The 60,948-nt window shown below is 39.3% G+C and overlaps 2 protein-coding genes and 1 long non-coding RNA gene across 3 annotated transcripts; 2 read left to right on the top strand and 1 right to left on the bottom strand.

The window, feature by feature from the left end:
- Positions 1-7,482: 7,482 nt before the first annotated feature.
- LOC106651295 (syndetin) lies at positions 7,483-49,700 on the top strand. Its single transcript, XM_014369735.2, has 7 exons — positions 7,483-7,747; positions 25,244-25,571; positions 28,581-28,853; positions 31,494-31,952; positions 33,931-34,052; positions 35,746-35,935; positions 49,584-49,700. The coding sequence occupies exons 1-7, from the start codon at positions 7,593-7,595 to the stop codon at positions 49,698-49,700; spliced, it is 1,644 nt and encodes a 547-aa protein (XP_014225221.1). The 5' UTR covers positions 7,483-7,592.
- On the bottom strand, positions 41,940-42,842 carry LOC111694352. Its single transcript, XR_002763608.1, has 4 exons — positions 42,698-42,842; positions 42,463-42,621; positions 42,236-42,378; positions 41,940-42,135 (listed from the first exon to the last, which is right to left on the bottom strand). It is a non-coding gene; the product is annotated as an uncharacterized LOC111694352 (long non-coding RNA).
- Positions 49,701-55,438: 5,738 nt separating the features above from the next.
- LOC111694358 lies at positions 55,439-57,514 on the top strand. Its single transcript, XM_023462254.1, has 3 exons — positions 55,439-55,531; positions 55,622-56,634; positions 56,716-57,514. Exons 1-3 carry the CDS (start codon positions 55,439-55,441, stop codon positions 57,512-57,514), a joined length of 1,905 nt encoding a protein of 634 aa, XP_023318022.1.
- The last annotated feature ends 3,434 nt before the right edge of the window (positions 57,515-60,948 follow it).

Below are 60,948 nucleotides of genomic sequence, written 5' to 3'. Positions count from 1 at the left end.
GCATCCGGGCGCAAGATGATGGCGAGCTTGAGAGCCCTGTTTAGCATACCAACGGGTGCTGCACAATCCCGGATCCTGATGCAGGCTCCTTGAAGCTCCTCAAGGATAACGCCAGGAATAACGGCGCCGGCCGGTCTCGATGGAAGCCGGATCAGCGCCTTGGTCACCGTGTGGTCGGGAACAGAGTGGCGACTGTGCGTCGCACCAGAGATGGCTCTCGTGGAGGCGACGTCCTGGGGCCCCTCAGGCGCGACATGACCCGTCTCGTATAGCCGGCCCCACACGTCCCGACCGACTTCGTCGAAAAGAGCGGTGCTTGCTCTCCTCGATGGCAGCGAGCAGTCGCCCTCTCGAGATGGCGAAATCGGGGAGTCGAGCATCCTCCTTGGCTCGTCCCCGCGCTCTTTAGGCAAGTCTGCGTGCTCGCAAGCACTGCTGACGGAGAGCGGTGATCTCGACGGTCCACCAGTAGACGGGCTCGTGGTGGCGGCGGATCCCTCCTCCGCTGGACATCGACGTGCTGCAGGCTTCGGTGATGTCGGTGACGAGGGCAGACGCCATGTACTCCGGGTACTCGGGCGTCGCTTTCGGGATCCTCACACTGGACAGCCGCTTGAAGAAAGCCTCCTTATCCAGCGTGCGGGCGCTCCATATTTCCGTCTCGGGCCCGCCGAGATTCTGAGAGGTCTGTGTATGCTCAGGTTGAAGGTGATGACTCCGTGGTCGCTGTTCGTAAAGACTCCCCTTTCCACTTGCCACCCCGCCACTCTGGGAGTGAGCGAGTCGCTAGCGAAGGAGAGGTCCATGATGGAGCTGCCCTGTGGACCAGTGAAGGTCGGCGTGTGTCCGGTTTTCAGCAGCATGACGTCCAGAACAGAAAGCGTGTCGAGGAGAATGACACAGTGTGGTTTCGTCTCGCTGCTGCCCCACTCCGTCAACCAGGCATTGAAATCGCCTGCAATGATGAGGGGCCTCTTGCCCTTGGGGCCTCCTCCACTGCGTTGGCCAGCAGAGCAGAAAATTGGGCGTTGGAGAGCCTCGATGGAGCGTTTACGCTCGACCTCTTCAGCGTGGTGAGCATCACGGCGCCGGCCGCGTCGACCTTTCACGACCGTGAAGGTCTCCTCGCTGACTGTGGCGTTGTTGCTGGCGGTAACGACCTGTTCGTGCAGGTGAGGTCCGGTGGCACGCTTCTCCACCGCAGCGTCCTCCGGCGGCGATGTTGGGGGTCGCTTTTTCCTCGTCGAGGACGGTGTGGAGGCAGCTACCACGGCCTCCTGCGAGGAGGGTGCTACCGTGCACTCCATTGTCCTCTGCAGTGCTGCGAAGGCCCAGGTGAGGCAGGAAGAACATCGCTGCAGCAGGATCGCAGGTTTCTTCCTGTCCCTCACGTAACCAGCAAGGCCCTGGATGAGGCCTTCCAGCCTGATCATCGTCTCGCCCTGGTTTCGGGTAGAGAACTCCTTCAGAGAGGAAATAGGGGACGACGGCTGTGAGGAGCGCAGCCACGTCGACATCGGCGTGTTCTCCAGCGGCTCACTGCTCTTGAAGAGCGTCTGTAGGTCCAGCAGCCTGGCAGACATGTCCGTCAGGCTGCGCGGGGATCGTGTCTGAGTTACCAGTCTATATTTCGGCGATCGACACACACACACTAGCGCGAACCACACACCAATAGGCCGAACGCGGGAAAAATCATCTCAACTGTCGCAGCCCAGCAAGCAGTTAAAGAAGCGATTCCCTTCTATTCGGCTACACTGACAAAGTTTAGAACTCACAAGCTGATGCGGCACCACACTGCGCGCGTATGGTGCAGCAACTCGCACTGAAAAAACACCGGTTTCTGGCTCTGAGAGAACAACCAGTACGACGCACAGCTACGCACGTCTGTAGCAGAAAACTTCCGAACTCGCCTACGTCAGTACCTGATAAAACTCATAAATTAATGATGCAATTTTGAATTATCCGATTCAGATTATTCTGTGAAAAGTTATGTGTCTCACCAGAATTTCCACGAGTTTTCCAAGGATTTTCTTGGTCCCAAAAAGGCCCAAAAATGAAAATTTTTGGATGAAATGAACCAGTAGCTCCATACAATACTGGAGTCTGGGCTAATAAAATTTTTATTACTTTATAATTAGAATTTTTTGTATATCATCATGAATACTATTAATTACAATGATGAAGAGCTAGTTTTTGAAAATGTACAGGAGCTCAATAATAGTTCCTTCTGTTCATCGAATGTTCTGCACATTAATATATGAAGTGCAAGGAAGAACATTATTTACTTGGAATCTGTACTAGATACTTTTCGGGCAAAGCCAGATGACATCGTATGCTCTGAAGCGTGGCTCACGGACTCGAACAATTTTTTTTATCTCACAGGGTATGAGAGTTACAACAACGACAGCCGAATAAATAGGGCTGATGGGGTTGTGATCTTCATTAGAGATGGTATATGTTCTGAAGTGATAAATGAGCAATTTGGCGAACTCAAGGTGGTGAGTGCGTTGATCTAACTCTGATGATAGAATTGTAAATAGGACAAAATATCTGTTATATGTTTTCTGCAGACTACAACATATACTTTGAAGTCAACTGCTGCAAATCTATTATGGATTATTTCACAGCGTGACTGCTTATGGCATAATTGGTTGGGGAGGAGTCTACGAGACTGCATTAAGAACACTACAAGGACTACAAGCAAAAAACCGCTGCCAAATTATTGGCAAAAAGCTTCCTCATAAAAAATAGTATCAATAAAAGGCATCGGTTATTAACGTGAAAATTCGTATTTTTAAATGTTGATTCACTGTCTAGAGTCTAACTCCACCTCCTCCACCCACTTCTCCACCTCCTCCACTCACTTCTCCACCCACTCAACACAAATGTCGATGTCGATTTCAAGCCTATCACAGGACTTCCTCTATGAGGAAGCAATAATGAGAATAATCTAAATAAATGATTCTGATCCAGTAAAACCACCCAATCTGCGGCAAGTTTTCGTCACAAAAGCAATAGAAACAGTCCTGTCAGCATAGTTATGAATATGTGGAATTCTCTGAAACTTTTAGTTTTTCGACAAAAAAAATAAATAGAAATTTCCTCTTGGTACACGTACGGGATATGAATTTTTTTGAAAATTTTCACCTGGAAAAAAGAAAAAAGATCGGGCTCACGATAAGGGATGAACAGCGCCTTCAGAAATGAGGGTTGAAAACATTTTAATTTTTTTTTCTTATTTTCCTGTCTATTTTAAGTATTCGATTATAATAAACACTTTTTTTTTGTTTTTCTTAAGGTCCTTTTCTGTATTTTTTTGTACTGAGAAGGAGTAATTGGCATAATATATTATTATAATTTTCACAAAATACTCTCGAAGTCATGTACTTTTACATATATATTTTAGAAATAAATTTTTTTTTACNCCAAAGAAATCTACTTCAAAAACAAAAGTTAAACCAGAAAAGAAAGAAACCCAGAAGTTTTACTCCCATTGGTTTTATTATTTATTCCATAGATAATAAATCTATCGTTCCATAGCAATAATTAATTAGAGATTTTGTTGAAGTTTCATTCTTCACTTAGATTTAAGCCATATAAATGTTTAAATGAATTTTAAAATGATTTAAATGGCGTGGTAGAGTTTCAATAAGTGTTTAAATTTTAGTTGTTCAAACTGTTTTTAAAGTAAATTGATGTCATGTTATAGGGTTTTTGATTCAGACTTTTAACTGTCCAGATAAAAAAAGCAATGATTTCGCAGTTGAAAAAAATATCGTGAATGTCCTCGTTAATTATCCACGCTGATTTCACGTGGATCTTACAGAAATTCCTCGAAGATCAGACATTGATTCCACGTGGATCAAACATGGATCATATAAAGATTCCACCTACGTAAGCCTCGTGGATTTATGAGACATCCGCGTTGATTTTCGATCAACCCATGCGGCTTTCCGCAGAAATCCTCGTAGATATACGGAAATCCTCACGGATATTCGATTATCCACGAGGTTTTTTGTGGTGGAATACTCGTGGATTTTGAGTAAAAAAAATCCTCAGGTGATTCTTTTTTTGATTAAGAATTGTCACTAATTTTTGAAATTATTTACTTAATAATTTAGATAATTTTCAAGATCTAAATAAAATTTATTTACTTACATACTTTAAAAAGTTCCCCAAGACCTGGGCTTGAACCGGTGATCTGTCGGTTACAAGTCTAGCTTCCTACCACTTGAGCTATTCATTGATTATACTATCGAAGCAGTTATATTAATGAAGAGTGTGTATGCATTTTTTTCAAGTTCTTTTAAAATCTTATTATATTCATAGTACCACTATAGAAAAACTAGTTGTACAATATAATCACAATTTTAAAATCTTGCTTTCGCTCTTACTCTGGGTGGGTACTAGGTTAGGATTCGGACTCAGCGATGACTTTCTTCAGGTAGTCGTGATTTTTTGATGATCGCGAGTACCCGAAGAAAGTCATCGCAAAGTTCAGTTCTAACCTGGAGCCAAAAGTAGGCTACCCGGATGATATTCTCACACGAAAAATTTAACTACCTGAAGAAAGACGATTTGGCATGACTTTCAACCGATTTTTTCCAGCAGGGTAATTCAATTATCTTCGCGAATCAGTTCAAAATCTGTGACGATTTACTGACGAGACCTCGCGGATCCTTCGAGCGTTCTCGCGAACAAGTCTGAAATCCACGAGGATTAAACAAAAATCAACGTAGATTATTCAATTATCCTCGTAGATCCGTTGAAAATACTCGGTGATGCACCGTCAAAACCTCGCGGATGTTTCGAGGGCGTGCTCGCGAACAAGTCTAAAATCCACGAGGATTGAAAAAATATCAACGTGGATCAGTTGAAAACCCGCGGCAATCGTATTTTTTTCAAACCATGATCGATCTACGCAGAATCCCTGTACGATCCACGTGGATATCCATGCAATTATTTTCAACTGGATTATTATAATTTTATAAGGTAATAGGTGTTTAATAGAACATAACTTCTTATCTGTCTGGGTATTGGTACAATCACTCTGTTCTTGGATTTGACTTGAACAAAATTTTGTTTTAATTTTACTTTTAACGGTTATTCTTAAACAGCTGTTTCATTTTTTAAAATAATTGTATTTTTTTATTTAATTTTTGAAGTTAAAATTTTTTAGGTAGGTTGGGTATAATGAGTGATTCCGTAAAAATCGTACGTACGAGGTACACCACACGAGCGCGCGCGATAATCGTAGAAATAACACGCAGATTGCTCTGCCTGTACAGCTGTGCTCCCTTTTTTTTCATTTTTCATTATTTGCTGAAATTAAATCATTAAAGTACTGTTTCGATCAATCCTTCAGTTCTGAAAAAGTGTACGTGACCCTGATGCTATTGCTCAATTGGTACTCTCTAAAAATTACGACCGGTTACCAAAAATACTACTCACCAAAAAATGCAAAAAATTTAACACGAAAGTATACGATATAGGCTCAAGGATCTCAGTGCAAAATCCAAATCTTGGAGTTTTAACCCACTTGAAAATAATTGCATGGATATCCATGTGCACTATCCACGAGGATTAGTTATCCACGTGGATCATACAGGGATTCCACGTGGATTATACAGAGATTCCACGTGGATAGAACATCTTTTGAAAAAATGCAATCACCTCGAATTTTGAACTGATCCACGAGAATAATTGAATAATCGACGTTGATTTTTGTTCAATCCTCGTGGATTTCAGACTTGTTCGCGAGAACGCTCGAAGGATCCGCGAGGTCTCGTCAGTAAATCGTCACGGATTTTGAACTGATCCGCGAGGATAATTGAATAACCCTGCTGAAAAATCGAAAGTCATGCCAAATCGTCTTTCTTCAGGTAGTTAAATTTTTCGTTTGAGAATATCATCCAGGTAGCCTACTTTTGGCTCCAGGTCAGAACTGAACTTTGCGATGACTTGCTTCGGGTATTCGCGATCATCAAAAAATCACGACTACCCAAAGAATAATAAGATATTAAAAGAACTTGAAAAAATGCATACACACTTCTCATGAATATAACTGCTTTGATAGTAGGGTTTAATGTGTGATTCTTAAAAATGGACGTGTGACGACAAGGACATTTTTGACTGTTTTTAAGCTGAAGCTTTTGTAATATGTTTTTTTAATGATGAATAATGTATGTTGAAGGTAGAAGTTATTTATGTCTAACTATTTTGAATATTCAAGTAGCGTCTATTCCCGATTTTCAACTGCCTACAGGCTGGGACATCAAAAACTGGCTTTTCAGTACAATCACCCACATAGTGATTTAGCGAGACAATTAATACCCGTACAACTTACACCTTACCTTAAAGCATGCACTTTTAATCATCATGACGAATTTTCGTTCGGGTGAACTTATATGACAATACTTGATGATTACCGTGCCAATTCATAAGAAAATAAAAAGCTATGTATGAAAAAATCGATCCAATCTAATCTAATAATATCTAAATGATTAAATCAATTTTTAGAAATAAATTTAATAAATAATCGAATTAAAGTTAAATTTCACAGTTTTTCAGTGAATTAGTTCAATCGCAAGGATTCAACATGCTGGAAACATTTATTTGCAGTAAAAATACAAATAAATATTTTGAAAAAGATTATCTTGATAACAAAGATAATTTGATAACTTTTGAGTTGCAAAAATTATCAGAATTTGTTGAAACAGATGAAATCATATTGAATTTGGAGTCATTAAAAAAATTTCAAGACATGATTCGGAGAAAAATGTTGTTTTTGATATCAAAGAAACAACATGAATTAAAAATCCACATCAATAAAGTACTGTCACTACAAGTTTATTTAAAAAAAATTTTGAGTCTTTTTGTATCTTGCAGAAGTAGTTTTGATACCATACATATAAAATTAACAAATTGGTGCATAAAAATTCTTTATTTTTATAAAAAACATGCTCTTTTACTTCAGTTGATAAACATAATTGTAAGGATTAAAGATTTGGTAAGTTTTTAAAATAATTTTGATTATAAAACGTGATGTAAAGTTCTAATTTTGTTTGCAGTATTCTATGGAAACAGATTTACAATCAATTCTCTTAAGAGAAGATTTTCCTCAAGCTATTTCTTGCCTCACCATTTGTAAAAATAATTCATATAAATTGAAGCTGTACCGTTGCATTATAATTATATACAAAAATTTAGAAGATGTATTGGAACAAATAGAAGAGAGATTGGATTATTCGTTAATGAAAATGTGTACAGATTTTGAATTTAAAAATTATTCAAAAATTCAAACTGCTTATAAAATTTTAAATAAATCTACTGTTGCAATTGATCAGTTGCAAATGCATTTTGTTGCTACAATTCACAATGTATCGCTTAATGCTGTTGCAGAATATTCAACTAATAAATCGTCGAATTTGTATGGCGATTTATGTAAGTGTGTACCATCGTCTAGTTTCATTCAATGCCTGATGAAATTGTGTGGTTCACTTTTAAATGTTGTGAAATCTTACTACTCTATTCATGAACTTTATAACCATAATCACATAACTTGTAAATGTTGGAAAATAATTGATGAAAGTATGATAACTAATGAATACATTTCCAATAAAATGAATAAAGGATTGTTAAAAGTAAGTAATGAAATCGAAAACAAGGTTATTACTTTTTTGGAGGAGTGCCAATTAGAAATGCTTCAATTTGAAGATATTTTAAAAGGATTTACTGGAATTAAAAGGTATTATGATTGTTGACTCAATTCTTGATAATGGAAACTATATATGTTTATTCTTAATTATCTCAAGTATTTAGCCGTACGCATAAGTTCTATAAAATCGACTACATATTGTATTGTATTGTATATTGTATTATGCTCATATGTAACTTTTTTTAATTTATAGTGCGTTTGGACCCAGTTTAGGGTATTCACACTTACTTTATTTTTTTTTGTATTAAAAGTATTTGAGCAGATGTAATTACATGAAATAGGTATAAAAATTTGTTGATAGAGTAAAAGAAGCCGGTGCGGAGATTGTTTTTCTTTTTTATGTGGTTGATGTGAAGAATTGTGAAGGTTAGAGTGATTTGCGTTGTGATATTAGTGAGAGCGTTTCGGGATATGGTTTAGACGGTGATCTGACATGGCGCTAGAAAGGCGAAGATGCTGGGAAAATTAATATAGCAGGTGTAGTGAAGAATCGAGCGGACGTAGCACTTGTAAAATGTACTACTTACTATGTAGTAGTTGTAATATGTGTAAAGTATGAAGTCGATGGTGGCATTGCCTGGTTTTACGTTGATCCATTTGTTTTTGAGGATCTTGCAGGTATTCCACACTTGCGACGGGTTTGATCCAAAGTTCAGGCTTGCGACGAAAGCTTGGAAACATTTTTTTTTTTTTGCGGTTCAGTAGGGATCTCATCATAGCTCGCCGCTTATTGAAATCAATAAGGTCCGTCAGCTTCAGCGAGTGCTAGTATTTTTCGAGAGCTGCAGTTTGAAGTCGTTTAGCCCGATCGCATTCATAATCCCACCATGGGACTGGATTTATGTGTTTTCTTTTGGAGACGCACTTTGGCTTCGGTATGTGCTCGCATATACCGCTATGATTGTCGCCAAGAATCTGTCGTACTTGCGATTGGTCTCAAGACTGTCATAGTCACCGCGCATAAACTCATTATATTTTTCTTCAAGAGAAATTCAGATCTCGAGCCTGTTGGTCCGTATTGAGTTGATTTTGTATCTTTTTTGTGTATAGATGTTTGCGTAGAGTGCTGTTTACGAATACAGGGCGATAGTCAGAGCCCTATAGGTCTTCGTTGATCGATGTACTTAAGAAGTCCTTGATGTCTTGCGACGAACACACGTCGAAAGTGATATTTGAAGCTCCGCACGGCGGCTTCCCACAAACCGCCGAAGTGTGGCGCCCTGGGAGGAATGAACCTCCAAACTGTGCTTCTCTTCTGCAAACGATTGCTTGCACGCTCGAGAAGAGGCGAGCTTTTAGAGAAGAGTTCACGTAGCTCCCTCGATGCTCCCTTGAAGGTAGTGCCATTGTCAGAGTAGAGCACTGCAAGAGGCACTGAAGTCCTTGATGTCTTGCGACGAACACACCAGGTCCAAGTTGGATGCATAGTTTCGTCGCAAGTCCACAAAGGTGCTTGTCTCAAAATTGTGCAAAAAGGCTCAGGTCGCTGCTATCATAGCATTCGCAGTTCCATAAAGTGTGGTGGGTGTTGAAGTCGCCCATCAAGATGTTGGCATAATTTCCTTCTGCAACGTTCAATAGGCGATTCCACTCTTCTTGCTTGAGTTGGATATCAGGAGGGCGGTAGAACACTATTATATCCAGGACTGGAGTGGTATCTAGAATGCGAAGGCCGCACAATTCCACCGTTTCATGAATGCTTTTTATGTTGAGTTCCGCGGATACCAGACTGTTACGAACCCAGATGGCGACTCCACCGCAGTGCTGGCGCAGCCGATCTTTTCTTAGTTCTAGGGCTTCTTTTCTTAGCTCCAGCAATTTAGATTGAATACTGCGAGAGTTCCGAAAAAAATTTTTTAGTGTCGACGAAGAGCGTGGATCCATTATGAAGCTCTTCATAAGTTTGTTTTTTTCTTTTGAAGTTCACTGATTGAGTTGCAAGAGCTGTCGCTCATTTGGTCTGAAGCGTCTTAATTGGATATCTTCCTGATGATTCTTGTGAGCCCAGCCTCTAAGTTTATACACTTTATATTTAGCTTGGTGTCTCTGGGCATGAGCTTCAGTCCTTCGGCGTCCTCAGTGAGCTCGTTCGCCAGTGGGAGAATTTTCGGAGCTCCATGAGATGTACACAAAAAATCGATGAGTTTATCGGTGCTCAGAGCATATTGAGAGCTTTTTTTTAGATGTCCAAGATAGACAGTTTATCGATCCGTGGCTTAAAACGTTTGGCCTTGGGTCTATCGAAGTTGCTTGGGAGTGGAAAAATTCTCCATGTTCTAGTTAGCATTTAATTGAGACTGTTTTTGCATAGGGATAGATGGTGATGAGGCTGGTCTGTTCAGAGAAGCCGGAGCTATGGGCAAAATAGCCTCCTTGTTTGGTGTAGCGCTTGCGGCAGCTACAGTGATGCTGAGAGGAACGGCTCAACAGCGGAGTCCGTAAAAGCAGCCGGACGATCAGAGTGGACTCAAGCTGGGTCCTCCTCCTCGACCACGCTCCCGCAGTGCTTTCTAATATGACCCTCCTCATTGCAGATCAGTTTCTTGGAGGAGAGGTACACAACGTATGTTAAGTTGTAGAGCTGGACTTCTAATCGAGGGGAAATCATAGCCACGTCACCTGGCCTGACTTACATTTGCCGTCTGAAGCAGCATACGTGATCGTAGTCCGAACTCTTCAAATCTGATCGGACCAAGGAGATAGAAGACACTGGAATGATGTTTAATTTTTTCAGCTCTTCGACGATTATTTCGTGGGTGATCTCAGGGCTGACGTTGGATAAAATGATGCACTTGGCGTTAGATATTAAGGGTCTGATAGTAAGCTTGTGCCCTTCGAAATCAATGGTTTGGTCTGAGAGCTCGCGCACAAAGGCTTTATCGCTTGTGACGGGGGTCACAGTCGTAAGGATAGGCAACCCCCGCTCGCGCTACACATAAAAAGCGTTATGGCGATGAGATACCATGCCGGCCAAGCGAGTAGCGGGCATATTGAGTTGGTGCTTTCAGGCCAAGAAATAGTGCAGCTGAGCAGCAGAGCCGAGACCAAGATCGACAACGAATATTATCACGAGTCAGCAGCATGATGCGACACGACAATGCGACGGTGTGCAAAAATAGGCCACTTGCCGCCATCTCGCGAGCGCCGGCGGGCACGTGCCGGGCCAGCGGAGCAGATGCAGGACAGGCAGTAACCACCGAATCCTCGAGCAGTGATCGTGCGAACCAAAGAAAAAGTAAGAGGTTAACTCTTAAAAAATAAAAAAATTGAAAATAAAAGTAACGCTGCGAGTGTAGTGTTCAGTGTCCGAGAGAAAGGATACGTTTAGGTCCTATTAGGTGGTTGCACTTGATTTGTAAGGGCAAGTCAAGCTCACGTGTATCACTGCGTGTCGAAGCTACGGCAAGTGCTTGTTCCGTCCGAGAACGCTCGGCCAAGATCATCGTTGTTGCTGTCAAGGTGCAAGCTGCTGGTATCATCGAGAGCTCGAAGAACGAAGAGCGTCGCCAAGTAAAATTTAGAAAACATTATTAATTAGGAAGTAGCTTAGTCAGTTGCGCGCGTGTGTACTGGTGTGGTTGTGTGTGTGCTTTCCACGCGTACTGCGTGGTGTGTCGTGCCACGTTGAGAGACGCCATTTAGTGTGCGCTCACGCGTGTGTGTATTGGCGTGCATCGTCGCATACGTGTGGATCGGTTCGTTTCGGCTCGTTGCACGTGTGGTAGATCTGCGCCATTTTTTGTTTTCATCGCGCACGTGGCGAATAGGCGCCACTACTCGTTTTCCATCGTGACTCGCGTGGCACCGGCCATCTCGCTTTGGAGGCGCCGCAAATCGCACGTGTGTTCCGTGTGGGGCATCAAGACTCGCATGCGTGTATTAGCGTGCATCGCTGTATACGTGTGCGTGTCTAACTGTGCCACGGCGCACGTGTGGTGAGCATCGACCAGACGGGCGAGCGCGTAGTAGGGGAGAGGCGGGTAAGTGGAACATGGCTGGTAACCGTGTCACCCCCATAAAAAATGCAATTTTCAACTTAAAATTATGAAATAAATTTTTTCATAGTCCTTTCATCATTTATGATATTTGTACGAAAAAAAATTTTCAAAATCCATTTTTTTTAACAAAAAAAAAATTGTTGAAAATTTTTGACTAAAAAATCCAATATAACCAATATTTCAACTGAGTAGCAAAACGATTAAAAACATTTTTTTGCTTTTGAAATTTATATCACTAGAAAGCTAGGAGCTTGAACTTTAATTTCCTTTTTTTTTAATTCTTCTACGATTAATATTAAAAAAGTTATTAACAAAATAAAGAAGGTACTCAAACCGGGCGCGAGGGTCACCTTCCGTCGGGCACCAGTGTCACATGACGACCTATCAATAACCCATTCACGTCGAGAATAATGAAATTTTTTGTTCGTGATCGACGCGATTTTTTTTTATATTTTGAAACGCAAAAAGATTTTGCGCATACATAATTTCATGTAAAATTTAATGCCCTTTCAGAATCCGGGCTCAAATTTAAGATTTGATGCTTCGTCAAAAAGTTATGGTTGTTTAAACAAAAACAAACGTAAAAATTTGCGCGAAAAATCAACTTAAAGAAATTTTTTCCAAGTGTTGCAGTATAAAATTCGAGGTATAAATATGATGAGAGGTAATTATGGATGTAGAAGTACCGTAAGGAATTTTCCTAAATTTTTTTAGCTACTTTTTCTAACAAAATGGCGTCCCTCAAGTGAAATGTTTATAAAAAACCAAACTTGATTTTTATCTTGAAAACTATTGGGTTTAGAGAAAAAGTTTATAGAACAAAAAAGTCTTAAAATTTATCAAAGAAAAGCCCCAAATTTTTTCAGAATTTTCGGAGACGATTGTCAATTTTCCGACAATTCGTCGAGTGCAATCTCTTAAAAAAATCTCAAAAAATTCTGAAAATATTTGAGAATGTTTCTCGATAAATTTGGAGACTTATTTATTCCATAAACTTTTTCTCTAAACTTCATTGTTTTTGAGTAAAAAAATATATTATTCTACACATATATGTATTTTTTGCATGATGATATACATGACACTCGTGCCCGACTCCTATGGCACAATTCCCGGCCATTGAAAAAAGACGGGCAATTGTGACAAATTTTTTGAAATTCAATAAAAAATAGAAATTTCATTGTAATTTTTTAATTTTAATATATGTTATAGAGCTTGAGCTCCCCTTTGCAATGATCGTTTCAGATTTGAAAAATTTTAAAAATTCGCTTCAGGAAGCAAGTTTGAAGTTATGGTGTCACTCATGCCCGTCTCTCCCCTATATGTAAAACTCGAGTGCAGCGTTAAGCTTCGGTCACGATAGTGTTTGTGGAACAGCGAAACGAGTGGAGCTAATTTATCGATTGTTGCCGAGAGCAAACCACGGGCCCTGTGCAGCCAAAATCGACTGATCCTTTTCTGAATAAATTGGATAGTAGTAATTAGCATCAAAATCATTGTCATTGTTATTTGTCGGATTTTGAACCCGAACCCGTTCTTCCAGGTAGCGACATTTGACGGTAAGTCGGTGACGCAAGTCGGTGCTCGCGACCCGATTGACGACGGCCCAGACCCCTCTTTGTATGAGGTAAGACAAAAGTGCTCGAGCTTGCCCGTGAATAAAATAGACGACGAAGGAACGAGCAGGGGCAGTTGGCTCCCCCAAGTCCGCCTCGTTGCACGCTTAAATAGATGCATACGCGGTTCATTGAGATGCGAGAGAAAAAACGCCCCTTTTTTGCTGCACTATAGAGCCAACAGCGACGGCGTACGAGTGAATTGAAATTCTGTTTATTGAGTCCAAGATGATAGCTTCTTTATCTTGTTTATTGTTTACGTTGCTAGTCGGTGAGTTCGTTGAGTGAGCCATTTCATTTGATGAAAGGCGAAAATATTTCGTTGTTTCCTTTTATTGACCAGATCCTCCTGTGTAATGTCGAGGTGGAGTACATAGTACGTCCGAGGATCTCTACGCGTCGTGCGCAGTTGTCCCAGGATAAGTACACCGACGGAAATCACAGATACGAGGCACTAAACTTCACAGCACGAGACCGGTCAAAAATAGGTGTTAACTTTAAACAATTTATTTTTTCTCCTCCTCTGCCCGAAAGCTCGTTTTTCTTCCCTATTTACAGGGAAGAAAGTGGCACTTTTAATCCCTGTTGACATGCGCACTAACGTCTCTAGCGTCGTAACGCTAACCTCAACTGTCGTATCTCGGACGTTCGTGTGAGTTGTGTGCGACTAGAGTACCGAGACTCGAGCATTTGGCCGTGTGCTGTGCGTGTTGTATGAGGTTAATTTGTGTTAACACTCTTATCAAATTTTTAAAGTATTACCTGTTTGAGTTTAAGTAACAGTGTGTTATCATACTAAAAAAGTTAAAAATGACTGATCGAGATAGCTCATTCGATAAAAATTTCGACGAGGAAATTATTATTCGAAATTTCGAAGCTGAAAGTAAATTAATACTTAACGATCTCCTGCCACAGAAGTCCGCGGAGAGGTATAATTTAACTTATCAAAAATTTCTTAAATGGCAGAGAAATAAGAACACAATTTCTATGGCTGAGAATGTTCTGTTGGTTTACTTCAAAGATCTCGCAGCTAATTTAAAACCGTCAACACCTCGGAGCCGATGGTCAATGCTGAAAGCAACTTTAAAAATACGTCATAAGTTATGACTCATAACATTGATTTGGATGATTACAAATTACTGAAGTCTTTACTTACAAGGAGACCACATGAGATGCGGGTCACCAAATGTCCTGAAAATTTTTTTCTGGTCTGCTGGTACCTAATAATGAAGTCCCCTATGCTTAGTTTGATCCAATGGGCCTTAGGGCCCATTTTAAAAATCATTCTCTTATTTATTGAAAAATCTTTGTGATTATCTAACTCGTAACAGGACATTTTAAACGAAAAATTGCATAATGCACAAGTCTTAGAATTAGTCAAAGAATACATTTGAAATTTTTCAGAATTTTTGAAACCTGCTATCACTTATTTTCAAAGGCCCAAATTTGACGCGCTTTTACGATTTTCTTAAGAATTTCAGAGACCTTCGAAAGTAGGTGATAGCAAGTCTCAAAAATTCTGAAAAAATTCAAATGTATTCTTTGACTAATTCTAAAACTTGTGCATTATGCAATTTTTCCTTAAAGATGTCCTGTTACGAGTTAGAAAATCACAAATATTTTTCAAAAAATTAGAAAACGATTTTTAAAATAGGCCCTAAGGCCCATTGGATTAAATTAAGCATAGTGGGCTTCATTAATAGGTACCAGCAGACCAGAAAAAAATTTGGTGACCCGCATCTCATGTGGCCTCCTTGTTAGTCAAAAGTCGCGAGGATACGTCGCAAAGACATCAAAAGTATTTACAGCTACTGAAATAGATAATTTCTTGAAAAGTGATGATTTAATCTACTTAAGTACTGCGACGGACGGCTGACCCCGGGGTGGAAGAAAGCAGCAAATCACCTGCCGTCGAATAAATTTCTATAGGACCACCTTACCTGGTCGAGTACTCCCAGAGGGGATATTGGGCCCGTCGTCAGTGCGAGCTTGCTGTAGACTCGCTGGCTTACCGTTAACCTCCTGCAACTGATGCTGAAATCCGAGAAAAAGAACGGTCGCGAAATAACTAGGCTATGGTGTCGATTAAATGTGCTGCTTTATTTAATCCAAGGCCCAACTGGCCGAAAAACCACTTCAAATTGCCCAACGGGCGATATCTTACAATAATACGCGACGAGGCACAAGTTCGACTCGACTTTACTTCCGACTTTGCCCACCAGGGGCGCGCTCGGCGCTCGCGTCTACCGTATCTCGTGATATGAGCTTAATCGACCGAGCCAATATGGCCGCTGCGCGCGCGATCTATGCGACGATGTTGAGTGCACGTGTACCGACGCGACGTGGCACTCGCGCCGTGGTCTCGATGATGCGTTTTATACTTTGTCGCGGGCGATCCGCTCTGATGTCACCGGCACGGCTTTTCACGTACTCACGCACACCAATACAATGCTGGCTGCGTATCGCCGCTGCGATACTTGTCAGCCGAGCTCGAACACACACGCAATCACACGCTCACGACCCGGCAGTCGCGTCGACCAACGACTCGCAGATAATCTTAAAAACTAACCCCAATTCTTCGGCGCCTCGGCGTTGGATCGGCTCCTTTCCTTACTGGCGTTCGGCCCTCGTCCGGGCGTCGATGGTCACGTACGACGGAGCTGTGCGTTCTTGCGCCCACGTCTGGGCAACGATGTCCAACGACGTACGCACGTGCGCACTCACTTGCACGGGCCCTACTGGGCGACACTCACACGGGTGCACTGACTTGCACGGGCCCGGCTGGGCGAGAATTGCCGTTCTGGCCAACTCTTTCACGGGCACGCACTACAACTAGCCCTCCTGGGCGAGCTCGCACTTGTACTTCTGCGTCGGCTTTATTCGTGCCGTCTTCCACGAGCACAGTCCGCGGTGGCTTTATACTTTTCTACTCTCGCACTTGTGACTTGCGATAACCTCCAAAACTTTGCGATGGCTGCCGTGTATCTCACGTGTCTCCGTGTTGCTTGCTCGAGCTATTCTGCCGCGATCTATTGCGCGTCGACACGTCTGCTCACGCGCAGTAGTCTATCTCTCTCGCACGCGTACGCCGCCGCACGTGCCGAAACGTCGTTGCCTGCTGCTGCCCCTGCTGCTGTTCTTCTTGACCTGTAAGTCGCGAAAACATACACACACACACATGCTCGCGCGACTTATGCTCAAATTCACGGCGCGACGCTTATGTGCCTTGTGCCCCGTCACAGTACAAAGGTATGTTTATGTAAAAATTTTAATTAGACTCTTGAAATTTTTTAACTCAACAACTACAATTTCCTTCATTGCTTACAGGTAATTCTTATTTTTGGCATTTGTGGAGCTATGAGGTGTAAGGAAATAGTCTATTTGAGGCAAGGTGACGTAGAAGACAATGGAAAAGAATTTGTAATAACTATCAAAGACACAAAGAATTACTACCCACGCATTTTCATAATTGGTGCAAAATTCTACAATATTGTAAAAAAATATGTTACTTTAAGGCCAAAAGAACAATTTTCAGATAAATTTTTCATATGCTATTCAAAAGGCAGGTGTACTCAACAGAATATAGGTAAACACAAGATTGCTGATGTTCCAAAAACAATAGCGTTATACTTGAATTTACCAGAACCAGAGTTGTACACAGGGCATTGTATGAGACGCACATCAGCAACATTGTTATCTGATTCTGAGGCCAATTTGAACACTGTGAAACAGTTAGGAGGATGGAAATCAAGTTCTGTAGCAGAAGGCTACATAGAAAATTCAAAGTTGTCTAAGCAGAAAATTTTTCAGCGAATTACCAATCAGAATAATGAACCTATAGCTCACTGCAGTAAGAATAATCCTTACACATTGTCAACTGCTAATGAAAAGCAAAAAGCGAGGAATAAACATAATGAAGATGAATCAAGTAAAACTAAAAAAATGAATAGTCATCATAAACAGCCTCGTACATATAGTACAAATAAAAACTCTTATAGTGTAAAAATTGATAGCAAAGCTATTTCTAATCCTAATTCAGCTAATTCTATGCCAATTGAAACTGATTTTACGCCAAAGTCAGCTATTTCTAATACAAATCTAGTTATTTCTACGCCAATTCCAGCTACTTCTACGCCAAACTCAGCTACCTCTATACCAAATCCATCTGCAGCAAGAGACAGTGAAAATAGTACAAAAAAAAAACTCAACTTGAGTGATGATGACGATGGATTTGGTAACTTATCAATTATAGTTCATAATTCAGCTGACTCAATGAATAATCCACCTCAAAAATATCTTAATGGTCTTCATACCTTGAAATTGAAGAGGTGTAAAATAAATCAACTCTTAATTGTACAGCAGTATTTATCCAACGGCCGTGAGAGCCGGACGTGTTTACCTACGCTCACAGCTCGTTCACAACATAAACTTTCAATAATGTACTGCGAGATAATATAAACTTTAAACTCAGTGAAACTATACCAACTTTCTTACACTAAAACCACAGAACTAAAAATCGGGTACAGGCCGAAATGGCCTTGAGCCCTGGTGACTTGCGGTCCCAGAAAGGTGACCCTGGTGGGCTGAATGACACTGAAAATACGGTCGCTTGGACTACTAGGTACAATAAAAAAAGGAGTCTAGTTAGCCCTGAGAGCCAAAATTCAAGTACAAAACGCACCAAGCAGGCGCACCTCAAAGATTACTGGTTAAACGCCATACCAACAGAGAACAAATTTGCCTTGTTGGAAGAAACTGAGGATAATCAAAACAACGGCGCTGGAAATCCATCGACTCCTGTAGCCGTGTTGAAAGCTCCCCCGATCTTCGTAAACATGGTCGAGAATATCCGCCCGCTCGAAGAGCTTTTAAATGAAGTAGCCAAAAAAAGCTATACCTTGAAAATCGTCGGTGATAAAAAAGTAAAAATTCAGCTCTCATCATCAGAGAAGTACCTACCTGTTGTTGAAGAACTAAAAAAGAAAAAACACAATTCTATACGTATCAAAGAAAAGACGACAAAGGCTACAAGGTTGTCTTGAGAAACATGCATCCATCGGTTGAATTGGAAGACATCAAAAAAGAAATTGAATCGAAAGGGCATAAAGTCCTAAAAACTAGTAATATTCGGCATCGAATCACAAAAGCACCGTTACCTCTGTTCTACGTAGAGCTCCAAATGAGAGAGAACAACAAAGAAATCTACCAGTTGAATAGACTACTAAACACAGTCGTCTCCTTTGAAGCACCAAGAAAAAACAGAGACTTACCACAGTGTTACAGATGCCAAGAGTGTTACGGCTGGAGAGCCAATTTATAATAAATAATATCTATTGATTTTATTCTGGCTGGTGACAACGAGGGAAAGTATATATGATGTTAGTTATTTGTGTGGTGTGGTAGTAGTCGTTATTATTTGTTATAATAAATTACAATGCAATTTCATTCATCCATTCAGATACAAAAGTTTAACTTACACCTAGGCTTACTCAACTAATTAAAAATAATATTCATAAGCCTGGTGGACGATTCTCGGTGTAGATCATGGCTCACTCTGCAACTGGTTGGCTGGCGTTCCTGGTTGGCTGCACTGCACTAACTGCACTAGTCTCGATTACAATTACACTCCGCATTGGACTCGCGGCACAATTTAATACAAGTCTAAATGATATAAAATCGCGGTACAAAGTGACGTGAGCTCTGCCCACCGAATAAGTTGATAGTCGAATCGCACAGAGGCCTCCGTGGGTCCTCAATATATACTGCTAAATTTCGCATGCAAAATTAAGAGAAAGTACCTGTCAGCACCTGCTCATCCGTGAGAACCTGACGACAGCTTTTTGCTAATTTTTACGAGTTCATTGATCTTCCTGCTGATCTGACATCGCCTCACATTTAATCAATGCTCGATATGGCGTGTCTATTTCACACCTTTGTAAGAGGTGTGGATTTCGATGTTCTTTTCATAGAACTCGATGTTTTTACCAATTTTATAGCTTTGTTTTCTACTTAGCTTGATGTCGTCAGATCCCGTAGATCGAGGCTAGCGCGTTCGCTCGCAGAGTGAAATCTCATGTTTATCGTTATTTGAATATACATTATTTTTAAGAATATTATAATTGTTTATAATAAAATAAGGGTGACGTGACAAGAGCATGGACACACCAAGAACTACTGTCATAAACTCCCAGTATGCGTGAAGTGTGCTAAAAATCACCTGCCAATAAATTGCCCAATAAAAGATAAAACCAATCAAGTTATCTGTGCAAATTGCGAAGGAAATCACACAGCAAGTTATAAGGGCTGCCCAGTTCGCAAGGAATTGCAGCGTAAGCTACACCCGTCTACTCATCAAAAAAATCTGACACATCAAATGTGGAACCTCATGGGCCCAGAGTATTCTCTGACGGTATTACCCGACCGAATATATCTTACGCGCAGGCAGCAAATAGGCAAACACAAGCACACAAACAAACAGACACAGAACAATCGAGCGACGAAAAATCAGTTGACCACGTTCGTAGCAAAAATAAATTAGAAAACATGATTGAAAATCTTATGACAAAAATAGACTCTATGCTAAATCTAATAATGCACTGCTAAGTAAATTATCATGCCAAACGAACTAAAAATATCGTTATGGAACGCAAATGGTCTAAATCGCAGATGTTTAGAATTGAAAGTTTTCTTAATCCAGCATGATATTGATATCATGCTTATCTCAGAGACCCGACTCACAGCTAAAAAATATATTAAAATTCCCAACTATTGTATATATAAAACTAACCACCCAGATGGCAGCGCCCATGGTGGAACAGCTATCATAATCAAAAGGCAAATAAGGCATTTCGTAAACGTGAAACACTGCGAGGACTATCTACAGGCAACGAATGTCACAATTTTAGACCGACATGGACCAGTAACAATATCGGCCGTCTATTGTCCACCAGGTTTTGCGATTCCTCGGGACAGTTTTTCGGCATTTTTTCAATCTCTCGGCCACCGATTTATCGCCGGTGGTGACTTTAATGCTAAATATCAACGTTGGGGCTCACGATCAGCGACGCCGTCACCGAGAGGCAGACAGCTGTACGAGGCGATGCGTGTCAATAATTTATTTCCTATCTCGACTAGAAAACCAACATACTGGCCTACTGACAGAAATAAATTGCCGGACTTAATTGATTTCGCAATAGCCAAGGGAATTGATAAGAAGCACTTCATAGCGAACACATGTCTTGATCTGTCATCTGACCACTCGCCAATACTTATAAATTACCACTCGCAGATACTAATTAATACAAAAACTTCTCAAAAAATCGACTGGGTAAAATTTCAAGAGCACTTAAAAAATCACACAAAGTGTAATATTCCCCTGAAAACGTCAACAGATATTGAAACAGGAGTAAAAACCCTGTATAATAATATTGAGTGTGCTTTAAACCAAAGCACCACAAAAGTTCAAGACAAACCGAACCCAATGTACATTCCAAATCATATCAAAATCAAAATTGAACAAAAACGAAAACTCAGGAAAATTTGGAGAAACTCAAGATCACCTTACGACAAACTGCGACTCAACAAGGCCATTAAGGAATTGAAAGAGATGCTTGTTATAGAGAGAAACACTGCCGTCGCAAAATACCTACTCAACCTTAGTTCAACGGAAAAAACTGACTATTCATTATGGAAAGCCACTCGCTCCATAGATAGACCTGAAAAGTTCAACCCGCCAATTAAAAAACCACCCGGTGACTGGGCGAGAACAGACGCGGAAAAGGCCAGCACCTTCGCGATCCACCTAACCGAAGTATTCAAGCCCAATGATAGAGTGATCTCCGAAGGATCGGAGGCTGAACTTCTGACCTGCCCACAACGAGCTGTACAGTGCAACAACATTATACAAGCGGCAACACTAAAGGAGGTAGTGTATATAATAAAAAATATAAAAAAGAAAAAAGCCCCAGGACATGACAACATCGCTGGCAGAATAATTAAGGAGCTCCCTCTCGTAGCAGTAAGACTCCTTACTATTATAATAAATGCGTGCCTCAGGCTCCACTACTTCCCTGCACAGTGGAAAGCGGCACAGATAATTCTTATCCCAAAACCAGGAAAAAGCATTGAACTGGTAACATCCTACAGACCAATTAGCCTCTTGCCAGTCTTCTCCAAAATTTTGGAAAAAATAATCTTGGCCAGACTGTACCCAATTATTAAATCAAAAAAACTAATTCCGAATCATCAATTTGGCTTCAGAAGTCAACACTCCACGATCGAGCAAGTAAACCGTATCACCGCAACAATCCAGGGGGCATTGGAGAAAAAGAGCTACTGTGCTGCGGTATTCTTGGATGTCGCACAGGCTTTCGACAAAGTGTGGCACGCAGGGTTGCTGCACAAACTTGAAGTAACGTTACCCAGTGGCTTGTATAAGCTGCTGCAGTCGTACCTGAGTGACAGAGTCTTCCGCACTAAGCACAATGAGGAAGTATCAAGTTGGTGTCCCATAAATGCAGGAATTCCTCAAGGTAGTATTTTAGGCCCTACGCTGTACCTCCTGTATACAGCTGACATCCCCGAAATGCCTGGCATTACGGTAGCAACCTACGCGGACGATACCACTGCTCTCGCATCGCACAAAAATGTCTACACAGCGACACTGAGGCTCCAGAACTATCTATCCAAATTACAAGAATGGTTCAAAACATGGAGAATCCATGTAAATGAGCGAAAGTCAGTGCATGTCACTTTCACTCTTTGCAAAGAAAAAAGTCCACCCGTAACTATAAATGATACCTTGATCCCCCAACGCGATGAAGCAAAATACCTGGGCATGCACTTGGACAAAAGGCTCACTTGGAGAAGTCATATTTGGACAAAGCGAAAACAACTGGACATGAAACTGAGAAGCATGTACTGGCTCTTGGGCAGGAACTCACAGTTAACACTTGAAAATAAGATTCTCGTCTATAAATCCATACTCAAGCCTGTTTGGACCTACGGTATTCAACTTTGGGGTCTCGCATCTAAATCGAACATCGATATAGTAGAGAGATTTCAAGCCAAGACGCTGCGACGAATGGTGGACGCACCTTGGTTTGTTACAAACGAAATCATCAGAAACGATTTGAAAATTTCATCAGTCGCAAGCGAGATAGAAAAGTATCTGGCAAAATACAAAGCAAGGCTTACAAAACATCCAAATGAGCTGGCCTCCAACATTTTAAAAACTAGGATAAAAAAATCCAGACTTAAACGATTCAGTGCTCAATCTCAAGTGTCACCGTAACTCAACTGCAATAGAAATTAGACCATGTCCGGACGATTCCACTGGGAACATCGGAGCACCACGTTAAATAGCTATGGACCGTACATGATTGACCTACGGTCATGTATAATATGTAACCATCGCTATTAAATGTAAAAAAATCTTACTTATTGTCTCACGACAGATTGTAGATTAATATTTGAAAAAAAAAAAAAAAAAAAAAATTGTACAGCGTTCAACAGATTGGGAAAAGATTATAAAGAAAAATAAGTTTGCTAGCAGGACATTCAATGAAGATTAAAAGTTTAACAAGTTCAATGAAATTCCAAAGTTTTTATTTTAATAGCTACTGTATAATGTAATAATAGCTATTATGCTTGTTTCAAAGCGTCAAGTCATAGTTTTAAGACTAAAATTTATTTTAATTTATAGTTTGAAATATAATAACTGAAAAAACCACTTGATTACAAGTAATTCGTGTATTATTAATGTTAACTTTAAAAAGATTTCATTAACTAGCCAAATTTTGTTAAAAATGAAAAGTTTATGTTAGAAATCATCCTAATCATCATAGTTTATTGAATGTCTCAATAAAGTAACTATAATAAAAAAATAGTTCAGAGTTTTATTTTGGTGTACCGTCCTTTTTTACTTTTTGAATTCAAGATTATGCTTATGTAGATTTACTTTGTACTTATATATAAAAGTTATAATGTAAATAGGTAAATAGACTTCAATCTCATAAAATAACCCACTTTCAACAAATGTTTAATTATTGAATTAAATATGTATACGCCTATATCGCTCGGCCGGTAACATCACGCAGGGATTAAAAGCCGCACTTTCGTACCTAGGAACGTAATATACTATTTCTCACTCTCTTTATTACTCCTTATCTCTCCTATCGGAACTCTCAAAAATAGTTGAGCGGGTCTTCCACGCTCAACTGTCTGAATATCTTTCTCAGAATGGTTTGACGGATCCGGTACAGCAAGGTTTTAGGCTGGGGCACTCCACCTCGACTGCACTGTTGGAGATCACTGAGCGAGCCCGCAGAAAAGTACCTGTTTTGGTGTCTTTCGACTTCTCGAAAGCGTTCGACACCTTCGACCACACCATCCTGAAACGCAAGCTCATTTATGCCAGTTGCTCTGATAAAGCGATTTGGTGGTTCGTGAGCTACTTGGGCGGCAGAAGTCCCTATCGACTAGCTCTGGAATGGCTCTCGGCTCGGGTATACAGAGAGGTCATCAACTGCTCCCTAGCATCTCGTATCATCAGAGATTGCAGAGTGCCCGTTGAGACTGAGAAAATCAGACAGTCCGCGCGGCGCCGACCCCCAGTGCTCTTCTACAAGGCTCCGCGCACCACATTATTAGATCACTCATTTGCATTTTCATCTGACATAGCAATCAATAAACTTCCTTTCATCACGAACATCCTCTCCCCGCCTTCTTTCTTCCAGTCCCTTCACACCTCCTTCCTTATGCAGCACGAGAAGGCGGAGTGGTTGCAGCCATGCAGGATAGAGGGCCTTGCCCCTGTCCTGCTTGAACTGACTCACGTGTTGAATTTGAATATGGCATAACCAAAATTGCGCAATGGAACATCTATTTAGTTTGTTAAATATACTGTGCTATTCTGTAATATTCTGAACTTACAACTGTACTGTTTTAATTATTATTGTTTACATTTTTACTATTTGTTTGAACTGCCGTTGGACCTTATCTGGTTATACCTCAAGGCCCCAATAAATCTCTTGATCAATCAATCAATCAATCCTTCTTGAGAAGGGCCTGCAGGAGGCTATAGCTCGTGCGCAGGAGAAATTTAACTATCTCTTTTTGGCTAACTGTAGCTCTGTGGTCGCGTTGAAAAATACGTCAGTTATGGTATTTTCATTTTTTTACGGAGGATGCAGAAATTTTAAAAGATGTTTTTACTGGTATCGAATCAAATTTTTTTTTGTTAGAAATCGAAAATAGAAATTTCGGAAATCCAAGCACGTTTTTCAACTTCACTGAGTAATATATAAGATGTCCTTGAGAATGAGCCAATCTAGAAAAGCTGGCATCGCATTCGGATTCAGCGACTCCAAAAACATTAAGTCCTGTGAGTCTTGTCTATGTGGACATGAATATTTTTTTATGTATCTGTATTATTGAATGGAACAGTAGCGCGTCAACTATAAAACAGGTGTCGCTTCACTGTGACATGACTTCTATTTCTTAAATTGATATTGTAAATAATTCCACACTTCTACTTTTTGAGTTGACATCCATTATTACTATAAAATTAGTCGAGAAATCTATTGATGCCCTCATTTTTAAAAAAAATTTTCATATTAATGGAAATATATTAGAAAAACAATAGTAATCTGATGCTTTAAGAATCCGAAAAACGATATGATTGCCGCTAGGAGTTCTGGTAGATTCGCGCTTCACCATCTTGGCTGACATTGATAGCAAATTGAGGGTAATTAAAAATTTTAAACGTTGACTATTTTTTCTCAATCCCTGCACAAGATACTATTTTTTAATCATTTTGCTAATAGAGTTTTATCCCAAATTTATAAGGTCATTGTATTTTGAAAGAACATTTATTTTTTTATCAATATATAGTTTATCTTATTAATTTTTTATAGATTCGCACAAATATGTTCACAAATGAAAAGCCATCAAAATGAAAAGTTATTAGATTACGCACAAAAAAAATTCATCAGCTATTTTACGTATTATCACACCTGTCAGTTGGACGAGTTGAGGCTTTTTTTGGAAAACGAATCTTGGGAACTTTGTCCTGCAGAATCAATCACCGAAGAAATTAATTTTACTCAAGCCGATCTTCATTCTTCACTCAAAGAACGATTAGTAAATTCGAAAAATTTTTTAAGGCACAATTGTTTATCTAATGATCAAAGTGAAACATCATGTTGCATTCTGAGTAATGAAGAACTATTTAAAGAGAATTTTGTAAGTAAAATAATGATTACATAAATACACTGAACTCAATGCCTTTGAGCGATAATACTCTGCTCGAGAGAGCAGTGCATTATATGTTTGCATGTGCTTAAGCACCATCTTGTTGTTTTGAAAATCAAAGCAGCATTTTATCAATGGAATGCGTCATACTGTAAATCGAGATACAAATTTTAATGAAATTGTAAGACTAAATGAACTGAAAATTGACAAAATTTCAATGCAATTTTGTGTTGCGATAATTTTGTTGAGTAGTGTAGTTTCGTGATTGACGTTTCAAATGCTGTTTAAATTTATGGATCATGACATCATAATCAGAACGGTCGTTAGATCGGTTGGGTAACGTGCTAGCCATCGAAACAACGTCCGCTCGAGGGGCCGTGGGTTCGAATTCTGGTGAGGGCATTTGAGTTTTTCCGAGTGCCATTCGATGGGAGGAGTACCCCATAGACATAAGAGATATAGACTGCGGGCCCCTTGCAACGCAGTGAAGCTCGGAGCGAAAAAGAAAAAAGACGTAATGTTGTATCTCCTCTCTTTCTATCTCCTTAGGTGCGTTCACGCATGCCGAGCTCCGACAGCAGCCGGCTTAAGCCAAAGCTCGAGGCCGATGAAAATAAATAACTATAACCTCCTAGGAAATATAAATGATCTTAGCCGTGTGGCTAAGACTATATGATTTTGCGATCGGGATCACGGGTTTGAATCCAATCGCTCCCCGGCCGTGTGCAACGATTTTTTTTCACTTATTTTCTTGTTATAGTTTCACCTGAACCTTTCCAACGTATTAATAATTCATTATTATTACTTTTTGAACAAAAATACCATTAAAAATGTGATAAAATAATTTTCGAATAAGTAACTGACTCAGATTTAAAACTTTGAAATAGGACAATATCTCATTTTATTAACATTTTATAAATTAAATAAGTAATAATTATATTTTTTTATCAAGAAGCTCTGTGCCAATGAATTGGCAGAATTGTTTTTTAAATGGTGGGAGGCCTATTCCACTTAGCAGCGTAGTGTAATTAAATACCTAAAAAGTTTATTGATTCTTAAAAACAATTATGCGCTGGAATTTAGTTCGGACGCGCGATTTAAATTCGGATAGCTTTGACGCCTCCTGGTAGAGTTGGAGAGAAAAATAATGCCTCAGTACAAGCCTCATCAATTGATTTTTGTGATCGAATAATGGTGCTTGTTCGAATGTGAGCTCATTTTTTACGAACAACTACTATAATCATTCTACGAATGATTTGTGCTTGCACCAAAGTAGTTTGCTTTTTTGAAACTATCTCGGTGGTCCGGCATAAAAGCAGAACATCCTGTGAACCTGAAGTCAACGCTTCGTTAGTTTTCCTTACTTGCAGGGAAGAAAACGAGTGATTTTTTTCCTCTACAATAGGATTTTTAATGCATTCTTGGCACTTGATTTTCTTCTGGATCGATTTTACTACTGCTCCACTGATGTAAGCTATAACTTCATTTGCATACCCGCTGAGGTGAATGGACTCGCCCAAAATCGATGCATTGACGATATCTTCTGAATTTTCATTGATTTCAACCTCGCTTTCCTACAAAAGAATAAGATTAATTATTATATTGGAAAATTGTTTCACACTGAAAACAAAATAGAAGCAATAATTACTGATGTCGAAAGCAGTCCTTCATAACCGAAGCAACCCGTTGTGAGGCAATGTTTACCTGGGCCCCAAGTAAATACTATTGGTATTCAAAGCCAAATATGATTTTCAATGAATCGAATGTCAAGCAGTATTTGCTTGTAGCCAGGAAAACATTGCTGGGTTGCTTGGGCTATGAATCAGTGGCTTCTTTCCACATCAGTAATTATTGCTTTAATTTTTTTGCAGTACATATAAAAAATTATGATAAAAATTTACCACTTCGTTATTACTCGCTCTTCTCATGAGAACTAGCGTGTCGTTTTTAAGTGTGCAGTTTTCTGTCAGAAGTACTTTGATACCGACGTGCGAAATTAATTTGAGGTACGCACTTCTATACTGACAAATCGTAGGATTATTATTAAACCCATCAGCTTTTCGTATGCACGCAAAAACATCTTAAGATGATATTGAGAGAGCTTTTACGTCAATAAAAAATCAAGGTATCCTTCTGCAAACAAGTCAATCACTATCTGCACTGCATTCTTCATGAAAATTATCAATCCTAAGAAACCTGTACGCTTATTCGTCTTCAGGATTGATTCTCCGTAGATTTTCAAATTTTCGATGTATGCAGTATAAGTATCGACTTTGATACGAAAAACATCAAGATTTTGTTGAGTAATCGATGATTTACTCGGACATTTATTAAATCTATTTCTAGAGTTTGATAAATCGAAACAGTCATCGATTACTCGACAAAATCTTGCTGTAGCATTGAAGTTTTCGAACTCTTTAAATTCAAGCTCGTACTCGCAAGTTTCTAAAGCCGCTACCACGCTTTTGCTGAGCACTTGAGATGCCAAACAAACCTTCATTATTTTGTTGTCTGGTTCAACGTGGCGACGTCTAATTTTCGTGGCCAGATGCAAGCCCTCTTCTCTCTGGATCTTCACGAGCTTTCTAATAAACATCCACAATATTTCAATATCCACATTCGATAGGAAATTTTCTCAGCTTTTTCATGGTGGTATCAGATTTTTCGATACATTGCATATTCACGGAGAAAAAATCACCACCAAACATACCGAGCTAAATATCTCGAAAAAATCAGTACTGAAAAATTGAACTTTTTGGTTTATTTTTGATTTCTTCTTATTAAAATTGAATATTTCGGAAAATTTGATATTACCATTGGAAAGCTGAGAAAATTTTCTTATCGAAAACGTTATTAACGTTTTCATTTTTACGACAAAGTAGTTATTTTCTTCATTTTCTATATTATCTCGAAAAAAATCGTTTTGACTACACTAAATTAAGTTTTGTTAAATATTTTCATCTTCTGAGCACAATCATTTAAATTTCAATATTTTTACAGATATCCAATGCAGATGAATTCGAAGAGAATATTAGAGCATCTCAATCATCTCTTCCAAGTGATAGTTTTCAGGCGCTAATAATTAGTCAACATTCTAAAAATAGTAATCATACGATTTGTACAAGTACCACACTTCATATTATGAGGATTTGTAAAAAATACATTCGATTTTCGAAAATATTTAATGGGTGCATGAATCAGATTATAAAATCTATGAATCAGTTATTTGAATTATACCTTTTGATACTGAATGACAATTTTACTGAAAATTCTGTAAGTATTTCATGTAGTTTCATAATTACAAAAAATAAATGTAACTAATCATACCCACACAGACTAAAAGCTTTTCATCAAAGCAATTTAAGTGCCACATACAAATATTAGGCAAGTTCTGTATCTTCCATAACAGTTAGCTGATGACATAGCCCGGATCTTCTTTTAGAGTGGTACCCGCTCCACCTCGAACCTCGAAAATTCGTCTGGTGGGAATGGAACCCACGCCCTACGGCGTACCTTGTATCAGCAGGCAAGAACTATACCCACTGAGCCAAGGAGGCCCATTGTGTGTGTGTTTTTTTTTTTTTTTTTTTTTTTTTTTTTTGGGGGGGGGGNCTTGCACCAGTGGCCCTTCCGAACTCTGGCATGATTCCCACCGGAACCATCGTTAGATATTACTTCGGTGGGTGCCTTTTAGCAGTGCTGCTGCATCGACGTATTTGGTCATTTCCCTACATCCCCCATCCACCGCACGCCAAGGCGCAGTGATCAGGGGTTCAGGAACCGTGTCAACTCGTTGGTGATCCCCTGCTCGCCCCGCGGAGCCCTCATCCAGCGTCATTTTCGCCTTCCGGAGCCGTCTTTGTCGGTGCTCTCCCTTGTGCTGATGTTTCCTCTTTCGGTAAGTTCGTCAGAACTTCACCGTAAGCTGGACTAGTGCCGTCCTTGTGAGGGTGGTCCCGGTCTCACGCCCGACACCGTCCAGCATCTCCGCTTCTTGCGAGCACCTCTCGCTTTTTCTGGCTTTCCTCCATGATGAGTAGAAACTCCGTCGGTCAGCGCCAGCACTAGAAGTTCTGATATCGGGCTCCATCCCTTTTGGGATTACACCTTGGAGCCGAGGGGTCGGTGCTCTTCCTTGTGACGGCGCTTTTCCTCCAGCATCTCCGCTTCTTGCGAGCACCTCTCGCTTTTTCTAGCTTCTTCCATGATGAGTGTAAACTCCCGTCGGTCAGCGCCAGCACTAGAAGTTCTGATATCGGGCTCCTTCCCTTTTTGGGATTACACCTTGGAGCCGAGGGGTCGGTGCTCTTCCTTGTGTTGACGCTTTTCCTCCTGAATGATGCACTCCGTTGTCCGACATCAGCACTAGGAGTTCTGGCTTTCGGGCTCCATTTTGCGGGAATTCTTCTCAACTTGTGCCGCAGGGTGATTGGAGGATATTTCACCACCCTCCAGGAGGCTGCCTACAGCCGTGGACCTACAGTTTATAGTGGAATCCGAACCACTTCGGGCTCGGGCTCGACCTCACCGAGCGAAAAATCACGAATGAAATTTCCCTCAGTAGGGATCGAACCCGCTCCCTCAGCACAGCGTTGGTTTAGCAGATAGGTGGCCCAACGCCTCTACCCACTAGACCAACGGAGGCTGTCTTGTGTGTGTGTGTGTGTGTTTTTTTTTTCTACTCCACCCCATTCGGACACTCACCGGTATCCGCCGTTAGGCATTGCTTCGGTGAGGCCGGGGTTGGTTGAGCATTTCTGCTACTCCTGTTAGTCGTTGTTTTTCCATACATCCCCCATCCGTCGCATAGTGATATGCTACGATTAGGGGTTCAGGGACTCATCTTTATCTTCTTGGTGAACCTCCGATCCCGCACGATGCCGTCGGTGATTGTCGTATCCCCTTTTTCAGAGCCGTCTATTGCGTGGGCTCACATTGCTGGCATCTCCTCCTGAGTTGGGCCTCTCTTCTTAGAACTCGCTGTCAAGTGCCATCTTGTGAGTGTGGTTCTCGCTTTTGCAGCCGATGGCAAGTCCGCCGCTTTGCTCTGTCGGCTACATCTTGTGAGTGTGGTTCTCGCTTTCCGGCGCTATCCTTGTGTGTCTCCGTGAGTTTTTTCAACTCCTCCTTTTCTGTTGTCGTCTTGTGAGTGTGGTTCACGCTTCAGGCGCCATCCGTGCTCCAGCAGAGCCTTGGCTCTCACATCCGGCGCCCTCTTGTGTGTGTGGTTCTCGCTTCCGACTTCATCATGGGAGTGGTGTGCTCCATCTATTGCCAGCCTTGTGAGTCCTCGCCTCGGGCTCTTACTTATGGTTTTCCTATCGCTTCCAGCTCGCACAGTGATCGGGGTTTTTTACCGCTTCGGAGGCTGATGACATAGCCCGGGTCTTCTTTTTGAGTGGTACCCGCTCCACCTCAGGCACAGGCTCGACCACACCAGGCGAAAAAACGAACCTCGAAAATTCGTCCGGTGGGGATCGAACCCACGCCCTACGGCGTACCTTGTATCAGCAGGCAAGAACTATACCCACTGAGCCAAGGAGGCCGATGATGTGTGTGTGTGTGTGTGTGTGTGTGTGTGTGTGTATAGTACCAACAAATTTGTGTACATGCATGCTAGGTTTGGGCTCAATTTGAACCCAACTGGTCGCTGCGTGCGCTCAAATTGATGTAATTTCTTATTCAAATGTCTAGGAGCACTGTGAACTAATCGTGTTCGATCTGCGCACCCGAAATTGGTTTTGTGCGGATGTATGTAATTGAAAGCTTGTCTTAAAAAGCTGGAGATGCTTTAAAAATAACTTATAATGGTTAAATTTTCATAAGTTGTATACTACTTTATAAATTTTTTATAAAATTTAAAAATACCAAACACTGATGAGTTATTCAAATTATCATTTTTAATGTTTTCAGGATATATATAATACTAGCAATGATACAACATTGAAACGTTCGCTATCAAGAGTAAAGGAGTGTTTAATTCAGAATAGGCTATCAGTGTGTCAATATCAAATGGAAGAAAGTGAATCGCATTGCTTGATAAGTAAAATAAACTTATCTAATTTAAGTCGCTTAGATAATTTTACTCAAAGAGTCATCGCAACAGAATCGTTACTATTTTTATCTCAACAGTATCAATATTTTTCTCTGCATTTGAAATACTTTATTACAAGTAACCAAGATGAACTTTACTTCATTAAGTTATTTCAAGAGAACATAGATTCAGCTACAGTATTGAAGAAACTAATTTTCATTTCATTGATAATTCAATTTTTCGATAAATCAAAAGTAATGGATTTCATCAATGAAGTAGATTGGAGCATTGAACATGTTTCATTACAGTATAATAATTACGTTGACGTTGTAATACAAGTATGTATATTTGTCACTTGATTTAACATATTAAAATTATATAATAAATTATTTCCAATTATTAAATTTTTTATGAAAGGCTTATAGTTTATCACGATAGTTGTGACTTAAGTAGTCCATTATTACACGGTGCAGTTAATGCCCTAGCGTAGCGAGCCAGATAGTCCGACTTATGTCACCAGAAAACGTGCCATGAAGTGGTTTGCATCGCACTCGCTATGCTCATGTACCGAGGGTATAAATTGCTGTAAGTCGTCGCACCGCAGCGGTGCGTGACTACGCTCTGGGTGCCTGTCGGCAATTTTTATGTTGCCACTCGGCAGCGAGGGCTTTTGAAAATAAGGCGAGGAGCAGGCGCTCTACTCGGAGTCTTCCCCGAAGAGCCCCTTCAGGAGTTTCGGGTTGACTTTGACGCGACGATCAGCCTTGATCGTCGGGCGCCTCGGGCACGATGCGTTCCGGGCTGGGCTTGGCTCGTCGGCGTCGGCGGTGGCGTCGTTGGCGAGGTGGCTAAGTCGAGGACAGCCGTGGAGATGGAAGTGGTGGCCGCGGTGACTGGAGCAGCCGATGGAGAGCTGACGGCTGGCACGACCGGTGCGATGCGCCAAGGTGGTGGTCGTCGTTGAGGCGCCGGAGCAGCTGGCGGAAACACGAAAGATGAAATTACAAGTGCGATGCGCCGCGGTGGTGGTCTTCGTTGAGGCGACCGACTGCCAGGATAGTGTCCGGACTATCTTGTTTATTTGCGTATGTCTTCTAATATCGTTCTTGCCGCTGGCGGAGTTCTTTCCATGCTCCTTTCTTCTCGTTCGAGACCGGTGGTGGCATTTTCCATTCTCTTGGTGCCATCAAATTTCTCCCCAGCGTTTCTTTGATAGCCCCGTTCTGCCGATTCCTCAGCTGGAATAATATGGTCGGTAGCTGTTCGTCCTATCTGAACTGGAATTTCTGCAGTAAAAGCGCCCAGTGCATAAGCTTGTCGCGTGTGTTCTTGAACCGACGCAGCCACGTGACTGTGTGACTGTCAGTGCGTAAGGTGAATGGTCGTTGTAGTGGTATGCCGCGTCGGTGGAGGAAGCTGCTCGTTGCAGTGGTATGCCGCGTCGGTGGGCATGAACTTGGCGCTCGCTGTCGCGATGATCCGTTGCTCCGGCGGATTCGGCTGCTGGTATAATACGGCCCCCATGCCTTGTACTCGAGGCCAGCGGAACGCTCCCCTTGTTCGAAGCAGATCCGTCAGCGGCACCCGTCGTGTTGCGAGGTCAGCCAGTATTCCTGCAGCCAATTACACGCGCCGATGAATGCTTGGAGTTCCTTATTTGTACGTGGTGCTGGCGCTACTGCGCTGAGGTAGCTCGGCTTCACCTCCTTGCCGTCCCGATCGACAATTAACCCGAGGTATTCGATAGATTGCTGTTCGATGTGCAGTTTCTCCGTCAAACATAGCAGCTGGTGTACGCTCAAGCGCTCCAGCACTCGAGCAAGGTGCCGCAAATGCTCTTCCCAGCTCCTCGAGTAAACCACGATATCGTTGAGGTAGACGATGCAGAACTCGTTTAAGTAGCCGGCCAACACCTTCTGCGACATCAGCTTCTGAAATGTACCAGGTCCCCCTTTTACACCGAAAGGCATAAACCGGAACTGAAAAGCTCCCCCTGTTGGTGTCGTGAACGCTGTGTACTTTTTTGAGTCTGCGTCCATCGCAGACTGTAATATTGCATTTTCAGCAAAATTACAAAGGTTCAAAAAAGTATTAAAAATATGTTCGTCCTAGTCTTAATGGATTGAACTGTTCTGGTCTGAAATTTATATAAACTTTAGGACTTATTTTATTCACTTAAAAAAAACTGCAAAGTGATATATTATTTAAAAATTATGAAATAAATCCCAAATAACATATAATTTATATGTTTTCGATGTATGAAGAAAATTTGAATATTCATTTAATTTTCATAAAAATATATGTTTTCATTCGTAGGAACTACAAAATATAAAAGTAATTTTGTGTGACGTGCAAAATAAAGTTCCTATTACTAAAGATACTTATGACTGTATTTGGGAATGTGCAGCACAAATCATAGCTAATGTTCTAGTTGAAGGGTAAGTAAACGATTGTAAATTAATGAGTACAAAAATTTTGTTAAAAAACCGTCGTTCAGATATGAACGTGGAAAACGTTTCAAAAACGATAATAAAACTCGTTTTGAAGCTCTTATCATCGATCTCATACACAAAGGCTTAAAATTAAAAAAAAAAAAAGTTTTAGAATTGGAAAAAAATATATACAAAATTTAAGACCCCCTCCCCCCTCCTATCCCTCTCCACCCTTATAAACGTCCATTTTCTATCTATATTTTTTCTGAAGGACTGAAGCGATTAAAAAATCTGAAACACAAAAATACTTTCCAATAAACTGAACAACCTCAAATTTTTTCAGATTTTTTCAGATAGGACTCTGACGTCTAGAGCCGAAAAACGCCTTTTTTTAACGAAAATAATTTTTTTATGGCCATACAAAGCCTTGAAAAATCTGGAAAAATTTTTTTCTCGTTTTCTTCATTGAAATACATTATCTTGAATTTTTTCGAATTTTTTAATTGAAGGCAATAGCATCTATAGCTGAAAAATGCTTTTTTTATGAAAATCGATTCTTCCGGTAAAAAAATTTGAAAAAATTTTTTTCGAATTCCTTGTCAAATTTTAATTAATTTTGAAGACATTCATCACAGTTACATTATTTTTCAGATGTCTTTAGAATTTCGATTTAATCTTTGTTATGCTCTAGAATGAGCTAGGAAACTCCGATCGAAATTTTGAAATCGTAAAAATTTATTAAAATTTGACAAGGAATTCGAAAAAAAATTTTTAAATTTTTTACCGGAACCACTGGGTTCCAGGAACCGATTTTCATAAAAAATGGGGTTTTCAGTCATAGATGCTATCGCCTTCAATGAAAATATCTGAAAAAATTTATGGTTTGGATCGGTGAAAAGTATTTTCGTGAATTTTTTCAGATTTTTTAATGGCTTCAGGCTTTAAGAAAAGATATAGATAGAAAATGGACGTTTATAGGGGTGGATAGGGGTAGGAGGGAGGAGGGGGTCTAAAATTTTGGTTTTGGGACCTTTTTCCATGTTCTATAACATACCAAAAGCGCGTCAAGATCGGTGACATACGAGCGCAGGTTTATTTGAAAAATTCTGAGCCTTACCCATATATTTATTCCAATGCGATAAAATAAAAGGAAAAATTTCCGAGTTTGATTTGACTTATACCACTGAAAATATACTTTTTAAATTTTCAATAACTTTTTCTAAAGCCCAGAAGTATCTAAAAATTTTGGGAAAATTCAACGTAACTTGTTTTGTTAAAAATTACCTTCAGAAATATTTTCGGAATTTGAAATTGTAAAAGGCCCTCAGAATCAGAATTGATAGAATGTGGTGATAGAATTGGTAGAAGTAAACTGTGGGCGGAGCTTTATCAATGACTGTCGCATAAAGCGTCAATTAACTAAACGAAGAGTGCACTGCTACATTAAGTATATGGCTCTGCACTCTTAGATGAGTTCTACCGATAGAGGGCGTCCGGACGATTTCACTTCCCAATACGGAATGTGGAAGGTACGAGGAACCTTGGGGTCTAAAATCTCGGCTTTGGAACTCGCTTTTCATGTACAATCACATACTAAAAGCTCATGTAGATGGCTAACATATGTTTGCACGGTTTTTAAAAAAGTATTATTTTGACTCCCATATATTATAAATTTTTTCTTCATTTATTGTTTTTACAGATATTCAAATGCAAAAGTATGTTCAACAGGAGGAAGAGCATTAATGCAACTTGATTTTATTCAATTGACTTCTAATTTTGAATCAATTACCAACTTGAAGCCTATGCCTTACCAAGAATACGTTCTTACTTTTATTAAGGCTTTCTACTTGTCGGAAGAAAATTTAGAATCTTGGATTAAACAACAATCTGTAAGTAATTTGATATATTAATCCTTCAATTTTATTATTTGAAACTTTACGCAACAAAATTATTATATAATAACGCTATGCATCGATGATAATAGCTTAGAACCCGGGGCCTACAGGCTTAAAAAATGTCAATATGACTTGTCTATTATAGGAAATCTTATTTCACTGTGCTAAATTCGAATTATTGCTTTTATTATTAATGTAGAAATTGTATTTTCTGGGCCGTTAAAGTAAGATTGAAGGCTGATCCTACAATGCCAAGCAAGAAATTGGCTTATGTCAATGTACAGTAAGCGTAGACTTGTATTTTGAAAACGGAGACTATTTTAAATAAATAAAAGAGGATATGCATGCATAAATGATGAATAATTGATTTAGTTTCATTTTTCTAAATTTTTTAGATAACAAATAAATGATTTGAATCAATTTCACACAATTAATTATTGTTACAATTAACATTTATTAAATGATTAACTATTTTTGTAATGACTTCTTTATTTTTGGTAACCTTGATTTGATAATTTTTATCTTCGCCCAAGAAATCGGCCACTCCCAAATATTTGTTTTTGATAAGACTCCAGAATCATGGAATAAATGATTAAAACAGCAACCATTTTTTGACGCATGCCTTTTGACGGACGATCTACTAAGGGATCTAACTCTAAAAGTGCAATCATTTTAAACTTCAATTAAACGTTTTTTGTTTGCTTTTTTTTCTTTTTTCATATTTTCTTGGTCCCACTTTTTATGAGAATTTATTAAGGGGACACATACACCTTAAAATATTTTTTATTTCATTTAAACAAAAAAATAGACTTAAAATAAAAATTGATATTGGTCAACTTTGAGGAATTGAAGCCACCATTATGTCGTGTCAAAATTAGTTTTTTTTGAATATACATACGAATGCATAAAATGGACAAATTGCATCCTTCAAACTTAATGTTATAAATACTAACACCTTTATATTGAAGATTGCCACTTAGGTATGCCAATTTATGGACTAGACTAGCATTTTCTATTTCTTTGGTGAACTATCTATATATACTGTGAATTTATATTCTTGAAATTTAGCGTCAATTTGAAATATATGACAATTTTTCTCAAAGCTACTAGTTTCGAGGTCAAATAGCACTAGGGTAAAAGGGGGTATTACTGCGCACCTTTCGCATCTCTAATTCTGCAGTAGATTTAACAAAAAATAAAAATGACTTTGATATTGGTAATCATTTTTCTAACAGATGAGGGCTTCGTTGAAGCATAAAAAACGTTTTTTTTTTGGGTTTATGAGATAAAAGTATTCAAAAAATAATAAATTGTAAAAAAACCGATGCACCTATTACTGCGCGGGTGTAGGTATTACTGCGCGGGCATGTGTCTATTACTGCGCACTGAATTTTCTGTGATTACTAAGTATTTACTAAGTAATAATCATTTTCACACTTTGAAAACTAGCATATTGATAGGAAATTTCCTCAGTCATCGATTGCGACTATTTAAAAAAATCTTAAAAATAGGCTTTTTAAGATATTTGCATTTTAAACTTTATGTCAATTTTTCCCGGTGAAAATGGAAAATTTCAGAAAATCTGACCACACCGTCGAAAAGCTGAGGTAATTTCCCATCGAAATGATGGGTTCCCTTTTTTTTCTAGGTGCATTTCGATACTTTTTACGTGAGTTAGAAACTGAGTGATTTCGTTTGATTGGGCCGCGCAGACACTTGTAATGAAATGCCTTATATATATGCGCAGTAATAGGTACATACAGTGCGCAGTAATTGATACATCGGTTCAAAATACGTAACTAATTTTATTTTTCAAATTTATTGTAGAAAAATATAATTAATCAAACTAATATGGACGTATTAATTAAATAGATATACTAAGTAAGTAAAAATGATATTTGCAAACCAAATTGTCACATACGTAAAAAGTTACAAGTACTTTTCTATGGGTGTTATCGGCAATTTCTTTTGTAAAAAATAGCTAAATTGAGGAGTTCAATTTCAAATCGATATTACATTAATAAATTGATGTTTTATTGTTAATTTTTTTTTATTAATATTGTGGGAGGACAATATCTATTATTTAAAATCATTATTATTCATTAATTTACAATACAATTGTCATAAACAATCATTTTCTGGAATGCGCAGTAATAGGTGCTGCGCAGTAATACCCCCGCTTACCCTATTATAATTGGTTGATTTTCATCTACGATGATTTTTTCTACATCTAATAAATCACACTGACTCAAAAGTCCAATATTATTCTGATAAGTTATCTCTTCGAATTTTTGTACTCTATACCTAAGTTCACTCTCAATTATTCATTCTCTAGATGACGTTTTTTGGCTACAATAGTTGATTGCTGTATCTTTCTCTTTTTAGCTATTTCATCTTCACGATTAGCGTTACGTATAGATATTATCCATACGTAATTTATATAGTAGGGCTCTGCGAGTATCCGATTTTTCAAGTTTTACTCGACTCGAGTCGAAAAAATTCGAATACTCGAGTTTTTTCGAGTACTCGAACTTTTCCGAGTACTTGAGTTTTTTCGGGTACTTGAGTATTTTCGAATAATCGAGTTTTTTCGAGTACTCGTCATTTATTTCAGTTTTAAATAAGTATAAATGACGAATTAATTGTATGTTGTTTTGTCATATTAATAAAGAAACATACATATAAGTTGATAATAATTTAACGCCATTAATTTTTTTGTGGAATCTTGAAAATTAAAGATGCAGCAGTAGAGGAGGATCGAAAATTATAAATTCCAATTTTCATATAAAAAGGATATCATTTCAGCATTTTCCGTATTCAAGCTGGCTCTATTAGAAGTTATTATTTTTCCAGCATGAGAAAAACAGCGTTCACTGCTTGTGGAAGTCGAAACGATACCAAGAATATCCATTGCTAACGAACTTAATTTTGGAAACTGCGATGCATTTTTTTCCCACCACGAAAAAATGCATTCTCGCATTCCAATGCAAGGTGCTTCGAGGTATCGTTGTAGTTCCGTCCGGAAATCTAGTTCTTCGTTATTTATTTCCCCTTCTGACGCTAGTATTTTTCTGGCAATTCGTTTTTCGAAGTCTGTTAAGTCGTCTGTAATAAAAAAATGACATAAGTAATGCGCAATTTTGAAAGAATGAATAATTAGATTTTGTATTGAATTGTATGTACCATCTTGCCTTTGATGTCTAATATTATTACCCGTCGTAATGTATGATCGATTGATGTAACTTTCCATTACTTCTTTGATTCGAATAAGTTCTTCTCTACCTTCTTCGAAAAGCTTATTTTTAAATTGCGGATTGAGTACCATTGCAAGCCATAATGTATCATTTTGCAGATATACATTTAATCGCTCCTTTAAAATAAATTGAAAATCGATTAGAACGAGAAAGAGAGAAATAGAGTAAAAATAATTTTATAGAAAAAAATTAACTTACAGAAACGCTTTCGCGCAGCTTCGTGAGAGAATCTAGATACATTCCAGTGGAAAATAAAATTTCAGAATCAAGTTGTTCTATTAAAACTGTTACGATCGGAATGATTTTTGCGACTGTGCAATATTTTTCGCCACTCATCTTTGTTGTAGCCTCTTTAAAAGGCTTGAATAATTTGATATAAAAATCGATCAGCTCAAAGTTAGATGACGTCAATCTTGGAATATTTTTGTATTCATTCCAAACACCTTCTAGGGAAACTTTTAATTGTTGTATGCGCTTCAGTATATCGTAGCATGAGTCCCATCGCGTTTTACAGTGCTGAATGAGACGTAACCGCTCTTCCTCGGTCAACCTTTTTTGATAGGCATCCAGCAACTCAGAAGACTTTGTTGACCGTGCAAAGTGACCAACGACTGAGCTGCATTTTTCGATTAGTTCTTTTAAATTTTCAATTCCAGATTTACAATCATCTACGCAGAGTTGTAACGTGTGTGCAAAGCACGGCAACATCGTCCAATTTGGCTCGATTTCTATTGCACGTTTCATATTGGCTGCATTATCTGTCACCCAAATGACTCTTGTCTTGTTCGAAAAATCAATGTTCCAATCTGATAGAACTTCTAACAAGTGTGAATGAATGTTGATACTAGTATGTGCACCACATAGCTGTTTGATGCCATAAGTGATGTTCTGCGGTTTGAAAGATGCATTCAAATAGTGTAGGGTGACTGATACATAACCGTCAGTAGCTATCGATGTCCAACCATCTGTAGTAAATACCAACGTACGTACTTCTATAAACATTTAAAATTAAATATTAGATTTTATATTAAAATATTAGATTTCATATTAAATATGAATATAACTTTGATACCTTGAAGATCGATATCAATCTTTGAACGAAGACGTAATTCTTCCTCTTTATAAATGGCAGGAATAATACTACGTGAAAAGGTCGTACGTGATGGCATAATGTAATGAGGTTCAATCGTTGTCATTAAATGTTTAAATCCTTTGTCTTCGACAATGCTGAAAGGTTGCATATCCTTACATATCACATATGCAATAGCCTCCGTAATCGATTTCGAACGCCGAGAGTCCCTGTCAAGCGGTTGCACATTTGTATTCGATCGAACGGATTGATTGGTCTTTGAATCTTTTTGGTGAAGTCTGTAATGGTTGTGTAAAGCTGTAGTGCTTCCTTGACTTATTTTTAATTTTCTTCCACAAATATAACATTGGGCTTTTTTTGCACGTTTTCCGCGTTTTTGAATTTTTTGAAAATGTGCCCATACACTGCTTCTCGCCCTTTTCGCGGGAGGCTCATCGGATAGTGACGTCGCAGCAATGCTATTTTCAAGCTCTTCAATGTCTACATTACAAAACATTTGCAAATTGGTTTTTATTATCTTATAAATACGGACGTAGCAAAAAACGTATAGAATTAAAAAAATGAAGTTCTACGAAGTTTAAATCGTTAATGTTCAAATGTAGAATTAATAATCATAAGATGATAGCAAAAAGTAAAAAAAAATAGTAAAACAATAGCTCGTATTCAATGTCATTACTTACGCATGTCGGATATAGGTAAAGTATCGTTGGACGACATATCGTTGAAGAAAAATTATAAATTCTATCAAAAATCTCGAGGAGCTTTTTTGTTCTGATCGGATCAGTCGTCACTGTCGAACTGAACGTCTAACGCATAGCGTTTGTTAATACGAGCTGTAGATCATTTGTAACGTTTTTTTCAAATTTGAATTTTCGTTCCATTCAGCTCTGTTCTAAATTAACACGGTTTTATTTTTTGTTGAAAATATATTTTTACATAAACTAATAGTTAATGTAAAAACACCAATTTTTTATTATTAACTATAGGTTTTGAGAGAATAATAAAGACCACTCTTTTGGTAAGATTTTATTATTTACAGAGATCATTTTTCATTTGGACGTATAATGTAAGAATAAAAATCAATTGAAGCATAAGTAATTCTGATCTGATATCAACATTTTTTCAATAAGTTTATATTTTTTGAATTTACACATTCATGAAATAATACAACGTTAGTCAACAATTATATCGGTACAGTATGGTACATTACGTATTCAATTTTAAGTATACCGAATATATTCTTGTTAGAACCAAATTTCTTGTTTTCTTTTCTTAGGCTAACAATTTCTTAAATTAACATACATATTCATACAATGTGAGAGATAAGTTTTCATGGATTTATAATAAGCAATAATACGCGACAATAAGCATCATTAAAACATACTTTTCCAAATTTTCAAAGAAATGAATGAAAATTAAAATGAAAAAAATATGACAAATATTTCTGAATATTTCCTGACTTATTAAAAGATTTAGTTCACAAACATAGCAACTGATATACAGTTAAAAATTTAGAAAGAAGTGTATAATTGGATTTAATGTTTTCATTGACTAAATTGATTTTCAACTTAAATAAATTTTGATTTATATTTACAAAAACCATTAATACATGAATAATATTCATATATTCATTGAATAGGTTAAAGTTCTGCTTAAATATTCTAAATTTTTAACAAATGCGTAATTCTGATACAGAATGAGCCAAAAAATATTCCTTCATGTGAAATGTATTTTTTGTGTCGCTTCTAGTCTTGCTTAGATTGCAGCAATACTTGACACTGAAGTTATGTCTATGAGCATATCTTGTATCTTATTTAATAATTCTTGCAAATTGATTCCACTGTTTCCACCTGTACAACAATACAAACAACACAACATTATGAAAAAAAATATATTTAAACGTATTTGTATAGTTTACAATTTTGTTTAAATTTTAAACTTAATGTTTACCTAGCATGTCTTTTTTCAATATGTGAAGGTGAAGATCTCATTTTTATATTATAAGTTGATGAGTTGACAGATTGCTGGTTACTGCAAGGTCTGAACTTAGAAAAAAATGGTTATCTTCTTATGGTTTCTGACGGATCGCTTGACTATATTTAATGAGAGGATGAGAAAAAATAAATAACCCAAATTGAAATTTAATAGTGAACCGATGATTTAAAAAAAATACTTACAAGAACTTTATTCAGTCTTCATACTGTCCAGCTCTATCAAAAGTAATTCTGCGTTATTACTGGTATCCACTATCCACTGCATCAATTGTACCATCAATTGTAAGAAAATGCTGGTCATCATCTTCTGGGTTTTCTTGTCATATGCTTTATCTGATCCAACTTGATTTGAGTTAATTTATGAGTCGTTAGTTGTGAAAATCACTTACTGGTTTAACAGGCGTTGCATCATACTCACTGCAGCTTTTTCCAATAATAATAATTGATTTACAAACAATCTAAAATAGAAAACTATTCGACAGAAATCCTGCAAAGTCGAATAGTTTGGTTAAGTATGCGTGTGACTTGAACACAACTTGCTTACAAACATAACCATACACTGCTTCAAGCGTTCGATGTGAATATAACTATTAGTCTCAATAGGGCGTTTTCAGATTGTCACAAAATGGTTACTTTACTGATGTGACTGGAGGAATAACAAACAAAGTGTTGCGGGTTAAGTAAATGAAAGACCTTGTTTGATATCCCTCCAGACAAATCAGTAAAGTGACCATTTTGTGACAATCTGAAAACGCCCTATAAACTCAATTGCGAGGCAGTCATTCAAAATATAAATTTAACTGTGGTCGTTTAAACTCGAATTTATGCGATGCAATATAACATGTATTCACACTGATAAACGTTCCTGCATCGACACAGCATTCTGTGATCAAACGGAGCGCGATATACGCTTCTTGATTAGAATGAAAAGAGCGAAGCTCATTGAAAGTACATGTTATGAGCTGTGATCGGGCGATCAATGGGCGAAATTAAAATAATAGGTTGATAAGAATTTCACGTGTACACAGGTTCATAAGTTCCATGCACAAATGTATAATATATATGACGATCGCTGCAAATATCACACTTATCAGCATGTACACGCAAAGGGGGCGGGTTTACGTACTGTTAATTCGTCATTTATACTTACTTAAAACTCAAATACATGGCCAGTACTCGATAAAACTCGAGTAATCGAAAAAAACTCGAGAATTCGAAAAAACTCGAGTACTCAAAAAATCGAGTACTCGAAAAAACTCGAGTAATCGAAAAAAACTCGAGTATTCGAAAAAACTCGAGTACTCAAAAAATCGAGTACTCGACTCGAACTCGAGCAAAAAACTCGAACTCGACGAGTCGAGTTTTTTCGAGTACTCGCACAGCCCTAATATATAGTATGCAATATATAGTAAACACACAATACTATATAGTATAGAATGATTGAGTATGGTAAATGTTTGTAGTACAATTGTAGTACATTTTAGATATTTATATGGAATAATTTGTATTCACTGAATTCACTGAAGATATGTGCACGATTCAATCAATAATATAACCAAATGTGGCGCTGAAATAATTTAAGTATAAACAAAACACTTTACAGAAGAGTGCCGAGCAAGAGTTCAGTCGAAACCCGTGACGATGCACAGCGTTGCGCTCTCATACGAACAAAGAAGGAGAAGATTGAACGTATTCAATATGCCCTCCCCCTGTTCAAGCATTTCCAGATACACCAAATTTCTTTCGAAGTAGATGAAACTTTTCATATGCTAGTGGCTTTGTTAATATATTGGCATACTGATACCTTATTGGAACTTGCACTATTTTAATATCGCTAGACTTGACCCTTTCGCGAATAAAATGAAACCGTGTCTCAATGTGTTTCGAATTACGTATACTGGTTGGGTACTTAACTATGTGATTGCCCAAATGTACAAGCTGATCGGAAAGTTCCTTTCACGCTTCACAGCCCTGTAGCTAAGAAAATTCTGAGTCGAAAGTTTCTTTGCAGTTTTTTTCTATTTTCAATATTAAGGGAAGGCTCTCATGAGACTAGATCAAAAAATCGATTTTTGTTTGCTTATTTAGTTAGCAAAGTGACCCGTAGATTACACCCCCGAAACCTTTTTTACCAAAATCGATTTGGTTAAAAAGTTAGAGGCAAAAAACCTCAGCTGTCTTTTTATGAGCGAACGATGTATGTATGTATGTATATGGGTAAGGCTCAGAATTTTTTAAATAAACCTGTATGTCACCGATCTTGACGCGCTTTTGGTATGTTATAGTACATGGTGAAAAGGTCCAAGAAACAACATTTTAGACCCCCTACCTCCTCCTACCTCCCACTTCCGGTATAAACGTCCATTTTCGATCTATATTTTTTTTTTTAGGACATGAAGCAATTAAAAAATCTGAAAAAATTCATAAAAATACTTTTCAAAAATCCGAACAACCTTGAATTTTTTCAGATTTTTTGAGTGCTTCAGGAATTCGGATAAAATCATTCAAAATTCTGAAAATCGAGATACGGCGATATGAGCCGATGTAGAACTCAGACATTTTTTCAGTTTTTTTTCGCATTGAAAAACATGACCTCAATTTTTTTCAGATTTTTTCAGATTACCTAACGCACCTTTTGAAGCAAAAACCGTTTTTCTCAATGAAAATAATTTAGGACGGTACGGAGCCTCGAAAAATCTGAAAAAAATTTTTTTTTGTTTTTTTCATCAAAGTACATAACCTCAAATTTTTTCAGATTCTTTAATTGAAGGCATTAGCTTCTAGAGCCGAAAAACGTTATTTTTAACAAAAAAGGTTCCTGGAACCCGATGGTTCCGGTAAAAAAATTTGAAAAATTTTTTTTTGAATTTCTTGTCAAATTTTAATAAATTTTGACCATTTCAAGTTTTCGATCGAAGCCTCTTAGCTCAATCTAAAGCATCAAAATAGTTTTATCATTCCTTAATGCTTCAGAAACGTTTTCAGAATTTTGCATTAATCTTTGTCCTGCTCTTCGGACTGCTGCTGCTTAGACCTTTTTACCATGTACTATAACATACCAAAAGCACGTCAAGATCGGTGACATACGTGCGCACAGTTTTGTAAAAAAGTATTATTTTGACCCATGTATATTCGCTTTCTAAAACTTTAATCGCGTTTTTCTCGAAACCGCGTTTTCTGAATCGGGCGCCAAGATATCTAAAAAGTACCGCACTCAAAGTTACACTTTTTATTTTATTTGAAAGCTAATTAAGGGCTTATATATACCTTAAAATCACCTAATTTTAAAATTTACCAAAATATAAGTAAAAATTATATTTGGTAAAATGGAAAATTTCTCCTGTTTTTCAACCCTTTTTTCATCCAGAAATTACTCTGACATGGCCTAAATTAACTCCAAAACAGCCTAGTTTGTTGGAGCCTTGGCTATGGCCGCTACTACGGGCCACAGTTTTGATAAAGTATTTCTATACTTTTAATAATTGAAACCACTTTTTTTAATGAATTTTTACCCATTTTCTTGTAATTTTCTGGGTAGTTAGCTTATAGAAAGACCTACAGACGTCCAAACATCTTCCCTGTAGTAGCGGCCATACCCACACATGTGCTGAAGAAGCCCTTGCAACCTGGACCCTGTTGGGCAATCACTTCTCTTGGAATCTTACGAGAAAAGGGCCATTTTGAGCAAAAATACAACTTTCCAGGATAAGCGATTGAAGAAAATCTTGCAAATATTCTTGTTGAATCACTATAATAAACTTTATCACTCCTAATAATTATTCTAGGCTAAGAGAACATTCAATTTTAATTTTGTTCTATATTGCCATGTCACCATAGAGCCATGTCGCATAACCCATAATTAATTGTAGTATTTATTATATTCAGAAGCCTAATTGATAAAAATACAAGTACTGAGACTGAAATTATATTTCAAAGCCGGATTGACTCATGTGGCAAGATACAAGAAAAAGATAGGCTCAACTCAAAGAAGACTTGATGAAATAACTATTATGATTAGAATTAGAACCCAGTTGAAAAAAATTGCATGGATATCCACGTGGAAATCCACGAGGATTAGTAATCCTCGTGGACCATACAGGGATTCCACGTGGATCGTACAGGGATTCCACGTGGATCATACAGGGATTCCTCGTGGATCGATCATGGGCTGAAAAAATGCAATCACCACGGATATTCGACTGATCCACGCTGATTTTTTTTCAATCCTCGTGGATGTGGAACTTGTTCTCGAGCACGCGCTCGAAACATCCGTGAGGATTTGCGGCGAATCACCACGGATTTTCGACTGATCCACGCTGATTTTTTTCAATCCCCGTGGATCGATCGAAAATCAACGAGGATTTCCGTGCAAATCCCCGTGGTTTACGTACGTGGACTCTTTATATGATCCATGTTCGATCCACGTGGAATCAATGTCCCATCCTCAAGGAATCCCTGTATGATCCACGTGGAATCAGCGTGGATAATCCACGTGGATATCCACGCAAATTTTTTTCAACTGGGAACTAATAAAATAAAACAATCACACGTGTTATTTGAAAAATGTTGAACTTTATTTGAGAATTTACTTTGAGAACACACTGTAAATTGTATTGTACATAATCTTTGCATAAGAATTGTACACTATCTCACTGTGTATTCACTTTTTGATCAATTTCATACTTGGAACTATTTACTATTTTTAGCAACAAAACTTCATTGCACTTTATTTGAGAATTCACTTTGAGAACACACTTTTAGAATTGTACATAATCTCACTGTGTATTCACTTTTTCATAAATTTTACACTTGGACCCCTTTTAACAACATACTTTACTGCACAACTAAACAATATATTAACACACAATGACTTCAGCTTTATTGAACTTCTGATCCTCTTCTGCTAAATAACATGGAGTTTACTGTGTAGTACATGAAATTCAGTGTTTACAATTATGTGTTCTATGGTGAGCACGAGACGATTTTTTCCCTAGTTGATTCTACTTAGCCATTTCCAGCAAGAAACTAATACACTTTTCGATTTTTCAATTTTTCGTAAAGTCGTTTTTTGGGATAAAGTTGTATTTTTTTGCATTAAAATAATTTCAAAGTGTATACTAATTTATACCATTGGATTTGTCATAAAAAATCCTAAATTTTGGTGGTGTCAAAAAATTTTCTAGATTTTTTCTGTTCATTTGCCACTCGATCGAAAATGAACTTTGTGGAATTTGCGAAAAAGAACGATCGAACAAGTGTATTTTTTTGAATGAAATTGTGCTCCTAGGTCAAAACTGACTACGGCATTCGATTTTGCAGACAAAAACACATAAGAAAATGTATTGCCAAGATTATTTTTACCCTCTAAACAGAGTTTGAAATAAATCGAATGATAGCCCGATATTGCTTCTTTTTTGGAGCACGTTTTTAAACTTCAAAACCCGATTCCATCGACACCATCTAAAATCATTTTTTTGAGTTCTAGTTTACGAGAAAATTCATTTCAAACCTGAAACTTTCTGATTCCGATGGATCCCCCGAGATACAAAAAATTTTTGAAAAAGTGGACCACCCCAGTAGATACGTTTGTGAAAAGCAGATGCCTTTTAAATTGAAGTATATAAGACAAGTTATTCTAATTGCCTCGAGACAGACGTTATTTGTAATCCCTACACTCACCCTATCTATGGGCTTTATTTATTCAAACCACTCACGATAGAAAGTCACATGACAAAAAGCGCTGCTATTAGTCAGCCAGATCACTTACATCTGACGAAATTGATTCTTGTTTGTACTCATAGGTAGAGTTAGCTTCCAGAATTGGTAACTCTGATTTGTCGATGCTGGCCATGAAGCCACCAGTAACAATTAAGTAAATCTTGTACCGGCTGAGTTTGAAATCGAATCACTTGAGTATTGGTTTTTCTGACTTTGATGACGATTGTAAGAACTCGCAGAATTATATTGGCGCTTTTATACTTTAGCTAAATAACCTTTTTTGTTACAATCGTATCATCTTGGCTTAGAATTCATGGTAATTGCATTTAATGAAAAATATTGTTATTCATTAATTATTTGCAAACGGTGAAATTAATAGATACTGCATCATAAGTTTTTTATTCCAAATTATTTTTATTTTTTATTCCAAATTATTTTTCGCTTAGCCTTAGCAACATCCGTTGCCACTAGTACTTATTCGGTGGGCCCTTGGCGATTTTATTTCTTGCAAGAGTCTCCAAAACTGTCTTGTTAACATCTTTTAATTACGCCGCCACATTTTCTACTCTATAAAAATCATTAGTGTGACTTCATATCTGATATCAAATCTGATATAAGTTCTGGTGAACGCCCATCAGATCTTATGCCAGATCTTATGTCAGAATTTCCATACGATAATCGACATTAGAACCTACATCAGATCTGATATCAGATTTAATGTCAGATCTGAAGTGACTGTGACCCCTTTAATTATTTAAACAATAAGTTTATTAATAATTAAAATTTAATAACATATCTTAAACAATAAAAGTTATTGAATTAATTTAAATTCACTTTATCAAAAACATAAACATTGGAGGAATTATTCTTTAAGATATTATCAATATGATCATTAAAATACAACGAAATTTATTATTAAATTTAAATTATTAATAAATTTATTGTTTAAACAATTAGAAGCGATACAGTCATTTCAGATCTGACATTAGATCTGATGTCAGATCTGATGTAAGTTCTGATGTCGATTATCGTATGCAAATTCTGATATAAGATCTGGCATAAGATCTGATGTGCGTTACCCAGAACTTATATCAGATCTGATATCAGATCTGCAGTCAGATCTAACATACCATTTTCACCTGAGTACACAGTTCCCGCATTTTCATGTCTGTAGCGCACGTCTGTAGTGTTTCCAACTGCTTATCGAAATTATGGCCCTTGCCTTGCTATTTTTCATATCCCATTCGGCAGCTTTGACTGCCTCTTTTCCGTTCGGTCAGAACGGAATTCCAACAGCTTATAATTATTACAGAATGCCGCAGGGGAATAAATTTGTATGTAACTCTCCTCAAATCAGAGGATACCTTCATATGAACTGAAAAAACTCATTTTTATCTTTTAATTGTGGCCCATACAATAAAATTATTTAAACATATGAGCATAACATCTATTTTCAAAAAATACTATATTATTATATAAGAATTACGATATTGTTAATTTTCATGAATAATTCCATCTTTTACTTTTTAATATCTTAAAAACTATTATCCCTAATTTAAAAATAATTAAAAATTTTTTCTTTTTAGGATTATTCTCGTAAGCACATAATTGGATTAATCACCTCAACTATTCAACACAAAAAATTACGACAAAAGTTTTTAAACTTAGTTGAAGATAGATATTCATCAAAAGGATTTTGCTAACTAAAAAGCTTGGATATTTTTACCATTAATATTGATCAAATATAATACTTATAGAAAAATATGAGTTTCAGTTATTTCCTGTTATGAGCAAATTAATCAAGAGATTAATTGTATGTAAATTTTTTTATGAATATGACGTATTCCACGCTCGACCAGACAGTGCGCTCGCGCGGGGTATTTTTTAATGTATTGCAACTTTTCTAAATCATCGTAGCTGCCGCAATTGGGCTTAAAAAAATATTGCGCTTTCCACTGGTCATATCTGTTTTTCAAAATAGCAATTTTTGATACAAGGACCATAAGTAACACTCTTTGGCACGGCGTAGTTTAGGGACCGAGCGTAGCGAGGGTCCTAATAGCTGGACCGAAAAGTGTCCCCTATGGCCCGAGTATCGAACAACATTTTATAGTATTGTGCAAAGTTCACATTTATGCCCCCTTTTCCGAGTCATGAGTCACACTTTTGGTAGTGCGAAGTGAGGTTAGCGCACAAGTGCATGCGAGTGTGATGCAAACCCAGGTGAAAATAGTATGTAAGATCTGACTCCAGATCTGGCATCAGATCTGGTATAAGATCTGACAAATATACACCAGATCTGACATCAGATCTGATACCAGATCTTGTATTCGATAATCGACATCAGAACTTATATCAGATCTGACATCAGATCTAATGTCAGATCTGAAGCGACTGTAATGCCTTCAATTATTTAAACAATAAGTTTATTAATAATTAAAATTTTATAATAAATCTTAATAATAAAAGTTGTTGAATCAATTTAAATTCACTTTATCAGAAACCTAAATATTGTAGGAATTTTTCTTAAAGGTATTATCGGTGTGGTTATTAAAATATAACTAAATTTGTTATAAAGTTTTAATTATTAATAAAGTTATTGTTTAATTAATTAAAGGCAATACAGTCACTTCAGATTTGACATCAGATCTGATGTCAGATCTGATATAAGTTCTGATGTCGATTATCGAATACAAGATCTGGTATCAGATCTGGCGTACATTTATCAGATCTTATACCAGATCTGATGCCAGATCTGGAGTCAGATCTGACATACTATTTTCACCTGGGAACGCAGCGGTGCCAGAATGTGCGACTTATGCTACAGAAAAGCGTGTCATAAATGTGAACTTATGCCATACAGTACTATAAATAACATTTATTATTCTTGTACGCAACATGCGTTTAAATATGATTAATTAATTTTGGTCGCGTCAAGCGCTAAACAGTATTTTTCAATTTTAGACACAATTTTAGGCGCAGCATGCGATAACTAATACTCGTACACTGAGGCGTAACAAGCGCCAAATCATAATAGTTATACATTTCGGACTCAGCTGGCGTTAAATAATATTTATAACTTTTGAGCTCCCCAAGCGCTAACTTATTATACAGATACTTAATAACTAAATTACTTTACTGACTAAAAAGGTTCAACAATCAATTCAAAATTATTTATCGAAAGTTTAAGAACCTTTTATTAAATCGACCGTCCCTACGAAGACAATCACTCATGCGAATGCGGTCAAAAAAATCTCTCTTAGAAATCGGCGGCGAAAAAAAAATCTCTTTCAAAGAAGCGGTCAAGAAAATCACTCTAAAAAATCTGCGATTAAGAAAATCTCTTCAAAAAAATAAAAAAAAAAACTAAAAAAAAACAAAAACAAAAAAAATAAATTTTTGGAGAGATTTTCTTGACCTCATCTTCGAAAGAGAGTTTTTTTTCCGCAAGTTTTCAGGAAAGATTTTTTTGATCGCGCTTCACTGGAACGGTGATACTCTTCGTAGGGACGGTCGAAATGTAATTGTCCATTAACCTATACTGCTGTAGTCCGGGCTAGCGTAGAGCTCGACGACACCGACGAGCTGAGGATCTTTTAGTGCCTCACGGTGTAGAGCCGTGAGGACTTTGGTGTTACTCCCTACCTACGTTTCCGTAGTAGGGAGAGCTTCGTCGGTGGGGGCTTCTTGGGCGCGCTGCTTCCTGGCTGCGGGTGTTTCGCCAGGAACAAGGCCAGCTGACGGTGGGTAGCCTGCCTCCGCTGCTCTCGCTCGGCCTCCTGAGGTAGCAGTGGCGTCTGCGCGCCGTCTAGTTGAGCTCTAAAACGTTGAGGGTCCACGCCGCGGAAGCGCGGGTCGAGTCGCGGGGTCCGAGGTGGAGGCGGCGTGTCCAAGCGTATTAGTCGCCACGCCGGTGGAGGAGATCCGCTTAGATCCGCAGACTGCGCAGCTGTTTGCGGCGTCGAGGCAGGGGCGCTCCGCTTCGGTGATGGTCGTGGCGTCGGCGCAGCTCGCAGATAGCTTCGCAGTCTCCGGTCAGCGAGATGTAGCAGGATGCGTTGGTGGACCTGTAGCTCCTTGGCGGCGGCGATGTTTTCCTGGTAGGTGGTGGCGGACGGCGGCGGCTCCGGTCTGTCGTCTTGGTGCACTGTAGGCAGAGGTGGCATGGGAGGAAAGGGGTAGCGGACAGCTCACCGAATAAACAACTCAGATTTATTCGGATCCAAAAGCTCGAATTTTATTTAATCTCCTTTTCGAATCGGAGCGAGTTCGATTTCACTCGTCCGATGGGCCTCTATATAAGCCTACAACTCATCTTTCTTGATTGCGGGTTTCAACCTCGCCCTCTAGCGGTGCAACTTAATACTAACATAACTTTATTTACAATTCTCCGGAGAGTGACATCTGCAGAGGTCAAATCTTAATTTATATCAATACCTTTCGCGTTTCGCGCTCGCTACCCCTCGGCTGCATTTGTATTCGATCTTTGGCGCTGTGCGCATTTCGAAAATTAAAAAGTAACCCCTGTGACTTAAATTTTGCAATATGATTTACAACAAACTCCTTAACGTTAAGGTATGAAATCCCTGTAGTTTAAATCTTGCAATATGATCTACGACAAAGTCTTTAACTTTAAGGAATGAAAACCCTGGTCAAGAGTCATCATCAAGATTATGCAATGATAGAGTGTGTGTTGATGAAAGGTACGAAAATGAATATGTCGAACTTGGTGCAGAGTTAGAATGGAGGAAACTTAAGACACCGAAAGCAACGAAAGCTTCCGATGTCAGGGTAGTCAGTATCAATCTTGTAAATTACTCCACCAGATTTCGTAATTGATAATAAACCTCGTCAGAACGAGCAACGATGGCTCGTTCATTCTCAGTATTTACAGCTGAACTAAGATGCACAGCGATCCGTGGGGGAAGCCGTAGCCTTCAAAATTGCAAAATTGCATCTCTGTCCAAAACTGAACCACCAGCTCCATATAATGTGTCGAGGAACTCAGATGGTCGCTTGTTACAATGCCGCCCACTGAGCGAATCATAAAATCGATTCATGAGAGCTTTGGGATGTTCGATATATTTACGTATAAGAATATTCGTCAAAAATTGGTATCTGTTGGCTATTGGCGCTGCTGTACCTTTGGCTGTTGACTGCGTTGATCCATTTGTTCTTAAAAAACTTGCATTTTTTCCATACGTACGCAGAGCTTTTGCGAAAATCGAGACCTTCCACGAATTTGACGAAGTTGTCTCTCTTCTTGCACTTTAACATCCTTTTAAACCCTGCACAGCGCTTTTTGTCTGTTATAAGATCCTGCAGTTCGACGGAGAAGTTGAACCTCTTGAGTGCTGCCTGTCTCAGCCTTTTTTCTCGGTCGTAGTCCGCGTCCCACCAGGGTACGGGGTTAATGTGATTACGTCTGGGGACAGAGGCACTTTTTGGAGTGGATGCTCTCGCGCTTTTACGACTGTTTCTTAGAAAATAGCGAACTTCTCGGCTGGGCCTGATGACTCGTATGCGGCCGTAAAGAAGCAGCCCCAACTCGCGCTCAGCCTCTCGAAGACCTTGTCCCAATCTGTGCGAATCGAGTTGATTCTATGCCTTTTCTGACGATGACAGTGCCTCTCGATGCTCACGTTGACAAAGATCGGGTAATGATCTGAGCCCCACGAGTCATCGCAGACTATGTCTACGCGATCATGTAATGTATAAATAATAATTAGGCGTATTTATTAAAAAAGGCGCCAGTCACGATAGTGACGCCTAATAATACAAAATACAAGAAAGCTAAGAATTACAAATGTGCGATAATTGTTCGCTCAGCACGAAACATTCACCCGTACAATTATAACAACGACGGTCGTGAGTTTGGGCTAGGCGGGGACAAGACCGAGAGAGATCGAGCGTGTTGAAAGATACAATAATATAGCGCATATGCAGGAGAGAATCGAGAGACTTACATTCGTTGACTCTATGGTTTATTGGTGGTTGATTGGGCCTGACGAAGACTGCAAAAATAGCGAGGGCAGACGAGAAGGCAGCCAGATGTTGATGCTCTCCAGGAGGGCAGACTCACTCTCACACACGCTGGCCATCGCAGGTCCCACACGAGAGGGATCGGTAGCTCGAAGCTATTTCACGCGAGGTCCAACACAGAGTGTTTGCTTCATCAACTCCTCGTCGGCTAGTCAGTCATCATAGGCCTCCCTTTCCACTTGACAGGTTTTCGTCTGCTCATAAGGCAGCACGCGCAAGACCCGTCTACGCACTTAGCATTGATCACGGCTCTCTCTCTGCAAATTCGGCGCTTATTGATAAATTGGCGCCGATCCGCACTACCACTAGGCTCGCTTATTTCCGATCTCTCTCTCGGCGGAAGGGATTCTAGGATAGAATATAAAGGAAGGAGTACCGTCGGACCCTGTGCTGGTCTACTTCCTTACAAGGAAACACTACACTCTTATACATACGCCTTTGAAGAAATCAGGTGGCAAGAGTGGAACGGCTAAACAAGCGCAAGATGAACTGTCCCCTGTCGATAAGAGCTCGTCTTCGATGCAAAGCGTAATGGCTACAGTCTCTTCCGAGGTAGAGGGAGAGAGCTTGGAAGCCTTGCTCGCTACTGCTCGAATCCGAGTCTCTGCGCCACAAGGACAGTTCACTACTGTTCGGGCTCTCGTGGACCAGTGTGCTCAGTCTTCTTTCGTTACTGAAGAGCTTTGTCAGCGTCTACGATTGAAGAAACGGCAAGTAAATGTGCCTATATCTGGCATAGGGTGAGGGCGAGATAGTACCCGAGCCGAGGTCGAAGTATCAATCCGACCTCATTTTCGATCTCCCTTTAAGCTAACGTTTAAAACTTATGTTTTGCCGTCAATCTCGAGTTGTCAGCCTTGTTGCAAAGATCCCCGAGAGTGGACTCACATAAGCGGACTACAATTGTCTGATCCTTATTTTGCTAGTCCTGGTAGGATCGACGTATTACTCGGCACGCAAATTCACGCTCGAGTCGTAGAAGAGGGATTGATAAAGGGAGGCGATAACTATCCTATCGCGATGAAGACTCAGCTGGGTTGGATGTTATCCGGTAGCGCAGAAAAATCAACGCGAAGCGGCACAGTTATGTTTGCAAGCTGATGATCGCATGAGTGAACAATTGAGGTCCTTCTGGGAAATAGAAGAGCCTTCACACGTTACACCGTGGTCTGATAAAGACAAATTATGTGAAACGCATTATAAAAAATATATAGTGCGTCTTCCAGATGGACGTTATCAAGTCAAGCTACCTCTGAGAGCCAACGCTCCGACTGATTGGCTCAACTCTTGCCAGATAGCTCGTAGTTGTTTGTTATCGCTCGAAAGGAAATTGAGCAAAAACCCTTTATTGTATGCAGAGTAAAAAGCTAGTATCGAGCAAATAATCAAGGCTGATCAAATGAGAAAAATCGAAATCCAGCCACAAAACTACGGAAAGCACTATTTTCTGCCTCATCACGCTATAGTGAAGGACAGTAGCACAACTACTAGAGTAAGTCCTGTGTTTAATGCTTCAGCTCGCAACTCTGCAGGACATTCATTAAACGAACATCTAATGACTGGCCCGAACCTGTTACCGCAGATCGTACTTACGCTAGAGCATTGGCGTAGCTACCCCATCGTATTCTTAGCAGATGTGTCAAAGATGTACCTGCAAGTGCGATTACATCCTGAAGACTGGCGACTACAGACGTTGCTTTGGCGTGATGATCCGCTTAAAGAGATGGAAAATTACGTACTCATTATGGTCACGTTCGGCTCGGGTCCGTCTGCGTTCCTGGCCAATCGAACACTCAGACAGTTGGCAGAGGACGTGGGAGAGAAATATCCTTTGGCAACGCCTATAGTACGCCAAGAAATGTATATGGACGACGTATTGTCCGGCGCTTTTGATATAAAAGTTGCAATGCAAAAGCGCGATCAATTAGATGCTTTGTTCTCGGCTGAAGGTTTGACTTTGGCCAAGTGGATGACAAACGATGATCAAATGCTTCATTCGTTCGGCCCGGACTCTCTGGCTAAGGAATCGACATTGAAAGTGGGTCTCGGGTTTTCTGTACTTGGCTTGGTCTGGGAACCTCGGACAGACGTTTTTCAATTCAATGTCTCGATAGAGCCTTTGACGAATCCAATCACGAAGCGTAAGGTTTTGTCGTGTATCGCCGGAATGTTTGACCCTTCGGGCTGGATAGCCCCGGTCTTGATCTCTATGAAAATATTCATGCAATCGCTCTGGCTTTTGACTAAAGAGTGGGACGCTCCATTGCCTGCGTCTGAAGTCGAAAGATGGCGAGCTTTTGAGAATGATTTGCAAGTATTAGCAACGATTGTTATACCAAGATGGACGGGCATTCTGAGCGATGCTTATCTTGAACTGCACGGCTTCGCTGATGCCTCGAAATTTGCTTATGCAGCAGTGCTCTATGTCCGCGTTTTCTATGACGGACAAGCGAGAATCACTCTGCTTGCATCGAAGACTAAGATCGCCCTGCTCAAGACGCTCTCGATACCGCGACTCGAGCTCTGCGCAGCGCACCTACTGGCTAAGCTCGCTTCCTCGTTCATCGCTACCGAAGACTTTGCTAGTGTCCCTTTGTAACTGTGGTTGGACTCTAAGACCACCCTGCATTGGATTCACGGAATCCCTGCCCGATGGCCGATCTTCGTTGCGAATAGGTGCGCGGACATAGTTCACTTGACTCCCCGAGCGACTTGGCAGTATATCAATACAAAGCAAAATCCGGCGGATCTTGCATTGCGAGGTAGTACTGCAAGTGCCCTCCGAGACAACAAGCTGTGGTGGCGCGGGCCTGAGGAACTGGTCGCAACGTCGCAACCTTGGACTGCCACAAACTTCGATAACAGCAACGAAGCTACTGCCGAGATTGAGACACCTGAGCGAGTAGCTCTGCTCCAGGAGGTTACACCACAACTAGAGTGCGAGATCATAGCTCGTTTCTCCTCATATTCTAGAATGAGGCGAGTACTTTATTGTTTACGTTTCATAAAAAAGCTCGCACTAAAATTCGATGTAAGATTGAGCTTGCAATTTGAATCTTCCGCTGAAAAAGAGATATCAGTGAACGAACTAACTTGCGCCATGATACAGCTTTGTCAAATGACCCAGGCCTCGTACTTTTCAAAGGAAATCCTCTTGGTGAAATCCGGACAGCGATTATCCAAAGGCCATTGCTTGAGGAAATTAAGCCCCAAAATTGAAAATGGATTGCTCAGGGTAGGTGGTCGATTACACAACTCCCTACTAAGCGATGATTGTAAACACTCGATAATTCTGCCTACGAAAAGCCGACTCACGACGTTATTGATCGATCATATGCACAAGGTGACGTTGCACGGTGGTGTGCAGTTGATTGTGTCAGACAACACTATCACATCACATCTCAGAACACACTATCACATTTCAGACAACACTATTGGATCCCAAGACTCAAAGTCGTGGTCAGCGCACAATTGAGAAAGTGTGTTGTTTGTTTGCGATATAGAGCCGCTACTGCATCGCAGCGAATGGCTGATTTACCCGCCGTACGCGTCACACCTGATCGGCTGTTTAAAAGCTCCGGTGTTGACTACGCTGGGCCTTTCATGTTAAAAGCGTCCAGGCATAGAGGCTCGTTTTCGTACAAAGGATATATGGCCATTTTTGTTTGTATGGTGACTAATCCATTCATTTAGAAGCTGTGTCATCTTACGATACTGCCTCATTTATTGCAGCCTGGAAGCGCTTTGTCTCTCGCAGAGGGCAGTGCTTGCATATATACAGCGATTGCAGCACGAATTTTGTAGGCGCAGACGCGCAGCTTCGCCAAATGCATTGGAAAGGCTCGGCATTCTACAAGTCGATTTTTTCGCACTTGAGTGGTGAAGGCATAACTTGGCATTATAATCCGCCCGGTTCTCCTCACTTCGGAGATTTGTGGGAGTTAGGTGGTAAATCTGAAGCGATTTTAAATTCTCGGCCCCTCACTCCTTTGCCTGAAGAGCTGGAGCCTGAGACGGTACTGACTCCCGCTCATCCGATAATCGGTGAATCTTCTTTTTTGATTGTTGAACCTCCGGTAAAGTCTGAGAAAATCGGAGCGTTAGAAAGGTGGAAGAGGTTCACTCAGTTGACGCAGGTATTCTGGGAGCGGTGGTCCAAGGAGTACTTGTATACGTTGCAAATATACAAGTGGCAATAAGCCGAACCGAACATCGTGGTCGGCGATATCGTTTTAGTAAAAAACGAAAGTACTTCGTGCGCCCGTTGGCCTATGGCGAAAGTTACGGCGATCCACCCTGGGAGAGATGGTTTGGTGCGAGTTGCTACAGTCACGACGGCCAGTGGGTCTTATAAGAGGCCCATCGTTAAGCTCGTCAAACTCGTAGACCAACCCGACGAATAAGTCAGGCTTGATAAAGCAGCACGTCCTAAAAAGCTTCGGGGTCTCGCCGCTAGAAGTCGCATGTCAAACCACAAGTGAAATTGCTCGGAGCAAGTATAAGTTCGAGACATCGTATCGTGCGAAAACTGTACGTTTTACTAGTTTTCTAGTGTTGTGCTAAGTGTGACACTCTGCACGAATATCCAACATGGCCTCTCGACGCAAACGTCAGAGTAAGAAGAAGAGCACGGGTAAGCCTACGCCTAAGTTGCACGGAAAAGCACGCAGAAAACAGCGCTTGCTTGAGTTCATTGGGCAGCGCAAAAAGGCTCGTAGTGACGCTGCAGAGCAGCGTTAAAAGGCTCTTAGTGACACGGCAGAGCAGCTCACCGAGGTTATGGTAAGAGATCGACTACGCCAGCGTGCCATGGCAAGGAAGACTGATACTCCGATGGAAGTGACTTGTGCAGCGTGCAAAAGTGAAACAGTGTCAGTTCAGAGCATCGTTGCTACTGAGTTAGTGCTCGTGAGTGCGGATTCTGAGGTGGCGACCTTGCCCTCGACCGACGAGAAACCCCTCAATGTTGTCCAGGTCGACGCTGTACCTGCGCAAACAACCGTACCTCTTGAAGAGTCAGAAAAAGCCGAGAAGTTGGATGCTGTCGTAAGCCAGTTACCTTGGCGGCTAATTCCTATAACTCCTTCATACAGGCCAATATCGCGAGCCGTCTTGCAGCGCCGAGAGGAGTTTCACCGGAATCGCGAAACTATAGTGCGCCGACAACTGAGGGAACGCGAAGCGGAAATGCGCCAACGACTGAAGCCCGAACCAATGGTGAGAGACATCTTCGCGGAGCGATTGGACGTCCCAGACGAGGAGTACAACGAGTGGTTACATCCGACTTGCGTAAGCTTCTCCGATATGAGGTTTTGATTTATTAGGTTAAGATTTATATGAATTTAATTTTTATGTTAACTTTATTTCTACCTATTGCTAACATTTATTGCATTAATTTTTCTTTATTAGTTATTTGAAATCCACAGATGGATTTCGGTAGGTGGAATGTTTAGATTTCCGCTGCTGGGTGGCGTCTACTTGACCCGCCGCAGTACCCGCATGAGAGCGAGTAAGGCCGCGAGCTTATTTGGACCGAGAGTTAGCATGGTGGGGGTATACGATGTCAGCGCTGCTTCGCGTGGTGGCAGACTCAAGAAAAAAAACAGGACGCTTTTACATGCTTATACATGCTTATACATGAGTTAAACAATACAAGTGATTTAAAAATTGCCTTCTCATGTAAATTGTTGCGTTATCAACTGCGGTAATACCTAGAGAAACACTGATATTAAATTTTATTAATTTCCTTATTCCCAAAATAGACTTAACCACCGGAATGAGTGGATCAAAGCCGTTAGAAGGAATAAGTATGACATAACCTCATTTTCATAAGTTTGAGTGCTGTCAAATAGAATAGGGTAACTGTGCCAATACCCGGCCACCCCCCAATACCCGGACACTTTTATTCAAGTCATATAAACATTTGAACAAATAATAAAATGATACAAATGATATGATCGAGTTAAGTATTATTCACGAAGTGAAATTATCGTTTCATATAGTAATTTTTAATTAAATTAATGGAATTATATAGTATTAAAAAGTGGACGGATATTGGCGCAAAGTGATTTTTCTTAAGACTAATTACCGGCCACTTTTTAATTTAAATTTACGACGTTTACATTTTTTTTTCCAAACTTTCTTTGTGAATTTCGACATAATTGAGGGTAGAAAATGGCCGGGCAATAGAACATCACTTCTTAGCTGTCCGGGTATTGGTACAGTCACCCTATATGCAGACTTACGCTCACAGAAATCGTTCGCGCAGTTTCAAACTCAAGATTGACATAACCTTTTTCGAAAACTTTCAGCGCAACTTTTTCACAACAGAAACGGCTGATACTGTTTTGAACTAAAATGTATCTTCAAGTTTAATCATAAAGAATTTGAAATAATGTTTTGTTTGTACGAAAAGATACTTTTATTTGGTTTTTACATAAAATTGAACTCATGTTCTACTTGACTCAATGTATAAGCGTCCTGTTTTTTCTGCTAGGTACCACGTGAACAATAATCATAATCAACGCTCGAGGCGAATAAGCAAGCCTGCTCTCGCGGTATATTCGATACGATCAACTGATCGAACGGGATAACTCGCTTGCGAGTTGTTCTGCTTGACGAGTGAGTCGTGATAGCGAAGTGTTCACAGTTCGAGTCGCCGCGCAACTCGGAGTTGGCTTGGTAGGAGAACTCATTGAGTTTTCGGCGCGCCGAGTCATCTCCTTGAGTTGAATGGTGGGTAGGCTTAGCCTGCGATCGCCGTTACTACAACTCGTCGAGTAGGAGCAGCGCGTGAGCGAGTGTATCACACGAGAGCTTGAGAGCTTGCAAGCTCAAGACAGTTTCTCCGTAACGGCAGCAGCCAAACGGTTAATTTATAGTTTTAATGAATTGAGTTTTACGCTCACG

Source organism: Trichogramma pretiosum, unplaced genomic scaffold, assembly GCF_000599845.2.
Source record: "Trichogramma pretiosum strain Unisexual culture from Peru unplaced genomic scaffold, Tpre_2.0 scaffold9, whole genome shotgun sequence".
NCBI classification, from domain to species: Eukaryota; Metazoa; Arthropoda; class Insecta; order Hymenoptera; family Trichogrammatidae; genus Trichogramma; species Trichogramma pretiosum.
The sequence above is the reverse complement of the archived record's forward strand: the minus strand, read 5'-3'. Positions and strand labels throughout refer to the sequence as shown.

What these genes read in the sequence shown, in the direction of transcription:
- LOC106651295 (XM_014369735.2), top strand. Translation starts at nt 7,593, where the DNA reads ATGATAACTAATGAATACATTTCCAATAAAATGAATAAAGGATTGTTA. An exon ending in AACTATTTAAAGAGAATTTT is followed by an intron (nt 25,572 to 28,580) that starts GTAAGTAAAATA and finishes ATATTTTTACAG; the next exon opens with ATATCCAATGCAGATGAATT. An exon ending in ACGTTGACGTTGTAATACAA is followed by an intron (nt 31,953 to 33,930) that starts GTATGTATATTT and finishes TTTCATTCGTAG; the next exon opens with GAACTACAAAATATAAAAGT.
- LOC111694358 (XM_023462254.1), top strand. Translation starts at nt 55,439, where the DNA reads ATGAGAAAAATCGAAATCCAGCCACAAAACTACGGAAAGCACTATTTT. An exon ending in ACAGTAGCACAACTACTAGA is followed by an intron (nt 55,532 to 55,621) that starts GTAAGTCCTGTG and finishes CTGTTACCGCAG; the next exon opens with ATCGTACTTACGCTAGAGCA. An exon ending in GACTTTGCTAGTGTCCCTTT is followed by an intron (nt 56,635 to 56,715) that starts GTAACTGTGGTT and finishes CGTTGCGAATAG; the next exon opens with GTGCGCGGACATAGTTCACT.